Source organism: Pteronotus mesoamericanus, unplaced genomic scaffold (assembly GCF_021234165.1).
Source record: "Pteronotus mesoamericanus isolate MK-2021 breed Mesoamerican mustached bat unplaced genomic scaffold, CSHL_Meso_final contig_65, whole genome shotgun sequence".
NCBI lineage: Eukaryota > Metazoa > Chordata > Mammalia > Chiroptera > Mormoopidae > Pteronotus > Pteronotus mesoamericanus.
This window is the reverse complement of record NW_026555228.1, coordinates 6,043,103-6,104,050: the sequence shown is the minus strand read 5'-3', so window position 1 is coordinate 6,104,050 and position 60,948 is coordinate 6,043,103. Positions and strand designations below refer to the sequence as shown.

Here is a 60,948-nt window from a genome sequence, read left to right as displayed (position 1 = left end):
TCCTGCCATTTTTGGTCAAAAGCTGCTGAACACTCAACACAGTGTGGGCATGTGTGCTTATAAATCACCCATCATGAAATGGGCAAACGCATTGAAAGAATCTTCAAAAAAATTCACTGAAGCTGGATGCAGCCTCTCACCACAACGCCAGCTGGTCCACTGATGCAAACAGCTCCTAGAACACTCACCTAGTTGGGGAAACCTGTCCTACAAGGGGCCCACTCTCCGGAAGATAATTCTGGGTTTTTGGGGTCCCCCGTTGCAGACATCCATTTGAAGCTTTAAAAAGTTGAGCTCTTGGCCAACTTTTGTCATATGCAAAACAGAAAGGACAGCCATGTTTTCAATAAAAATCAAGACCAAAACAAGACTGAATAATATTATACAAGACAATCTACATCACTGGGATGCCATGAGTAAAAATCACCTTCATAGAGCGCAGCTGAAGAGAGAGACATGAAAAGAGCAAAAATACATATGTTCGTCCGTGTGTTTTCGTACAGCAGCACTCTACCAGGTAATTAATGGAAGCTTGATGGAGTCAACCCTGTATACTAATATCTGTTCTTGAGAATGGAAATGACACAAGAGCTTTATGGTTCTCTGACACTGAAATGATGCGCTGGGTATTAAGTGAGAGTCAAGACGGTATTCTCATGCATCAGCCTTTTAACAAAGTACAGGGAAACAGTTCTTTTCTAGGTCGTCATTCTAACTTGAGTGCTAGGAGACACTCCCATATTTTTGCATAAATCATTGATTAAATAAGATTTATTTCACCTGCTCTTATCATTTTATTTTGGCTTGTCTTTTCTACTTGGCCGTAGAAACTTAGAAAATCTAACATAGCCAAGAATGAAAGAGGAGGCCTGAATTTTCCCCACCTAATTTTCCTATGTGTGGAAAATTAAAAATAAGCCATTTTCACTTGTATTGGCCAGCTGATGCATGTTGAACAGTTAAGCTTACAACTAACCAACTAGGTCGGTATTGATTACTAGAATCTTTGGGTAATTCACCCAGAACCTAGGGCATCTTCATCCATTTCATGATGACTCTTCCATGATCCAGGGATAGTCCACATTTTCCAGAAAGAGGTACCACCTTTACTGACACTTGGAAAGGGAAGTGAATGATCAGAAACTTGACTGGGGGACCTTGTCATGGATGAAACGAATATAGTAAGTGATCTGATGCTTCCAGTATGACACTTATACTTGGAGAGGCATCCAGGATGGGCCTATTACAAATAACTGCCTTAGAGGAGATGGTCTTTTTTAGCCAGTCATAGTTTAGATTTGGGCTTTATCTCCCATGAACCTCAGAATGAAGAAGAAATGAAGTCTTCCAGAGGCTAGTGCTTCCCACCAAGAGCACAGGATGTATTTGTACTTCTTTGCATGAACTTTAAACAACTTGTTTCGCTCCCATGGGATCTGAGAAGTTTGCTTTATCTTTCCAATCCTGCCTTCCAAGGTCAGGTCACAGAAATGGGGACTTAGGAATAGAAAAGGCTTGGATGTGAGTCCTGCTTGTTAGATAGCACTGAGGAATGCAGGTCTAGAATTATGGGGTGTTTCCGCTTGGAAAGAAGTTTGTTCAGAGTTCATTGAAGCTTGCTGTGAATGTCAGCACATGCAGTCACCAAATCACAGCTTAGAAGCTGCAAGCTGAGTTCTCCGTGACAGCACACTGAGGGCTAGAGGGTTTAAAATAGATGTCAGATGATACCAATGACACCTCGGTGAAATTCTGCTGTCGTGAGAACCCATGCAGAGTGTAAAGCCAAAATGGAAGAGGGTCCTGTTTGCTGCGGCTTTAAAAACACTTTCATTACCATGTACGCTACTTTTTTTTCTTCAAGCTTTTAATTAAAGTGTTTTTGGCCCTCCTAACCCATTTCTATATCGTCAAAGGAAATAGAAAAGAAGCAGCTAGGACAGCAAAAGAGATCTATGGTGGAATTTCAGGTAAAAGGACAACATTTTGTTAAAAGGCTGATGCATGAGAGTACAGCCTTGAGTCCTAATATACATTTTTTAAAAACCTCCTGGGTCATTTACATGAATAATATTTCTCAAAGGCAGATTTTATTTATACTTTGGATTTGAGTGGATTGTTTAAAAAATTATTAAAGGAGCAAATGGTGTTGACTGTACCATTTGTGAAGGATTTTCAGCTTTATTTTTTGCAAGCTCATTCTTCGATTAAGAGTTATTTTTACAAGAAGCAATGAAAGTAGTGGCTTTCTAAAAATATTTTGAGAAAGCTTATTTTTACTAATGTAAAGAATTACTTCTCTAGGATTGTTGTTAATATTGTAAATCAAATTTTAACAATGCTTTCTAACAAGACTGAGTTTCCTCAGGAAATAGAATGACCAAGAAATTTGATGTAAAACAGCAAATGTGGCAAGCTATATTTATTTTGGTGCTGTCATTTGTGATTCAAATTGATTAGCCACTTGTCACTGTCAGGAAGAACCTTTTACTAAATCCATTTATATGAGGCACCACGCAACGCACTGTAAGCAAAGGTTATTATAATATGAAATGCCAACATTTGGGTAAAACATTTTGAAATCTCCTCCTTTATAGAACTTGGTCTCCATTTCTGTCAAGAAACGATTCACTTTAATTGTAGTGAATGAATCAGATATCTTTGCCGGGATTGTCACTTAATAGAGGGGTATTTATTTATAACAGAATTCAGAATTGCCCTATGTGTTTTTGGTGTTCCTAAGGGTTCCGGGATTATACCCTCTTTATCTAATATCCATTTCTATTTGCATCTAGGATTCTCTTTCAAAAGAGACCAAAGCTCTGTGATTCGAAGACACTAGATGACTTTGAAGACACTAGATAACAGCAGTCTTATCTAACGAAATAAGTCCTCCAAAGACAAAGCATCAGAATGTTTCAATTAAGTGGGGAAAATGAGAAGAGTCTTGACGTTTCAGAAAGTGTAAGAAGGCCTGGAGTGTGGAAAGAGATTTCTTTTGGGGATTACATTTGTCACACATTTCAGGGAGGTATGTTGCTTAGACTGGTTAAAAACAAAACAAAACAAAACAAAAACAAAAAAACTCCCTTTAGTTTCAAGTTAAGCATGATCTGAAAGAGCTATTATTTAATTTGTAAATCTGGGCAGGGGTTTTTTAAACGTTTCAGTGACACAGTTTTGATGTTCTCATAGATACGTCATCCTCATGGTTTAAATTAGGTAAAGTCCAACAAAGTCAATATTGGCAAGAGCATTAAAAATGTTTTCTGTTGCTTGAGTGAATTATTTTTCTCTTTGTGGCCCTTCGCTAAGTACACTCTTAAAAAGGTTTTATAATAGTCAGAACCTATGTAAGCATAGTTTAAGTCTGGGGTCATAATACAAGTCTCTTAAATTGAGTACATTTATTCTTTAGCACAAATATATCTCTTCAAGCTCCTAGGGTAATGTTCATTTAATTTGTAAATAGTATGGATTTAAAAGTCAAAACTTTATTTTTCAATTATTAACAAGAGGCAGCTGGGAAGAGAGTGCATGTTTAGGTCTCAGTTTAATTTTGTGTACATATATATACATGGCACGCACATACACAATAGAGAGTACATCTAGATTTGGTAAATAAGGCTTTCTATAATAATACAGGTAGTAACCTGCCAGAAACAGTGGTTTTTACATGATTCTAACAGTGTTTCTTTTGACATTGTTAGCAGGCAGATACTAGATACTTAAAGCTAGACATATTGAAAATCAAGAACAAAATGTTGTGCAAGTGTTCAGCTCAAACCAGAAATTCCCTTTACTGTGTATTGGTCAGACAAATGTTTGTTGAGAGAATATGTGACGTTTAATTAATAAGTTAGCCAATTAACTTAGAAAAGTCTCAGGAAGGTTCTGGATTTCCAGAAGCATATTATGTTCCTATAAGCTACCATCGGTGCTGTCAAAAACAAGGGAAAGACAGTGAAAAAACTCGGCCCGGGTGGAGTTTAGCCTGGCATAGATCCTAGCACTCTTCCTTTTGGAAACAACACCTAGCATCATATTCCTCATTAAGTATCTTTTTTTTGGCTGTAAAAATCTTTCAGGGAAGGTTCCCCCAACCCCAGAATTTCATATCCTGGAATACATCATTCAATATGTCTTTGTGGTTTAAACTATTACATTTGTAGGTAATTCATCAGGATTGAAGTAAGCTATGCTTGGCTTATTTTTATTTTGCTTTTCTTAGGCTACTTTGCATAGTTTGTCAGTTAAAAAATCTCTCTCTCTCTCTGTCTCTGTCTCTGTCTCTCTCTCTCTCTGACCTTTCTAACACACTACAGAAAGATGTTCATTGACCTTAGTTCATTTACTGACCAAAGCTGAGTGTTCTAGAGAGCATGCATTTTAACTCAATTTTATTGTATTTTAGATATGTCAGGAAATTTAGTATAACAAGGCTTTCTACAATTACCTTTGTGTTGCTTAACATAGCATTAATTCTGCTAGGGCCTTACCTGTATTTTGGTTCAAAAATGAAATTCCTTTTGGATTTTCTTTCCTTTGATAAATGCTGCAGGAGAAGATATTGCTCCCTATGATTTTGGAATTTGACTAGAGAGAATATAGTTCCATGTGCACTGGAGATTATAACCAGTTAGCTGATTTTTAAAAAAAATAACAAATCAGTAATCTCAAATGCTTGTTGGAATTAGGAAGGGTAAAAATTGCAAAAGCTTTTAAAAATATAATTGATTTTTATCTTGAACATTAACCAATTTTGCTATTGAAATTGAAATCTACAGTATTCAAAGTTGTCGTGAAATTGTTATTCAGACTCTGAGAAGTAGAGATATAAATCATACTGTGAGAAAAAAATGAAAGGAGGGAATGAGAAGTACTTGAACATTTTCCGTACACCTCGTCAGGAACAAGTAAACATATTTGTAGAGTAAACTATCCTTATGACATGCTTGCAGCCTTGTGACATAGGCGTTCTGCCAAATAATTAAAAATAGACTGCCTTAGAAGAGATTGACTGGTTCCTGCTTAAGCATTTCATTTATCTGGAGAGCTTGGTTGCATATTTCCTGAAAGGAATGGAAAAACTCCCTAGCTGCCAAATAACTTACTCTTAATTTCTCACAATTAGCTCCAATTTGCAAAACAAGAATGATAAGAGTGAGAGACTGTGTGTTGGGAATAAGAGTAGAAAAACAGGAGAGCCCACCTTGGCCGAGTTTTCTGGAAAAGGGTTTTATGTGAAAACTCTTCAAGGTCCTTCCGAGCAAGTGCTGGAAAACACAGGATTGGAAAGGTGGCTTCCTCGAGAGTGGTTTCGTTTCCAGTTGGGAAACAAAAATCGTTTCTACATTGAAGGCGATACCATTGGTTTACTTCACATTATCTGTAGAGAGAAGGCAGCTCTTAGCAAAACACTCCAGACAAGTCAATCTACCACAAGGGCAGGCAGAATGTAAACACCGGTAGTTCTTAAAACTAGAAAAGGGTGTGTTTCAAGTCTCAAACCTCTCAGCTTGCGAGATGTCCCCAGCTTGTGTGTGTAGAGCAGGTCTTAGGGGACTGATGAGAGACAAAGTTACTGGAAATAGGAGGCGGATGTGGTGATGGCTCCCGCTCCCCAGGGAAAGGGGACTCCACAGGCCCCTTGGAGGCAAGTTTTAGAAATAACAAAGCCATTTCATGTTGCTATTCTAAGTTGATAATAGCAAATTACCTCCTGGCATCTTATTTTTATTTTTGAATCAAGCACTTCCAATGCCTTCAGGTGACTTTGGTTGACTGGCTCTTGTTAGAACAGAAGAACAACAAGTGGCTGTGGGTGTGCTCCTTACATCGGTCAGGGTGCTGCGCAGCCTCGCGGGTGGGGGTGGGGAGAAGGCTGTCCTTGCAACCCGAGTGCCGGGGTTCATTTCCAAGGGCAGTTAGGCGAGGGGGCAACGTATAGCACGCGTCATGCCTGTGTCACATGGACCGAGATGGAGATGTGTTAGAAGAAAACCAAGGCTGATTGAGGATTATATGCATACATTATGTCATTCCCAGTTTATGCAAATTATAAATGTCCAAGAGATTTAAAAATACTCCACTCATTAACTTTTAACTGACTCAGGACCAAGGGGAGATGCAAGCAATTGTATCTGTTTTTCTTTTTGATAACCGGAATATGAAAACACTAGTAATTTTATTTATATGTAATACATATTATATATATACACAGTTTTTTATTTTGAAACTGTTTTCAAAATGATAGAAAAGTTACAAGTAGTACAAAGAATTCCCACCTCTCTTCACCCTGAGTGCCCATTCATGTTTACCCACTGTCCTAATATCCCTGATAGCAAAAAGATCTAATCCAGGTACACATGTTACCTTTAGATGTTGTGTCTCCTTCGCTCTGGAACAGTTCCTCAGTCCCTCTTTGAACTCGTTCCAGGCCAGTTATTTTGTACAATGCCCCTCAGCTTCAGTTGGTTCGCGGTGTCCCTGTGAGATTCAGGTTACGTATTTTGAGCAGGAGCATCAGAGAGCAATGGTGTGTTCTCCCCATTGCATTGCTCCCCGTTCCATTGGATGGCGCACTGTCGTTTCGTTTCCATCACTTCTGCTGTTTACTTTGATCCTCTGGGTAAGGTGATCACAATTTTGGTTTACTATAAAATTACCCCTGTTCTCTTTGTAACTAATTATTATTTTGTGGGGAGATAGTTTGAGGCAGATTCTGTGATTTCTTCTACATTTCTAAGCTGGAATTCTACTCCAGGGAAAACTTTCTCTTCTCCCAATTTATATATATATATTCATTTATATCAGTGAGGACTTACAGGTTCCTGTCTTTCTAAATAGGAATTAAATTATTATTTAATCTCTTATGATCGTTATTCATTTTGATGTTCATATCGTTCCTTATTTGGCCAGTGGAAGCCCCTTCAAGCCAGCTTCTGTGTCTTTTTCACATTTCCCATCATTTGTTGAGCACTTCCTTACTTTCCGGTAAGGTGTTTGAGGCCCTTTTTATATTTTTCCTGGTCCAGCCCTGGAATCAACCATTTCTCTAAGGAGCCCCAGTTTAGGTTTTATCAGTGCACAGTGTGTATGTATGTATGTATGTATATATACATACACATATATAATCACATTTTCATACTAATTGCTCCAATTTCAATCCAACCCTGTAGAGTTCATTCTAGCTTTCCCCGTAATCATGTATGAAAGTTGAGTGTCAATGTAAGAGGAGAGCATACTGAACTGTTTATAGCCCTGGATCTCATCAATTACAAAAATTTACTGTCTTTGAGGCCTTGAGCTATATCAAATTCACATTACTTCCACCTTTGGTGGGATTGTTTTTGCCAGGGTTGCAGGTATGGGGAACCTGAATTCTCAACACCACCAGGATCACCTAGGAAAGGTTAGTAAGGTGGACCCTTTGTGTTCAATCCAAATTGTATTACATGCTATTCAATGCTTGAAGAGCACAGTTGTAATTTGAAGAATGCCCAAATTTTGCAAACTGGGGTAGATTTTCTTCAGAAACAAGTAACTGCCCTTTGGCATGTTTAATAGAGGGTTATTTCTTAAATGCCCATTTAAGCTGGTTAATCTTGTTTGCTGACTAACAATTACAAGATAAATATGTTTCTAAGGCAGTTCTGAGGCTGTTCCCTCAAGCATTGTCTTACCATATGTACTTAGAAGCAAATTGTTTTAAGCACCTACCATTGTGGATATAAACTATTGGCCTACTTAGAGACCAAAGCCCTTGCTAAATACTAGATTACTATACCCTCATTTTACAGATCAGGAAACTGAGGTTCAAATAATCTTAGTAACTTGCCGATTTGGGCAGAAAAAGTGGTAAAGGTAGGACTTGAACCCAGGCAGAGTAGCTCCGTGGTCCCATGCTTAGCCGTCACACTCAACTAATCCCAACAAAGCTGTTTAGAGAGAAACTTTTGGAGGATTATGTCACCTGAAAAAAGGCATTCTGCATTATAATAGATATGCTTCCTTACCAAAATGAAACAGACAATTACCTAGGCAGTTCAGAACAAGACCATTTTCCCTGACCCACTAGAATCTTCTTCATGGTGCATGATAAGCTGTTGAGTCTTTAGGGTAGGGGTGAAAGTGAGAGGCAGGAGAAAGATGAACATGGGGACAGGTTGTACAGCTTGGCCCTTCATTTTGCTTTATTTAGAGCCATTGATTCAAGGACTAGACTATATCTATTGTTTGTTAAAACTGCTCCCCAAAGCCAGAGAGAGTTTGTGTACTCTCTCTGCGCCTACCAACAAACTAATAGGCTGTACACTCAGGGGCTTGTCAGCCTGAAAGTGGCTGATAAGAGAGCCTGCTAGTGGCTGACAAGAGAGCCTGCTGCTAGGTACAAGCTTCTGTCCTCTTCCCCCAAACCTCCTCTCACAGAGGGTGGGCAGCATGACTGAGCTGCAGGAGGAAGACTCCAGACCTTAACTCTGAGCTTGATTTGTGTTTCAGACTGCTGGGCTGATCGATCCCCACTTCATGAAGCTGCGGCCCAGGGGCGCTTGCTAGCCCTTAAGACTTTAATTGCACAGGTAAGTAAACTAATGGATCCTTTATGCTCATCTTATAAGCAGGCATTCCTCTTCATTAGCTTTGCCTGTAGCAGAGGTCTGGCTTACTGGGTCCAGAAGAGTCATTCCAGATGTATGTATCCTCTTACAGCTCACCACTCCTTCCTACTGCCTCTCCTTTCTTGGGAAGCTGGCTCATTTTTTGCCTACTTTCAACTTCCCTCTTCTGGTCTTTCCTTTATCTCATAGGAAGTTTTCTCGTGAGGCTGGTGGAGAATTCTCTCAAGTTTATGTTGCATAAATTCACTTTATACTCTCCCAGCATGCCTTAGTAACAGCAACCCTGAAGTTGCAGAAGTCAGCTATTGCTGTGTAACAAGTTACCTCAAAACATAGGGGCTAAAGGCATGGCCTGCTGTCTCAGTTGGTTGGAGTATCGCCCTGTGAAGCAAAAGGTTGTGGGTTCGATTCCTGCTCAGGACACATATCTAGATTTCATGTTTGATCCCCGGTTGGGCCATGTATGAGAGGCAGCTGATTGATGTTTCCCTCTCACATTAATGTCTCTCTTTCTCTCTCTCTCTCAAATCAATGACTGTATCCTCAGGTGAGGATTAAAAAAAAAACATAGGGCTAAAAACAACAAACACCTAGATTCTCACAATTTCTGTTGGCCAAGGAGCAGCTTAGGTGGGCGGTTCTGGCTCTGCGTCTCTTGCGAGCTACGAAGTATCAGCCAGATCTGCAGTCATCTCATAGCTTGACTAGGGGAGGGTCTGATTCCAACCTCACTCATGTGGTTGTTGGTCAGCTTCAATTTCTTGCCACATGGGCCTCCCCACGGGGCTGTGCCTGCATCATGAGATGGCAGGTGGCGTCTTCCAGAGAGAGCACAAGAGTTCTTAAGAAGGAGGTCTTAGTATAACCTAACCTCCAAAGTGATATCCCATCACTTCTGCTAGTAGATATGAGTCAGTAAATCCAGCCCACACTCAAGGGATAATGCCAGGGAGCAGTACCAGGAATCAGGGATCCCCAGGGGCCATCTTAGAGGCTGCCTACCCCGGTGATACACTATTTCAAGAGCAAACACTAAACTAGATTGACAAATGGGTAAATCTTATTCCTTTGGAAAGATTTATTAAAGTCTTAGTTATTAAGGTTACTTTATTTTTATTTATGACTGTATCCCTTGCGCAGTGAATAGTGGCCTTGTAAATATGGGTGAAATGAATGAAAGTATACATGCTCCATTTGCTTTGTTTGTTTTAGCATCTGTGTGTGTACAGAGGAGGTGAGTCATTATATGCTTTTCCACCTCCTGGCTAGCACCGACCCTGGCTTCCTTACCATTTTGACTTTAAACAGCTGGTCACACTGCTCGTTGTATGTGTGTATGCGTGTGTGTCTGTTAGCCTTTTTTTCTCCTTTATGAGAGAAAAAAGCTGCTTTAGTTCCCCCAGAAAGTAGAGGCAAAAAGAAAACTACCAGAAATTATGAAATAGGCTTTGTGCTTGATTTTATCAAATGCTTATTTATTTTAAGCACTTTAAATATGATTTGATATGATTATTTTAATATGTAATATATTCACATAGTTCAAAAATTAAAATGATATAAAAAGGTACACAGTGAAAAGTCTTACATCCACCTTCTCCCTCTCAGCCTCCCACTTTAATACTTTTATTAGTATTTTTAATAAGCTGAATTTTGGAATGATTTTAAGGATGCAATGCAAAGAGAGTGCAGTGAGTTCCCATAGACCCTTCACTCAACTTCCCCTAGTGTGAACATCTTACAGGACTATGGTACTTTCGTCAAAAATGAGACATCAGCATTGGTACAATGCCGTCAACTAAACCACAGACCATTGGGAATTACACTAGTTTCCCCAGGAGCATTTATTTTCTCTTCCAGAATCCAGTCCAAGAGACCACGTTGCATTGAGCACGTCTTTATTTTTAACTATACTGCATAAGCATGTTGGTTTCTGTAATGTGCTTAAATGTGTAAGGAGCATTCTTCGTAGAAAAGTTTAACGTTGCCTTAGTACATCCTACTTCCTTGGCTTGACTCGCTAACCAAAATGTATTACTCAATTTTATTTTACATTAAGATAGCACGGTGTGCTGTAAAACGTGAAACTCAGGATCAGGAACTCCTGATTATCATGCTGGCTGGCACCACCAGCTGGGGAGCCCTAAGTCTTGTTAATAATTTGAACTTTAGGTGTCTCCTTTTTCTCATGCACAATGGAGGTGATTCAACCTTGATATTCTTTCAAGTCTGCCCAACAGTACATTTTACAATTTCAGGGATTTTGAGTTTGCACTGATAATTTTTTTTTCCTAGCACATTGCTGCCATCTTTTGGACTAACCTGTTTTTCTTCCCTTGAAAACAAATCATATGTGAGAAAAAGGAAATGTGACTTTCGTAATTGTATTCAATATCCAACCTGAACTATATAGCACAGCTCTGGAGTAATGATGTCACATTCAGAATATGAAAAGGGACAGGATGAAGGAGCCATAGAGAGGCCTTAGTATGAAGGGACAGGCAATAGTGGAAAGGGACAGGTCGCACCATAGATGTCTGGCAGGAAGTGGTGGGTACTGAGGTTGGGGTTTCGGGTTCAGGGTCACACACTAGGTTTTGGACGCTTTCAGCAAGTCAGTTACAAGGCAAGGGATCAAAAACAACTCAGTTGGGAAGGATCAGCCAGGGACCTATTTCCTTTCACACACAGAAAATGGTAATCCTGGGGGAAATGGTAAGGGTCAAGTTACAATCAGGCCATGAAGTCTGAGTTGGCCAGCAGCTGGGCTGATCCTGTCCTCTGTCACCTGGACTCCAAGACGAGGAACGCAGAGCATGGCAGTATGGGGAGGGGTAAGTGCTAGGACTGGGCAGAGCTGCTGGGAGCTGAGTAAGGAGAGGTGTTAGGACCAGCCCCTGGCCGCAGAGCCTGGCACTGCAGACTTCTGCACACAGTGGGGTAGTGGCAGACAGCAGACATATGAGTCCTAGGAGCGCCACTGATTCTCTCAGATCCAGGAGGACATCCTTCTGCTTCCGATTACAGTACTATACTTGTGTTTTCTCTTCCTTATGATTCCCTTAATAACATTTTCTTTTCTCTAGTTTACTTTATTGTAAGAATACAGAATGTAGCACATATACAAAATATGTATCAATCGACTATGTTATCAGTTGGGCTTCCGGTCAATAGGAGGCTATTAGTAGTTAAGTTTTGGGGGAGTCAAGTTATAGACAGATTTGTGGTTGAGTGGGGTGTTGGGGTCCTTAACCCCTGCATTGTTTAAGGGTGAATTATGCTCTTTTTTGCCTCCCTAGCTTGAGATTTTTTCTTCTTCAAGTCTTAGCTAAGCACTACCTCATATGCCAAGTTTTCTTTTACTCCCCAAGCGAGATTCAAGGATACCTATGCTGCCAATTGAAATGTGAACATGCTTCTTGCATAGCAATATATTCTTGCTGCTTCCCACCTCCCCCGTCCCACCCCATTTCTATTTCCCCAGTGGGCTCTTGGAGGAGAGAGAGACCTGTATCATAAACTTTGAAGACCCAGCTACTACCACATTGCCTGGCTCAGAATACTGAATAAGCATTTGGTGAAAAAATGAATTCAAGGCTCCCACACCATAATTAGATTCCCCTGATCATGGGCTCTTTTTCTTTCGATATGATCACCTCAGGCTGATAAAAGCATGTCCAACAATGTTGCTTTCATTGCTGTTGCTAATGCAGACCCACTTCTCTCCAAATTGTAGGGTATCAATGTGAACCTTGTGACAATTAACCGGGTCTCTTCTCTCCATGAGGCGTGCCTTGGAGGTCATGTAGCCTGTGCTAAAGCCTTACTGGAAAATGGTGCACAGGTGAGTACTGCTCCCACCTGGCAGGTCTGTCTATCCAAGTGCAGCTACTACCATCTAAAGAAGCATGACTTTCCAGACTGCTTACCCACTGTGGCTTACCCATCCTCATCCATGTTTTTCAATGTGGTCAAGAAAACACTGCTCCTTGCTCCTCTCTTCAGCCTCTATGCCCATGTTTGAACATTCAGATGAGATAACTCACAGGAATCTCAAACTTGTGATGCTATCTTTTAAAAAAAACCAACTTAAACAAAAGTAATTTGAAAACTGATCTTGGAAAATTTATTGTAAAACATTGAAACAGAACACATTTTAAAAGAACATCAAGAACAAAAAAATCCCACCTTTAATTCAAAACCCTACCAGGGGTGTCCAACCCGCCCAGGATGACTGTGAATGCTGCCCGACTCAAAATCGTAAATTTACTTAAAAGCTTTTTTTTTGCTCATCAGTTTCCATTAGTGTTTGCGTATTTAATGCGTGGCCCAAGACAACTCTTCTTCTCCCAGTGTGGCTCAGAGACACCAAAAGGTTGGACACCCCAGCCTAGACCAACAACTATTTTTTGAGCAAAAATATTAAACTAAATGAGCTTTTAATAAATAATACATTGAAAAAACTACAAAATTATTATTTTTTAATGATATAATAATTTTTTCTGTTACAGTTGACATTCAATATATTAGTTTCAGGTGTATGCATTTCAGGTTAGATATTTGTATAATTTACGAAGTGATCCCCTTGACTTTATCTTATCTTTAAAATTCCCCTTTTTTCCAAGGAGTGACTGAGATGCTATATGTAATCAGATATCAGAATAGAATTATAAAATTAAAACTTTTGAAAATCTGTGACATTTAATTGCCCGACACAGTTTTGTTGATAATATCATTTTTAAACTCAGTCCTCGCATTCTTTATTTCATGAAATGTAATGTTTGTAAGTGTTTAATTTTCTTTAGATTTTATATGCAAGTTGGGTTTCTGCATGTAGAACTGAATAGCAAGGTCTGTGGGCGAAGGGATTTTCCTGATGACATAGTGGTTGTATATTTTCATTACATAGTGTTTCTTTAAGTTACCTTTAGTCAACTCACATGTAATGGTGAGGGCAAGGTTGGGGGAGGGACATTTCCTTTCAAGCTAGACGGCTGGAGTCGCAAGCAGACTGGGTGGGAAATATCAGGCAACATTGGGTCGCTGAGGAGTGTGTGCTGCACAACTCTGGGAGGTTCTGTGGGGAACAAAGATAAGAGGAAGATGTGGTCCCTTGTCTTTGGCAAACTTATGAGGAAACAGTAAATAAATATTATGTTATTTAAACTTTAAATCACAATGACAGATGGAACAACAGAAAGTTGGTCAACCAGTTGAAAATTCCTCAAAATTGACAGTCCCGTGGGTACCTCAGAGTCGATGCATCCAAAACTATGCTCTTCACGTTCTTCCCTCTGGGATCAGTTCCTCCTATTGGATTCCTGGCCTCAGTGACCAGCTGAGACATATTCCTGGTTTCCCAAGCCCTAAACCTGGGATCATCCTGTTTCTTTTATCTCCTCATCTAGCTGATCACAACATCCTGCTAATTTTACTTCCTAAATATTTCTCAAGTCTATGCTCTCCTTTGTCCTGTTCCTATACTCATCTAAAGCATTTATTATATCAAAATGATCGAATGGTCTTTTTGTGTGTGTGTGTCTTCCCTGGAAGAATTCAACCTATTCAACGAGAGGCAGTTGTCTTAACATTTGTTTCTAAAACATTGGCACCTAACAGATGCTCAGTAAATGTTTGCTGACCTGAACTGAGAGAGAAGCTTGTAGGCAATCAAGTTAGAAGACTCCCTAAGGAAGAGGATAATACTTAGTAAAAACAAATCAAATAAGTTGCACCAAATATTTATTAGGAAAAATGTAAATAGGATAGAAATCCCCAGAGTGTATAAATTTATACACACTTTTCCCTGTCCTTGTCTTTCTCTGCCACTTAGCATCTCATGTTTAACTTTCCCATTTAATGGGGCTATCCTTGTTTCTGAAACAAGGAACGTAGGATCCTGATTATCACAAGCACGTATTCTTAGTTGCTGAAGCAATGTGATTTAATATCAAGCCCTTATTGTCCTGCATTTCAGTCCTATGAGAGCGTCCCCACCAGAATGCCTTGTTCCCCTGATGTTCTTTCCAATGTGTTGCTAATACTCAAAGATGCCTCCCACATCTCTAGAAGGTACCAAGGATGGTTCTAGATACCATGTTGATGGCTATTTTCAATGTGCCTTTGGCTTGGTCATGATCTCTTTAGGAGTCACTGCTGGCATATGTAATTTATGGATTATAGTAGTACAGAAAGGAAATTTGTGCCAAGAAAGACAAAATATGGGGCATTGCTGAGCAGATTTTTTGCAAGCCCAGATTTTGGGACCTTAAACGAGTTGATCTCTCTAGTGTTTCGGTTTCTGCCATGTTTGTTCATGATTGAGAGGGGATGCCAGCTCCATATTAATGAGAAGTGGAAATAATTGTTATTGCAAATGTTTATTGAATGTTCACTGGACACCACATGATGTTCCAAGTATTTAACATGTAGTAACTCGGTCTGCCCAATAACTTCACAAGGTACATTCTTTTATGATCTTCATTTTACACACAAGGAACCCCAGGCACAGATGGTTAGTATCCCAACCAAGATCTCTGAGCAAATAAGAGAGAGAGCTGGGATTTGAACCCAAGCTAATGATTCCATAAGCTATGTTCTTAACCAGTAGAAAAATTTTCAAAATTTTCTACAGAACTGCTCCTCAATGATTAGGAAGCTCTTGAGAAGCTCTGGAATACCAACGAATACATCTTAAAAGCTTTGTCCCATATTGCTCCATTTGGGACATTATTTATAGAAGAGAGAGTTGATAGGGAGTAACTTTTATGGACCCCACAGCGCCCCCACCATGGGTGGGTGGAGGGAGGGCACTACAGGCAGGAGGAAGGATGTTGCAGAGCTACTGGAACTCTCCTGCGATCGCCTGTCCCAGCCTTCTAGGCACTGGATGGCTCTGGGGGCAGAGGTGACCGGAGTGGTGCTGAGCCCTCCTTGGTGCAGGGCACTGTTGTCGGGGCAGAGAGAGACCTCAGGCCCTGGCAGCCCTGGCAGCCCTGGCCAGGGAAGAAGCTTGAACTTGCCACTTGGGCCAGGACACAGGAGAGACAGGTGCAGAATTGCCCATAGCTGCTAGAGAGAAGCAAGGCCTTCTGTACGTCTCATATTTAACACACTTGAGTTTGTGTGTTAGGTTGCCGTTGAATGTCCCAATTCTGTGAAATAAAGGATTTTGGAGAGTTAAAAAATAACAACATAATACTGTAATGATATTGAGTTCCCTCACTTGGTCACCTGCATGGGAACCCTTTTCTCCAGGCAGGTATATAGGAATGCAACTTGGAGATGATGATAAAGAAAGAGCAAATCCTGTGGGTCTCTCTTTGCCCATCATTAGGTCAATGGAGTGACGGTTCACGGAGCCACACCCCTGTTTAATGCTTGCTGCAGCGGCAGTGCTGCATGTGTGAACGTGCTGCTGGAATTCGGAGCCAAGGCCCAACTGGAGGCGCACCTGGCTTCCCCTATCCACGAGGCAGTAAAGAGAGGTAAATGAGTCAGCACACTGCACACAAAACATTGGTGGACTCACTCCAGTCTGCATGAATCACTGGTACGGTGCACACCACACAAGGATCCCCAGACCTTCACCGGTAGGCTACGTGCGGCTTAGAAATCCCACAGCAGTGACTTCAATTTGCCTAAATCTTCAGGGAATACCACTGGCGCGTGAAACAGCTCTTATTACCTGGGAATGGCTTTCTGTCTCCGATGTCCCATTTTCGGAGGACAGTCTCCTGACAGGCCTTTCTTGAGGATCTTTGCTAGTGTTTTGGTGGCAGCCAGTACAGTCAAGACTGCAGGGCTGACTTCCATGAGCTGTACTGTGGTTATGTCTCTGTCCTTACTAGATAAGAATAGCTCATCCCCCAAGCCCATAAAGCATCAACCACTAACATAAAATAGATTCTGCGTGTCTGAAAGCCAAGACTGATCGTTTCTCTAATGGAAGATTCAATGTAACCGTTCACAATAGGCAATATAATCTAGATGAACTAAGGACTTGAATGTCATTAGTTTCTGAAAAAGAAGTAGCAAATTTAAAAAGCATGGCATTGGAAACCTTGAAGTTGACTCTCGACTCTTGTGTCCTCATTTCTTTTGAAATGAGAGAAGAGGGTAAAATTAAGGAATTCAAAAATTATATTTATAGATTAAACATGAACAAGAAGACGCCATTGAAAGGCCAAGGTCATTTGCCAAAGGTCACACTTAAAGAGCAACATTTTTGTGTTACCAGCGGTACACTTATTCTCTTATATGGAGATCAGAAATACAATGGAGAAGCTGGTGTAATTGGGGATGAAAGGCTTTCTTTCAAAAGGCAGTAAGTAGTGAAGCATTTGCTCCAGGTTATGAAACATGTCACTTGGTAATTTTTTTGGAGTAGATTACTTAAAATGATACAAAAGACCCAAATCTCAATATATCTATGGTTTTGATGCTCTATACATTTTAAATAAATATCTATTGATTAAAAACTGATGCTGGCCTTTTCCCAAACTTCAAATAACTTCTTTAAGTTGTAGAGAAATAGATTACTTTGGAAATGACATAAAGATCTTTAAATTTTTTTAAATATTGATTTGAAGTAAAAATCTATTTGCCTTTCATGTAGACATTTAAAAATGCATTACTTTGGGAATGGTTTGAATTACTTAAATAATTCTACATTGTTTAGATGGTTACAAATAGAGTATTTGGTATCTATGTGCCATATATATTTATTTATATATATTTACCATAAAACACATGAATTCATGTGTCTCTACATATTTTTTAATGTGTTATAACAGCATATTAGGGAACAGTGTACACAGAATGGAAGGATGAATAGATTCATTATTTTAGATATTGTTATCGTACTGCTAATCATTTGACTTTTATGTATTCATTTCTTAAAAACTTCCTGAGGATACTTAAATTTAACTCAAACTTAGCTCAGTTTCTTCTGCAAAAACAAGGACAGGAATTATTCAGCAATGTTTATTAGATACCCTGTATTTACCAGGCAGTTTTAGGTACTGATTAGATACTATTTCTGCGTTCTTACAGTTTTAAACCTCTATGAACAAGCTGGGTCAGTCTAGGTCAGTAGTTTGACATATTGATGTTATCATGCAAGCATAATATTTACTTATGTGAACAAATAAATAGTTTGAATGTACAGAAACCTTATCTGTACACTTTAGTGCATATTTATACTTAAAACTTGTGATAAAATAAGCAGGCTTGAGGTGAAACTTACCTTTATGTTATCTATAAAGAAAAGCTTGGTTAAGTTAATCAGAAATGATAAGATTTTTTAAAGGAAACATTTAAATCGTCAAATGGAACAAACTCTTTATGAGCGCACATTGATACCTCAGAAGCATTTACTCCCAAACAAATCATTCTTACGCTGCAAATTAACCATGTCTATCTGTTCATTGGGCAAACTCTCTAAGGAGTGTACTTGTATGTAGTTCTTGTTAGTCATCGAATTTGAAAGTACATTTAAATAAATATATTCTGTACCTGAGGTTTTAAAATTAATTCTCATGGCTATCTTCCCGGTTAACCAAAATAAGGAACTTCTACTACATGGCACAGCCATACACCCAGCCTTGCATGCCTGAGTGAAGGAGAGAATGAGAGGTTTGTAACGGAGAGGGATCAGGGCTGAGCCTTGCGTTTGAGACCTCGGTTTTCAGACTACTAGTAGCATGAGTCATTTACCTCTCCGGGTCTCAGAGCCTCTACTTGTAAACTGGTGGCTTCATTCCAGAGGATTTCAGCAGTGCTCCTTGGAGCCCTTCATTTAGTCGAAGGCTGCAAAGAGGAAATAAGCGGGGGAATCGTGGGCATGCTTCTCTTTCTAATGGTTTAATTTTGAAGATTTCTAAGACTTCCAAAACCTTTTCTTTCTGCTTAAAAAACTCTGTTATTTCTAAAGCCCATTCCAGATGAGCAATCCCAGAATTCTGTGAACAGTCAATATTTTACTCACTTGAGTGAGGTTATCTTGTGCTCCACCAGGTCATAGAGAGTGCATGGAGATTCTGCTGGCGAATAATGTGAACATTGACCAAGAAGTGCCTCAGCTCGGAACTCCCTTATTTGTGGCCTGCACCCACCAAAGGGTTGATTGTGTGAAGAAACTTCTAGAATTAGGTAACTTCCAGAAATCTTATCATGAAAAAGAACCTATTCACCTTGTTGGTTTTCCGTGGCTTCAAAAACAAAGTTGTTGTCAAGCTGGACAAAATTCTGGCAGCATTTGATGTTTAACTACTTAAAACAGAACTCTAGAGAAATGAGTGTCCATGTTTTTTAGTCCCTTTGAAATTGCTCCATTTACTTGGTATGGGGGTCTCCTTGGTGGTGCCAAGAGAGAGCAAGAGTCTCTTTCTCATTTAAGCCCTTGGGGGGGGGGGTGATTGTATTTCATTGGCTCTTTTTTGAGTCACATGTCCATGTCTGAACCAGTCATGGTGGCCAAGGGAATAAAATACAACACCAATTGGCTTAGCCTTAGATTTCGGTCTATGCTGCAGCTGTTGGGTTTCACTGACAGTGTATGAACTAGGAATCACAGGGATGGGTCCCCAGGAGAGCTCTAGGTGTGGTTACCAGGAAGATGCTGGATAGGAAAAACAACAGACACTTGCCATGGACTACTTAAGATCGATCCTGCTAAGTTATTTAGTTTTTTTTTTTTTAATTCTAAGAAGCATGTGGAGAAACAGAGTCCAAGGAAAAGTAAAATGTCTGGAAACTATTATTTGTTTAAAGATTTCCCAAACTTAGCCACTGGCACAAAGGTGTAGATTGTAATAAGAACCTTTAAGTAAGGCCCTGGCTGGTGTGGGTTAGTGGGTTGAACGCTGGCCTGCAAACAGAAAGGTTGCCAGTTCGATTCCCAGTCAGGGCACATGCCTTGGTTGTGGGCCAGGTCCCTGGCTGGCGGAGTGCGAGAGGCAACCACACACATTGATGTTTCTCTCCCTCTCTTTCTCCCTCCCTTTCCCCCTCTCTAAAAATAAATAGAAACTTTAATGAGAATTTTTATCTCCAAGATTTTTCTTGTTTTTTAAAAAATCTGTCATCACATACTACTCCCTATAGTAGTTCAGAAATCTTTTTTGTGAGCCCTGAATTATATACATACCAACTAAACTTAGCTTTATCCTTTGCCAAAAAAAACAAAATAACTATATAAAAGGAACTGCAAATATTTAATTTTGTATGTTACAAAGTTCACATGGGAAAGCAAGTATTTTAAAGGACTAAAAATATTTTTATTCACTTTTCTCATCAAAGTATTTTGAACCAGTCTTAATACACATTGCTGAAGTCCTAGGCTTATGCCACATTTTTGAATCTTTGTCCAATTGTCATGGCATTTAAGATGACTGTATCTACAGCTACTATACTTTAGGCTTTGTTGTGTTTCCACATTTAACATTTGGTGTTAAATTATAGCCATCTGCTTTGTTAAGGAGCCAGTGTTGACCACGGCCAAGGTCTGGACACCCCGCTCCACGCTGCAGTGAAGCAGTCCAGTGTGGAAGTCATCCACCTGCTGATAGACTATGGTGCTAACCTGAAGTGCAGAAATGCTCAGGGCAAAAGTGCGCTTGATCTGGCGGCCCCAAAAAGCAGCGTGGAGCAGGCACTCCTGCTCTGGGAAGGTAAGGAAGGGCTGGGTGTCCATTTCTCTTCCTTAAGCACATCTGCTCTCTCTCCCTTCTGTCTCATCCTTAGGCTTTCTTACTATTTTCCTCTTCTTTGTTTATTTGGAAGTGGCATGTAGGAGAGAGCAAGTCCTGGCAGCACTGAGATGGGATTTTATATGCTGGGTATATTCACTTATAAACAAAAGGCATTTACATACATCTGTATATTGCTTTGGATTTTCTATAACAAGAAAGTAGTCAGAGAACTTTGTTTTCACTATGAAAAGGTTGAGCTGCCACGTCTATCCTGGCACAAGCACACAATTGAGCAGACCAAAACTCTGCTTTGTAGTATATGGAAGCCATTCAGGGGAAATTAGAAAGACCTGAGTTACAGGTGATATATACATGACATGTGTATTTCAGGAAATAGACTAAAGGAAGTTGTTTGCCTGTTCTCCAGGTCAGGGAGTAGGTGGGCCTGCATTCCTCTTTGCCTCACTCGCATTTGCACCTGGGCTAATGCGACCCCAGGTGTCAGAGGAGGAAGGGCGGCCCTCTGAAAGGCGCTGTGTTCCAAACTGCAGGGAGAACTGTGCTGTGTCCACACAGAAAGAGAACACTGTCGGAGCCTACATTGATCATGTATGCTCGGGACAGTATTAACAATAAGAGTTAGCATGTGTTTTCACATGTGTCAGGCACTGAACTACATTCGAAACATAGATTAATCTCCCTGAATTCTTAAAGCTTTAAAGCAGCAAGAACTTTACAGTAACTGGTGCTATCCAAGCTGTGAATGGGGAAAAGAGAAGGATAAAGAATGGGCTTGCAGAGGGTCACATGGCTACTGAGGAGCAGAAGCAGGACTCTAAGCAAGCCGTCTGACCCCAAAACCTGCATTCTTAATGTTAGGAATGGCCCAAACCTGAATCTTCTGGAACAGTTTCTAGTGGGGAAGGGTTTTCTTTCACTGCCCGGTTCCCTTTTGTGGAACCACCCGCATGTCTTATATATCTTCCAAGTGTAATGCTTGGTTCAATAATTTGAGGAATACTTTCTAGGCTATTGCTTCTTAAGCGTTAAGGATCATAGGAATCACCAGGGGATCTTGTTAAAATGCAGATTCTTATTCGGCAGGCCTGGGACGAGGCCCTAGACACTGCATGTCCACTGGCTCCCAGACAGTGCTGGCGCCACTGGCCTGAGGCCATGGTCCCAGTACCACTGGTCTAGATTATTTCCAGTAGCCTATGTCATTAATCATTGTTATTTGAATCTGCATTTGAAGAATTAGGATCTTCCTTAACAGCTCCCAGTTTGGAAATACCCCGTACTTTCTAACTATTAGCTGAGAATACAGTTTATAGCAGTTGTCACATTTCCACTTTTCTTCCATCAAAAATGTTCCCCAGTTCAGGAGTTGTATTTCTTTTTTTTTTTTTTTTTCTTTTTTTTTTTTCTTTTTCTTTTTTTTTTTAAATGTTTTTATTTTTTTATTTTTTTATTTTTTTATTTTTTTTTTCTCCTCCTCCTTCCTCCCTCCTCCCATCTGGCAACCATCAAAACTCTCTCTGTATCCATGATTCCGTCTCAGGTCTTCTTGTTTGCTTAGTTTGTTTTTTAGATTCAGTTGTTGATAGATATGTATTTATTGCCATTTTGTTGTTCATAGTTTTGATCTTCTTTTTCTTTTTTTTTTTTAATTAATTTATTTACTTTTTAAATACATTTGTCTCTGCCTTCCCCCCCCTCTTTCCCTTGCCCCCTCCCACCTTCCCTCCCTCAGCTCTTCCCCTTTGGTTTTGTCCATGAGTCCTTGCTATATGTTCCTTGACTTTCCCCTTCCCTTCCCTTTCCCTGCCCCCCCCTTCCCTCTTGTCTCTGTTGATTTCTTTTCCTTTCAGTGTTGCTGGTCATATTTGCCTTGCTTCTTTGCATTGTTGGTTAGGTTCCGCTTATAGGTGAGATCATATGGTATTTGTCTTTCGCCCCCTGGCTTATTTCGCTTAGCATGATGCTCTCCAGTTCCATCCATGCTGTTGCGAAGTTTAGTACTTCTTTTTTTCTTTCTGCTGCGTAGTATTCCATTGTGTATATGTACCATAATTTTTTGATCCAATCATCTACTGATGGGCACCTAGGCTGCTTCCAACACTTGGCTATTGTAAATTGTGCTGCTATGAACATTGGGGTGCATAGGTTCTTTTGTATTGGCGTTTTGGTGTTCTCAGGGTATAGTCCCAGCAGGGGAATCGCTGGATCAAAAGGCAGTTCCATTTTCAGCTTTCTGAGGAAATTCCACACTGCTTTCCATAGTGGCTGCACCAGTCTGCATTCCCACCAACAGTGGACTAGAGTTCCCTTTTCTCCACAGCCTCGCCAGCACCTGTTGTTTGTTGATCTGTTTATGATGGCCATTCTGACCGGTGTGAGGTGGTACCTCATGGTGGTTTTGATCTGCATTTCTCTAATGGCTAGTGATGCAGAGCATCCTTTCAAATGCCTCTGGGCCCTCTGTATCTCCTCCTTAGAAAAGCATCTGCCCAGGTCCTTTGCCCATTTTTTGATTGGATCGTTTGTCTTCTTGGAGTAAAGTCGAGTGAGTTCTTTGTATATCTTGGAGATCAAACCTCGATCTGATGTATCATTAGCAAATATATTTTCCCAAATGGTTGGCTCCCTTTTCAGTTGGCTGATGTTTTCTTTTGCCATGCAGAAGCTTCTTATTTTGATGAGGTCCCACTTGTTTATTCTTTCCTTTATGTCCCTTGCTTTAGGAGACATATCAGTGAAAAAATTGCTCCGTGGGATATCTGAGAGTTTCCTGCCAATGTTCTCCTCTAGGACTTTGATGGTGTTGCGACTTATATTTAAGTCTTTTATCCATCTTGAGTTTATTTTTGTGTATGGTGTCAGCTGATGATCCAATTTCAATTTTTTGCATGTAGCCATCCAGCTCTCCCAACACCATTTGTTGAAGAGGCTGTTATTGCTCCATTTTATGCTTCTGCCCCCTTTGTCAAATATTAGATGTCCATAGAGACCTGGGCTTATTTCTGGGCTTTCTATTCTGTTCCACTGGTCTATGGGTCTGTTCTTGTGCCAGTACCAGATTGTTTTGAGTATAGTGGCTTTGTAGTAGAGTTTGATGTCCGGTATTGTGATCCCTCCTACTTTGTGTTTCTTTCTCAAAATTGCTGCAGCTATTCGAGGTCGTTTATGGTTCCATATAAATTTTTGAAATGTCTGTTCTATTTCTGTGAAATACGTCATTGGTATCTTAATAGGGATTGCGTTAAATCTATAAATTGCTTTTGGTAGTATGGACATTTTAAAGGAGTTGTATTTCTTATAAGCAAATTCCTCTGTCCTCTCTCTTCATAAATACAGCCACTTGCCCCATAAGGATGAACGCCAGCTATGTCAGAGTTCATGCAGGTGTCTGAACTTGTCTAGGCAACCTGGATATTTGTCTCCCTTACTGTTTTCCACAGTAGCTTTAGTTGGGTGAAGGGTAGAGGTGCTTTCCATTCTTGTATCCCAAGATTTTAACTGAGGGCAATTGTTCTTCCAGGTGGCTTTGTGTCACATGGATGCCTCTTGGTAATATCAATGCAAGTGTTATCTGGCTATTTGTACACACTGGCCATCATTTCTCATGGGGTGCAAGGTGCTACTACAATACAATTTTCTTGAAAAGGAAAACTGTCCAGTAATCACATAGATCTACTTGAAGAGATCGTCTTTGATAGAGTCACGTTACAAAACAATGGGTCATTACAAATGCCCCTGTGTAATTGGTATTCCAGCCCAAAGTTCATTCATCCTTTTCAACCATGTTTTGGACTCTTTGTTAGTTTATTTTCCTTTAGGATCAAAGCCACAGGCATGATGACTCCATGAGGCTCCATGAGACAGAGGTTCAGGGTATAATGGGATCTAAGTGAGTTGGATTCTTTCTCCTGATCTTCTCTTGAGCTGGGATCCTCACGAGAATGGCGGGCTCTCCAGGTGTGAGTCAGGACCCGGGCAGCACCGCCTCCTGGGAAGCGAGAGCCAGGCAATCCGGGAGGACCCTGAGTGCCAGGGTCGCGGCACACCTCCTGACACTGCCTCTGTGACCACGTAGTCTGGGCTTCCTGCTGACACTTTCTTGGCAGTTGTTCCTTGCTCGGCATTTCTGTCTTGGGGTCTTGCATGTGCAGTGCTTCCATTGGCATTTTCTCTTTGGCCAGCGTATCACATCCACTGGTACATGCTGTGCATGCATGCGGCATGTGCATTCCCTTTAAACCCCACACCTCATTCCTAACTTACCTCTAATTAGCCTCACTCTTCAGTATTGGTAATATAACTACCACTGGAGGCTCAACTTAAAGAAACATGTCCCTGTCCAGGGGGCAAACCGCAATCCTGTGTGTATTGAGTGTTTTCTACCTCACTCTCTAATTCCTCTACAGCTCCAACTTCTCTTAAACTTTTAGAAAGTGTCAGCCTCTTCAGTCCTCTGGTTTCCACATCACCCCCAACCCCCAACTAGCATGAGGTTCACACCATTTTAATTCCTTTCTTAGGCCCGCCTGCTCTTTCTCAGCTCTGCCGCCTCTGTGTCCGGAAGTGCTTGGGTCGAGCATGTCATCAGAGCATCCACAAGCTACCTCTGCCGGAGCCACTGCAAAGATTCCTTCTCTACCAGTAGTCCCAGCTGTCCATGGAAGGTCTTGGAAATAATCAGATCATTGCCTGCTATACGCAGGGTAGCTAGTGTAGATGCTCAACAGCTAGACTCTCAGTATCTTCAAATGAGATAAGCCAGTTAGATCAAGTCCCTGATGAATGGGAAACACTTAGGGAGTGGAAACCTTTTGTTAGTTTAATATTCTCATTAACCAAGGGGCAACCAGAAACCTTTCATTTTTAGCTCTTGTTGTTAAGTAACTTAAAAAAAACTGTGAAGCAGAATGAGAATAAGAAGCTATTTTTGAAGGCTCATGATCTTCAATTATGGTGAGGGTCAACATTCTCAGTATCGTGCAGACACACAAAAATCTGAGTGAAAAAGATTGTGATGGATGTGAGTATTCCAAGGTGCATTCCTCCTGATTTAGCTCCTCCCTCTCTCCCTCTTTCCCTCTTTCTTTCCCTCTATGAATAAATCTCTGCTATAGTTTTGATTACCTTGTCTTTTTGTTTTTAATTGAATATATTGGGGTGACATTGGTTAATAACATTATATAGATTTCAAGTGTACACTTCTGTGATACATGATCTGTGTATTGACTTGTGTGCCTACCACCCAAAGTCACATCATCTTTGGTCACCATATATTTGACCCCCTTTACCCTTTACTACTCCCCACCCCATTCCCTTTGGTAACCATTGTACTGTTCTCTGTGTCTATGAGTTTTTGGGTAGTAGTTAACATAGCTGCCTTCCTTGCCTTTTATATATATAAAAAATATGAAATACTTCAAGAACACCGCAGTTAATTGAGGGTCCCAGTTACTGAGTTCCTGGCTGGTAAGAGAGATGTTGGAAGAGATTAACTCCCCTAGAGGTTGGGGTCTGTTGCGCACCACTTTTGGTATTAGGTACTGCTATTTGAAGTAGACAGTTCTAGAATCAAGCGACACTAGGTGCTCCCACTGACTGAACCCACAGGCACAGTTTGATGCATGTTGCAACCCAAGCATCCATCAGCTTATTTTCAAAATCAAGAGTCCCAGAGTTTTTGAAATAAACCAAGATGGGCTCGATTGTGGGTCAATATTGTTTCTGTGAGTAGGAGTCCGAAATAAGCACAAAGGTGTACTCAAAAACCTGCCCTCCTCTCCCTCTCCTTTTTCTTCTGCCCAATCTCCTCCCCTTTTGTCCCCGCTTCCCTCCTCCTTTTTGTGAATTGAAAACGTGAAAATTGGATAGACTCTATTGTAAGTACTTGTATCATGGGTTAGTGCCTATAAAAATATCAGCTTCTGAAAAGAAAATTTGCTCTAGGATGATCCTAAGATTTGTTCCAAACATGTATTTTTTTCCCAGTTTTTCTAGACCTTTGATTCTCAACTGGGGATAATTTTGCCCTACTTCCACCCACCCTCAGGGACACTTGGCAGCCTGGAGACATTTTTGGCTGCAACGATTGGGGGAAGGATGCTACTGACATCTAGTGGATGGATATTGGAGCTGATCATCCTACAAGACAGGACAGCTTTCCACAGCAAAGAATTATTAGAATCATTGAGTCCAAAATGTCACTAGTGCAGAGGTGAAGAAACACTGCTCTACACCTTGCCTGTCAGTATAGAAGCCGCTAGTTACATGCGCCTACTGAGCAGTTGAAATGCGGCTAGGCTGAACTGAGAAGTGCTGGAAGTACAAAATGCATACCATGTTTTTAAGATTCAGTACAAAAAAAGAATATGAAATACTTTATTAATGATTTTGATGTTGATTGCACATTGAAATATAATAAATATATATTATAGAATTATAATTATAGTCAAGATATAGTATTTTGACTCTATTAGCTTAAATACATTCATCATTAAAATTATTACCATTTTTTACTCTTTAAATGTGACTACAATACAATTTTAAAATACACATGTCACTAGCATCATATTTCTCTTAGTACTGTTCTAGACCCTTTTTTTCATTTTCACAACTAGGGAATATCAAATAAGTTCATCTTCATTAGTTAACTATTTGGAGAAAAAGGTTAAATTCTTATCTTACATCATATTTCAAAAACAAATCTCATTTTTTAAATGTTAAAAAATTTGAAATGATGTGCCCTGACTGGTGTAGCTCAGTGGGTAGGGCATTGTCCTGCAGACCAAAAGGTCACCAGCTCGATCCCTGATGAAGGCACATGCCTGGGTTGCAGGCCAGTTCCCACTTGTGAGCTGGGTTCCCAGTTGGGCGTGTGCAAGAGGCAACCGATCGATGTTTCTCTTCCTTTCTCCCTTCTCCTCTCTCTAAAAATAAATAATCTTTTTTAAAAATTTAAAATGATGGCTATAAAACACTAGAATAAAGTGTTCGTGAACATACATGAAAGGGAAAGTTTTTTCTAAGCATAATATCAAAGGCAGAAACTTTGAAGGAAAATACTCATAAATTAAAGTACTGATCAGCCCCAGTCACTGAGCTGCCGCACAGGACTCAGCAACGTCCCCCTTGAGACCCCTCACTTCCTGATGCTCGGCCTCCCCTCCTCCTGCTGCAGCTTCCGCAGGCCTTTTCCACCGAGGAAAAGGAATCGTATCATGGGTCCACCATCCAGAACATCCAGTCTTTCGACCCCTTTGCTGATGCAAGTAAAGGTAATGATCTATTTCCTGCTGGAACTGAGAATTATATCCACATAAGAATTCAACAGAGAAACAGCAGAAGACCCTTACTACTGTCCAAGGCATCGCTGGTGATTACGATAAAAAGAAACTAGTGAAGGCGTTTAAGAAGAAATTTGCCTGCATCAGTACTGTGATTGAGTATCCAGAATATGGAGAAGCAATTTAGCTACAGGGAGAGCAGCACAAGAATATATGCCAATTCCTTGTAAAGAGTGGACTGGCTAAGGACGACCAGCTGAAGGTTCATGGGTTTTACTTGTCACAAGTTTAAAAAGCTCATGGTTTGTATAGTGTGACCATTTGGAGTCTGGTTTTGATTTGGACTAGTGTAATGCCTTCATGCAATAAACTGAAAAGAGCCAAAAAATAAAATACATATTATAGAACATTCAAGAATTAGAGGCTTTCTATCTTCAAAGTGTTCTCAGGGCATTTTTTGGTCAGCCTGAGTCTTGCTGAATGTCTGAGCTCTGTGTTAAGCCCAGGGTATCCTAGGATATTCAGTCTGTCTGTGACCCAAAGGAACCAGAGAACCCTGGTGTTCCATCTACTTCCTGAAAGTGCAGACCATGGAACTCACGAATCATGTCTATGGACTTCCCAACTTTGGTAAGTGTGTGTGTGTGTGTGTGCGTGTGTGTGTGTGTGTGTGTGTTGGTGGGGGTGTTGGGTGGGGGGCACTCTCATCCTGAACTGAGTCTCAAGAGACCACTCACCAGTACTGATCCTCTGGTTTCAGAAGGTTGTGGAAGCAGAGCAGGTCCCGGTGCCTGCGTTCACAATTGCTGCAGTGTTTTATGATTTGTGAATGTAGAGATTGGACAGGAGGTAGTCTTTAACTTCCCTTTGAGTCCTACATCTATCAAGCTAGAATTAGACCATCAGACAAATCATCTGGTTTATATGAGGTTATATTGCTTGCTTTGGGGGGCAGTTCTTAACACAATAGAGATTATTTCATTATTCACAGGATGTGGGATGTTTTATTCCCCAAATGGTATATATTTTTTTACAATTTCAATCATATTTGAAGTGCTATAGGATAATTTCTCAATTAATTCATTCAACATGTTTTTACTTAGCATCTATTATGTGCCAGGCATTCTTTGAGGCTGTGAAAAGCATAAATGAGGTTCTTGCTCTTGGAAAGCTTGTTTGTTAGTGGAGGCAACAGGAAATAAGCAACATGTACATATATGTCATTATTTCAGGAAGTGACAAGAAGAAAAATAAAGCAGATCAGGGTAAAGAATGATGGGGAGAGCCACTGTTTTAGATAAGGTGATTAGGCAAAGACCCTGGCAGAGTGAGCGAATTTGAAGAGAACTATTAACGTATATATCTAATATTAATTTTGCTGTTAAAATTTTAGTGACTTTTTTCAATGTGTTTTCAGTACATCATGGTTTTATTTTTGCTTTCTTTGCCTGATTTAATATTAATGATCCTGTTTCTGCTTTTCCCACAAACCATATTGTAATGATTTTCTAAGTTTCAAACCCTTTGAAACTATCCTTTTAAATGGTACTATTATATTTTTTAGCTCTTTCCATATTGCTGGAAACTTAGATTATTTCTAATTTCTTGCTATTATAAATAATACTAGTAACTCTGGTAACTTTGTTTTTTAAAATAAATCTTAAATGTTTGAAGTATTTCTTAGAAGTTGTTTAAAGTGGTATTTACTGATTAAGAAGACTTTAAAATAATAGTTTAAAATAATTTTATATATACACAAACTAAATCATTTAAGGGAAAATATTTTAATAACCAAATACCCAATATTACCTATCCATATGCCATGTAGCTATATGTACAGACATCTAAATATCTGTATACTGTATGTCTGTGTAGCATCTATCCATTATTTATTTGACTGTATCCATCATCTGCCTCAACTCATTATTTTTTTCTTTTAAAAAACAAGCTTGCCCATGTCCCTTGAACATTTAAGCTTCAATGCTTAAAATCCCTTAAATTGTGTACAAGGTTGCATATGCCATTCAACATCTCTAAGTTCTTTTGTTCCTAATTTCTTAAGGAACCATTTGTCCCAAAGTAATTCTCCTTCTGGTATTTCTAATGCTGCCATGTCGAATCAACCTGAGGCTTACCGATGACTCTTTTTTTCAGTAACAATGCTCATTGCTAAGATTTTATGCACTTAACACAAAGAGAACAGCTGATGCTTCAGAGACATTGCCTGAAGCTGGTGTGGTGAGGGATGAATCCTTGAATAACCACGGCTCATCGGGGGAGGGTGCTCTCTGCACTGGCGACCCTCCTGCTTTCTCCCATCACAAGTCATTGCTAGGGGCTGCTCCTGCACGGACATCTGCACACAGAATAGAGCATCTTCTTCCTTCAGCATAGTCTGTGCTAGGACAAATACGTGCTCACACTCAGAATAGCAGCTTCAAATTTTAACATGAATTTAACCTGTAAAAAATGTATACCTGCTTTTCATTTTCATGTGTTAATTTCTCTTCCCCAACCATGGTTACATCTTGGAAATTTCCAGGTTACAGAAAAACTGCACAAATAATACAACGAATACTTATATACCCATTATCTCAATTTACCAATTAACATTTTGCCACATTTGCTTATCTCTGTATGGGTGGATGCACATATGTTTGTATGAATGTATACATATACATAGTGTAGTGTGTACACACACCTATGTATGTATATATGTAAGCATGTGTATAATTAATACATATACAAATATTTTCTAAATGAACCATTTGGGAGTAAATTATGGGCCTCAGGATTCTTCACCAGGGCTAGGATGAGGATGAGGCAACCATCGCAGAGAATTTAAGGGTGCACCGACAAACTCATTCATCGAGAGAAATATTTTAGTGCAATATTTTAAAATTCAATGTTAAGGAAAAAAATCCCATGATGATTAAAACATCAAAAATGGTAAATACAAGCTGCTGTTGTTTATTTTACAACCCTGCATAATTGTGCAATGAGAACAGTGTTTCTAATCAGCCTGAGGTCCTGAGACATGTGGCTGTTGAGTTTTTGAGAAGTGACAATGACTTGTGAACAGATTGGGAGATGTGCGCTTTATACAGAAGTAACACCTGCTTGAATGTGGTTGGTAGGGTAATAATATGGCCGTAATAATTTATAGTTTTCATTTGAATATTTCACCGAAAACGTCATAGGGTGTGCTTGAGTGTGACATTGTTATGTTACAGAATGACATGCTTATGGTTTTGTAATCAAAGGGGGCATTATTTGTGCCAGACCTTGTTTATACTCATGTGTTTTGACTGTAGAGCTTGCATTAACTTTTTGATGGACAATGTGTACATAGGGGCACACATTTGTCCTTTGCATCACACTCTCACAGGGCTCTGCACTAAACATTTCAGCATGCATCTCCCAAGAACACAGAGATTCTTCTACATAACTCGGTGCAGTGACCATATGCAGGCAGTTTGACATTGATGTACTGTGACTGATACACATCCGTATTTAAGTTTCCATGACTGCAGCACTGGTGTCTTACGCCTTGTTTTCCACCCGAAATCAGGATCTAGTCAAATACCATTCATAACATTTAGTTATCGAGCCTCTTTATTCTCCTTTATTCTAGAAAACCTCCCTCATTTTGTCCTTCACACCATTGACATGTTTTGAGTCCAGCCCATTGTTATGTAGACTATCTCTCAATTTTGATTTGCCTGTTTCCTCAAGGATACTGCCTTATGCCAGATTTTTAAAAACTCACTCTCGTTTGAGCCTTATCGCATCGCTGGATGGAAAAGGAATGAATGACTGCTTTCTAAAGTAGCAGAATCAGATATCCCAGTGTGCAGAGCCAGTTATGTGAGAACAACTGAAGCAGATCAGACTTTTGCAGGAAAGGTAGATCATTCCAAATCATCGGAGGAGATGTGTTCCTTTTATGTTTTAAAGGTTTGGTGCTGGAAAAATTGCTGATTGGAAGGACAAGAGGTTTCAGCTCCTGGACCAACTTGGACTGATTGGAGGTGACATTTGGGGCCCCTAAGGCCTTGGGAGGAACGGGTTGCCATGAGTGATCCTGCACCGCAAACAGCCAGGTGAGGGGCGGGTGCAGCTAGTGTTAAGGCTGCACTGGATCAAGAGTCACTGTGGCCTTATGCTGCTGCAGGCCATAATTCTTACTGACCTGGACCAAGTTTCCTGAATGTGCAGACACAACTTTTAGAACTGACTAAGAAGCTGGTAAGAATGTTCTCTTGTGGCTTATTGTAAGTCAAACTATTTTTCAGTAGTCACAGCTCATACACATGTAGCTGAGCTTGACCCTCGGGCAGATCCTTAAAAATTCACGAGCTTGTCCTACTAGAACTGTTGTTTAATGGTTAAAGAAACTTAGTTCCCATCCTACAATATTCACAAGTGTTGATCAACGTTATAAATATAATGAGAAGATGAAAAGCTGATTAATTCCCTCCTAGCTACTAAGGCAACAATCCAGAAATCGTCTTTATTGTCATTTTGGACAATGAACTTAAATTTGAATTTGGAATAACCTTATCTTCTTGGAATTTAATTAAAGATAAATAAAGAAGATGCACTGTGAAGATTTTACTGGGGATGGGGGGGAAGGGCAATTGCATCCAGCTTCTGCATCCTGTTAACTCCTTGTCATCCAGTCTATTTGGGAGTAAATTCCTCCCTCTCTGCTAAATGCACATTTTGTCATTCTTCAAATCTTTCCTGCAGGAGTACTGAACCATATATATGCTCATGGCCTTCTCAGTAAATTCTGCAAACAGAGCTGAAGGGCAATTTGGAAGTGTTTACCTCAATTTTAAGTGGACAACCCCTTTTTCAAGTTGAGATTTGTATTGAGATAATTGTAGATTCACAGGCAGTTGTAAGGAGCAGTATGGAGAAATCTCCTGTGGCCGTGCCCAGCTTCCTCCAATGATAACTTGTGCAAAACTGTAGTATAATATCACAACCAGGAAGTTATCATTAATGCAACCTACTAATCTCATTCAGAATCCTTCATTTTGACTTGAACTCACTGTGTGTGTCTTTAGTTCCAGAGAAATTATCATATGTGTATGAACACACCTTTGACTCAGCATTTCCACTTTTAGGAATCGCCCCTCTAGAAACATTTGCATGTGTACACAAAGCCATATGTACAAAAGTAGGGACTGCAGTATTTTTGTATTTGTAAAAGAAATGGTAACATTCTGCCTCCATCCTAGGGAAATGATGAAATACTTTTGGCACAATATGAGATACTTGCAGTAGTTACTAAAGAAAGGGACATAGCTACGTGTGTTGAAATGGAAGGAGCTCCAAGACAAAATAAGCGTAAAAAGCATAGGATGATATGATCATATAATTGCAATTATCTAAAAAGAATAATACACAGAAATGCATTATAAAATATGAATGACTGTCCTCAAACTGTTAACAATGGCCACCATGTCTTTCAACTGAGAACCCATAAGTCTGAAAGAGGCTACATCTTGGGCATTAAAAAAACGTGCAAAACAAAAATGTGCAATCATTCCACAGCCAGACTCTGCTTGAGACTCACTCAGTCTTCCCTGATGGGGAAGCGAAACTCCCTACCACCTGGAAGGAAGGAGTAGCTGGAGTCTAAGGGTGGCCATCAGTCTGAACCAGCATCCAGGGTTGCAGAGAAGCAGGGTGTATCTGCAAAGACACATGGACAAAAAGCCAAATATTTTGTAAAGGCAAAACTTTCCCAGAGTAAAAGTTTTTATAATTAACAAAGATAGCAGGCCTCCTTCATGCCCCCATGCCAGCCAGCAATCCATTTTGCAATTGTAACCATTAATTATTTACTTAGAAGTTAATGTATAATGTGTGGAGGAAGGGGGAAGTGGGGCATTTAATGAATCCTTGCAGTTGGAAGGAAGAAAATAAAAGTCCTTTGCAAGCTTGCACATTTGTAACATATAGACACATTTTCCCATAAGAAACTCCCAGAAAAATTGAAACCACATGTGCAGATGGCCAGGGTGTGCTGCAGTAACACCAGCTTTGTCTGCTCTTGGGTTCTGGGGCTTGTCTCAACAGGAAGCCCCCAAATAATGAAAGGATCCCAGCAGGGGAGCAAGACTGCAGCCAGGAACAAGGTTTCCCTCACTCCCACCCTGTTCCTTCGCTTTGCAAAAGTTACAAACTGTGAGTTTCCTTCCTGATAACCCCAAGGCTTCCTTACTGATTGGCCTCAGTTTTGGAAAGGACATGACATCAGCAACTTTGTAGCCTTGGGACTGGGGTGCTGCGTGGGGCTTTGGCTAGCTCCAGCCAGCTAGGTGGCGCACGTGTGTGAGTGTGTGTGTGTGTGTGTGTGTGTGTGTGTGTGTGTGTGTGTGTGTGAGAGAGAGAGAGAGAGAGAGAGAGAGAGAGAGAAACAGAGAGAGAAACAGAGAGAGAGAGAGAGTCCACAGGTAGTAGTCAGATTACTCTGCCTGTTTGGTTCTGTATTGCAGACGTCTGTCCTACCGTCTGACCAGGACGGTGCAGCTCAGCCAGTCCCAGCACTGGAATTTCCCAGGAGCAGGGGCAGCATGGAATGTGGACTTTTCCTGAGCAACTGAAGTGGAACAGGGAGCTTGTCTGACCCAGGAGAGCACCATGGATGGCGAACCACCAGGCAGGACTGGCAGCAGGCCCTTGAGGCCAGGAGACTGTCCTGACACCAGGCTTCTTTCAAATCCACTGATGGGGGGTGAGTCCAGGGGCCGTGCAATCACAGTGCTGGGGAGGTTGGTTAACAGAGAGAGTGAACACAGGAGACAGCTGAGTGGTTTCCATGGCTCTGTCTGAGATGTGTCCATGGGGCAGTTACTGGACTGATGTCTATAGCTTGCTAGTATATATATTCTTTACATGGTTGTTCAAAAATGTGCCCACCTCCATGTGCAGAGTCCTATAGATCATACAAAGCGAACTGTCACAGTGTGTTCTCTAGTAAAAACTTTAGTAGCAATGGGAAAATATATCACATTACATTGGAGGTTTACAGATTACTTATAATTAGGAACATTTTTACTGCCAAAACATTTATTAAAAGGTTTTAGGTGTTTGGCATTGAGGTGGGGCTGGGTTTACAAAGGATGTTCAAACATTGAGCGCTGAAGTGATTGATTCACTTTAAAAGGAGCCTTAACTTTTAAAACTTTGCAGATGTCTTACAGGTATGATTCTCCCCTGTCAGGTGGTGTTGTTGCTAATGTATAGAGTCTCATACCTCCAGGAAACTGTCGTTTTTTGTGTGTGTCTGTGTGAGAATTCAGCAGGTTCCTGCTAACTGAAAGTATTCTGAAAAATGGGTGTAGGCTTTAGAGGAGAGGAGAGATTATGATACCCAGTACCCTGGTAGGCTTCCCATAACACTTGCCATCAAAGAGACAATAGGCAGAAACCCTTCAGTCAGCTAGGACTTACTAATTTCCTACTATACAACTGCTGAAAGGGGAAAAGCCAGAAGGAATAAAACACAAAATGCCTTTCTTCTGACTAATTGAGCACATAGGACTGCTCATTCATTTATTCGTTTTTCCCATTTTGCTCGTAAAATGAGCAGAGCCCTCAAAGTGAGTGGGATTTGGAACTGCAAAGGCAGACCTGAATTAATCAGATGGATGGAGCATAGATGTGGAACAGTAGAAAGCAGTGGGGCACCAATAATCACTTTTTAAAATAAATTTGACAAGTATATTTTTATTTTTTATTTTTTAATCCTCATCTGGGGATATGTTCACTGATTTTAGAGAGAGAGGAAGGGGAAGAAAGAGAGAAACATTGATTTGTTGCCCCCCCATACGTGCCCTGACTGGGATCGAACCCGCAACCCAGGTATGTGCCCTGACTGAGGATCAAACCCACAACCTTCTGGTGCATGGGTCGATGCTCCAACCAACTGAGCCACTCAGCCAGGGCTGATAAATATATTTTTAAAACAGCAAACCAATAAATATGGAAAAGAATCAGTGATTTGGTTTACTTCCACATGATTGTTTTACAGCTAACTATTGTATTTATTTTCCTATGAGGGAGGGGTGCCAGCTACTTTTTGTTGCTGAGGGTTTCTAAAGGTCCTAAACCAACCCTGGTTGGGGCTGCATGATGGGTGGGGGTGGGCAGCTGTGAATATACTCCAAGATATAGTACTTTAAAAATGAACACACTGGCTCTAACCAGTGTGGCTTAGTTGGTTGCAGCATCATCCCATAAACCAGAAGGTTGGCAGTTCGATTCCCCGTCAGGGCACCCGCCCTGTGGGTTGTGGGTTTGGCCCGTGGTTGGAGCATGTAGGAGAGGTAGCCAGTCGATGTTTCTCTCACCCATCAGTGTTTCTCTCCCTCCCTTCCCCCTCTCTAAAATCAATAACATGTCCTTGGGTGAGGATTAAAGAAAAAAAGTGAACACACTGTCAAAACTAGAATGCAGAATGCCCTAGGGAGTCTAGTGAGAGCGAGTTTGGAGAGATGAAACTCAATAATGAAGCTTCAAAAGCTAGGTGGCAGAGTTTGAGCCTTTATGAGGCAGGGAATTGGGAGCCATTGATGATTCTGGAGCAGAGACCTGGCAATACTAAAGACTGTAGTAAATTAAACTGGTAGCTGCAATCAGTAGGGATTGTGGTGGGATACAGGAAATTCTTGCAGTAACCCACATGTACTCAAAGTCTCATGTGCATCAGTATCACCTGGAGGGTCTGAAAAATGCAGATGGCTGGGTCCCGTCCCCAGAGCTTCTGATGCACTGTCAGGTCTGGGATGAAGCTGGGAATCTGTATTTATAACAAGCTCTCAGGTGATGCTGATGGTGCCATTTAGGTACTACACTTTGAGAACATGCACTGATCCAAGCATGAACCTTATCGTTTGGATCAAACTTGGAAATGACAGAGAAAGAAAAGATGTGAGTGATCATTTCAAAACAAAGAGAAATCAGACTGTTGCTTGATTAAATATTGGGGCTAAAGGAGACACAGCAGCCCAGATTGTAAAGTTTTCAAGCCTAAATTAATGTCAAGTAAGAGGGCTACAAAAGGCAGAAGTTGGAAAGGGATGCTGCTTGGGAGCAGAGTGAGGAAGGGAGGATATGGAGTTCTATTTTGAACATAAAAGTGCCAATGGCCAATGCACAGCCTTCATGACGTAGAAATGGCCCTACGATATCACGTCCCAAAGACTGAAGGCAAATGCTTCTGCCCTCTCAGAGCAACCCTTTTCCCCCCTTGAACTTGCAAAATATTTTGCAAGATAGATTTAATGCCACTGCCCAGCATTCACTGGGGGTCTCAGAGCTTCTTGAGTAACTCTTTTTAGAATGTACCAATTAGTGCATTTTAAATCTCTTCTGAAACAATGGAAATTTTAAAGAATCATTTAAGAAATTGCAATAAAAGTGAAATGGCAGCCTTCCTAATGTGCTGCAGGATTTGATGGCGACTCTGAAAGAAAGGTAAGTTTAATGGCACTAATTGGAGGACTTACAGAGTGGTTTCATTGGGAGAGCTTCCTGCCCCATTTAACCACGAGCTACTGGATCAATGGCATTGCCATTGACCTCATTTAGAGTCTTTTTTTTTTGGCACTAAAACCAATAGACCCTGGCTGAACAAGTGCTGAGGAAGAAGCTTGAATATATATCAAGGGCTTGGATAATGTGTTCTATACACATAATGGCCCTCGAGTTTCAAAGACTTTGGTGGGGTCAGTGGGAAGGGGATTGTGACCTCGAATCTCCCCTTCATTCATAGTCTCCTACTGTGAGCATCATCCATGTTCTGGGAGGGAAAGCTCCCCTTTCCCATTGATTTTGCTCTTTCCAAGATCAGCAGGAAGGCAGACAAAGCTGCTTCTGGGTTTAATTCATGTGCGTTGAGCCCATAGCTCATTGCCTGCTTGGGACGTGGACTCTGGAAAACCCTGGAGAAACATGTCCTGAATATCCCTCCAGTGTTTTTCAGGGCTAAATAAAGTGTGCGTGGACTAATCCATGTTGCAAATTATATATAACTGTGGGTATATATAGGTATATATGTATATATACACACACATATGTACATATATACACATACATAATTCATGCTGTCAGGGCTAGAAAAATAACCTCCCATTGTCACAATTTTAAGTTTTTATATATTCACTCAGTTGTTCAGAGACCTGCTGAGGCTAAAGTCCTTGTATCAATTTGAGATGAATTTTGGCTTTACAAGGACCCAGGTTTTTCTCCTGGCAGGAGTACAAGCACCCTGTGATAGCCTTACCAAGCTCCAGTTGGAAATGACTTTAAATTAGAAAGAGACATCTCATATACTGCTGATGGGAGTATAAAGTGGTCCAGCCACAATTCCACAAAAGGCTCAACATTGCATTACCATATCATACAGGCAGTTCTGCTCCTAGGTGTATGTACACCCAAGAGAATTGAAAACATAAATCCACTGAAAAATTTGTACATGAATGTTCATAGCAGTGTTATTCATAATAGCTAAGAAGTGGAAGCAACACAAATGTCCATCAACTAATGAATTAATAAATGAAATGTGGTCTCTCTGTCTAATGGATATTATTTGCCCATAAAAATGGATGAAGTACTTATACATACTACAATGTGGATGAACCTTGAAACATTATGTTCAATGAAAGAAGGCAGTCACAGAAGACCACATATTGTATGAGTATGTTTCTAGGCAAATCCATAGAGACAGAAAACAGATCGATGTTTTCCAGGGGTTGGGGGAAATAGAAATGGGGAGTGACTGCTAATGAGCAAGGGGTTTCTTTTAAGGATGATAAAAATGTTCTAAAATTGACTGTGGCAATGGTTGCACTACTCTGTGAATATACTGGAAACCATTGTATTATAGCTTTAAATGAATGGATTGCACAGTATGTGAATTAGAACTCAATAAAGCTGTTAGACAGATAGATATTATCAGCCCCTCACCCTGTGTATCAGGACAACACCCTGTGCCTCTTGAAAACACAGACAGCTGTGCTCTGTAAATGCTACATTCTAAAGCAGGGGTCCAAGTCCTCAGGTAGCCTTTTTGCTCTTAGAGAAGTACATAGTTCTTCATTTACCCTAAATAGAAGGAGTAATGGCTCCATGATGAATAAATAGAAGGTAAAGGCCATTTTTTGTCTACGCTTGATAATATAATTGCATCATTTTAATGAAATCTGAACAGACCACTTAGAACCCAAATTACCTGCCTGGACTCCTCAAACTATCATCTCTAATTATCTGAGGTAGCTTTAAGAAAGGTTGAGAAGTGTGGAAGCTATATTTTTTAGCAGCTGAGCACTTGGTAGGAAAAACAGATTAATCATCACGCACAATGATCCATTAGGGTCCATTTGAAAATCTATTTACGACGGATTTTCAAAGCCTTTTTCAATTTTTGACTCTTTCTTCTCACTCAAGATTTTGTGTGGATGGTGTTTTGCATTAGCACCAACAGGGTAGAATTAGTTTTCCTTTCAATTGTAATTTGGAGAGAAATCTTTCTGTATCTGCTGTCTAGATTGTAGGCTTCTAGCACTAGAAGCAGCAATGTTTTTCCTGACAGAAGTAGGAACCTAAGAGAGTGCTGAGGACACCGGGTTTCTACAGAGCATAAGATTTTGGGGGTAGGAAAAGCCACTTCATTTAAGGTGCCTCAAGTCCCTTAGTGAACCCAGAAGGAAAACATTGGATGGGCAGTGTGTAGATGGACTTATTCACCTTCACCTTACCTATTACGTGCTTCATGAACACATCCAGAAAGACGGTGATTTGCTCATTGGGACAGATTTTCTGGGATATTGGTAGCTCCATGGAGCAGGCAGACCTCAGCCAACACGTGTTAAGTACAAAGTGTTCTTGCCACCTCCTTTAGGCCTTTCAATCTGCAAGGCATTGGTAATTCAGTAACTACCCTGGTTCTCCAAGTCTCCTCAGCTTTTGGGAGATAGCAGTTCCTTTACAAGAGGCTACTGGCACGAGACCGTGCTGCCTCGTCTGTGTGCAATAGTGTGTTTACTCAAACGAGCAGAGCTGGATCTGAAGCAAGCTCAGATGAGCCTTCTCACGATTTGACTTCCCGCACTTGTTTTGGAAACCGGTCTCAGCTTAAGATGAGAAAAATTCAGGTGTGGGCCTCACTCAGATGACATCCGGACCCAATTAGAAAGAGAGAGGAAAGCACTTAATGTGTGGGGATACGGTTTACCAGCGTCCTTCCTTAGAATGTGTGTTCCTTCCATACGGTTGTGGAACAAATTTGCTATTTTAAATAGCAGTGATTATGGGGTGTAATCAGGACTCTCTGTTTAGTGTTTGGGCAGGATAATAATAGTGTCTAATAGATATTGAGCCATGGGTATGTATATTGCTCTCTTCAATTGACAGGGAAGGAAACTGATGCTTAGACCCTGTCTAGGGACCCACAGCTCAGAAGAAACTAAGCAGGTCTGAGTTCAGAGCTTTCTCTTAACCACACTGGTACACTGCCTTTGGGGGTAAATAATGTCTCTGTTGCAAGGTCAGACTGGGCTCTGATTTGCACTTCATACTGGGAGAAGAGGTATATTTGATTCCAAACCTAATGGTGTATGTAATTACCTGATTACTACTATTAGTATATGGTACTGTTTGCTGAGATGCCAAAGTTTCTATTTCATGCAGGAAACTACACTGGCAATCGCAGCTTAAGACATTAATGCTGGTAATTAGCGAAGCTCTCACTTAACTAAATGGACCATTTGCCTTTGAAATCAGTGTGTAAACAGAGGTACAGTAATCCATCTGTCACCCCAGTCTACCTCTTTAGTCCTTAGTTTGGACACTGGATGTAATTTTTAGCTACCTAGACATTTCAAGTAAACTGTGTACAGAAATATCAATGCAGGGGAGAAATGGTGAACTTCTGATGGGAGTTTTGGTTGGTTGACTCCAACCATTATTGCCCGTTAGGCTCTTACTGACGGGCAAGGATGAGCCTTGAGTGCATTATCAGGGTGTAACCTGTTCCTCCTTTTCCATACAGACGTTGTGTCTGATTGGTCTCCAGTGCATGATGCCGCGATCCATGGGCATCTGCTGTCTTTGAGGAATCTCATCCGCCAGGTGGGTAGCTTTTTGAAAAGAGGAAGGTAAATATTAAGCACATCCTATTCATTACCACACTGAGAAAGAAATCATAGTCTGATATTAAAATATAAATTCTCCTTCAGCAAAGTGAGTTGAATCCCATCCAATCCAACTGGTTTTTTCAATTTGGAGGCTGATGTACTACTAGAATTTATTACAATTCTATGTACATAGTAGGTACTCTAATAAATACCTATTAGATGAATAATGGGAAAATTAGTGCATTTAAGTTTCCTTTATTCAGTAGATTATCTTCTTAAAAATTGTCATGTAATTTTGGTTCTCAACTGAAGTGATTTTGCCCCTTAGGTGACATTTGACAATGTCTGGAGACATTTTTGTCCCAACCGGGAGTGGGTGTGAGAGGGTGATACTGGCATCTAGTAGATAGAGACCAGGGATGTCACTAAACATCCTAAATAGCACAGGGCAGCCCTGCACATCAAATAATTATCCAGCCCATGCCCTGGCTGGTGTGACTCAATGGATTGAGCGCCGGCCTGCAAATCAAAAGGTGGGTGGTTTGATTCCTGGTCAGGGCACAGGCCTGGGCTGCGGGCCAGGTCCCCAGTTGGGGTGGGGGAGGGGGGCTGCAAGAGGCAACCAACTGATGTTTCTCTCCCTTTCTTTCTCCCTCCCTTCCCCTCTCTCTAAAAATACATAAATAAAATCTTTAAAAAAACTTTTAAATTTATCCAGCCCAAAAAGCAATGCTAGGGCTGAAAACCCTTGATATAAAACAATGCTTGAAAATGTCTTTTTAAACTTGGACTCTTATAATTTCAAAGACATTTTCAGTTCCATTGAATCTCCAGTTGATAGTGGCTCTGCCCAGTTTGATATTAATTTCTCTGCAATTTAAGTCACCATTCAAAAATGGAAAAAAGTTTTTGTTCAGGATGTCCTGTTCTCTGAAAAGACAATAGATCTTTTAAATTAGGAGCTCTTGACCCTCCTGTACCATAGTACCCTTTGGCAGGCTGGCAAAGTCTGCAGACCCCTTTTCAGACTAATGTTACAAATTCATAAAACAATACAGAAGAAAGCTATCAAGATATTAAATGACAAATGTGTAAAATAGTAATAGATGGACTTATTTCCTAATGCATTAAATAAGATTTAGTGGCGATTCTAACAACTACTATAATTTCTAAATAGGATGAATATATATTTTGGATATTTTAAATATCTGTAACAATTGTAATGTAATAAAAGTATGTGTGATTCCTTTCCATGATAGTCCTATATACTGCTATTACTGCTGTGTTTTGCTGTTTACATTCATGATTGAATACGTAATTGAAGGACATGATACATTTCAGGTAGTGTTTAGTGAAAATAAATGTGCTTTCAAAAAAATTCCAATTTCATGGACCTTTCCAGACTAAGTAATCCTCGTATAAGAAAAAAGTTTCTAGAGAAAAATTTCAGACTACCCCAAGTCACTATCTTAAGCTGCTTTTTGATAACAACAGCCTATTATAAGTAGAAATGTAGGTAGTAACTCTAGCTAAAAGAAGATGCTTTTAGGATAAAATGAAACATTTACCTTATTTTAATATGATGAAAAATGATCATTGCAGCTTTTCTCTGTCACTTATTAAATTGGACCCATACTCATTTATATTCAGTATTTATATGTTTATTGAACATCAGCCAGAACCATACCTTTATCTAAGCTCTATCACATTATTTGAACAAGTTATCTTCTTGGCACCTCAATTTCTGTCTTTATAAAATGAGCATTCCAATAACTACCTGTATTAGTCAGATCTTCCTGTGTAACAAACTGCCCCAAACTCCATGGTATAATGCAATAAACATTTCTCACTAACGAGTCTTTATGTCAGCTGATCTAGGCTGGGTTTGGTTCCAAGCTATGGGTTGGGTGCAGCTCTCTTGCATCTTTCTTTGACCAGTGGCTACACGAGAAATTTTCTTCTTATGGCAAAAGTCTGGAGCAGAGTATGGCAGGCCCACCAGGCAGGAATACATGCAGGAATGGTTCCTTGCCAGGGACCTCATCAAAACTAAGCCAACAAGTGAGAGGAAAAGAGAGAGCGAAAGCAAAATGAAAGCCAGTCTTTAGTGTATGTACCTAAGAGTCGGATTGTTGGGTCATACATATGTATATCATCAGACTCTAATAGATCCTGTCCCACTGTTTTCCTGAGTGGCTGTACCATATTACACTCCCACCAGCAGTGTGAAAGATCCCTTTTTTTGTTGTTTTTCTACATCACTGTCAATCCCTTAGTGTGCTGTCAGATTTTAAGCCAGATGAACCTTTAAAAGTATCATAGTACCGGATTTGTGGCTGAAGCCCAACCCTAATGGAACCAATGCTTTACACCCGTTACCTGCCCATTTTCCATCCTCTAGGGGTGGGCTGTGAACGTCATCACAGCAGATCGTGTTTCCCCACTGCATGAAGCTTGTCTTGGAGGTCATCCCTCTTGTGCAAACATTTTATTAAAGCATGGAGCTCAGGTGAGTGCCGCTCAAACAACATCTCAGAAACCATGAATGAAAAATGACTATTTCTGACCCTTCAGAATAATTTCCAGCATTTTTGATTAGCCTGATTTGAAATGCGAAGAGGGGGGGTTTTCAAAAGTGTATGTCCATCAAGCTTGTCTGCTTTAGCAATAGTTGAAGTACAGAATTTTCAGCTAGAAAGTAATGGTTCCTGTCTCTAGCATTTTCTTTGCTAGTCACTACTAATAAACAGCTGTTAGATTTCTGTCTTTATATGTCTTGTAGGCAGTGAACAAAACACACAACATTTGGCTCCAGAACAGAATAATGGTCCCAGACCATCCCTACTGTTTACTAACATTGGAAACTTTGTGGACAAGTTCATTATGCTTTGAGCTTTAGAGTCTACATCTGAAAAATGGAAGGAATAAAAAGTTTTGTAACTTGTAGTATTGCAAGGATTGAGAGAGATGAAGTATATGGTTACTATTTGGAGAATGAGAATCAGGATAGCATAATGAGAAGTCCTAGAGGAAGGAGGACAAAAAGGCATTGAATTTAAGAGTAGGGACCAGTAATTCTTCCATTAACTAAGTTTCCTCGTGCTCAAAAGTGATGGAAAAATCTGACTAGAAAATTATATGAATTTCACATATTCTCTCAACCAGTATTTATTGAGCATTTATTAGATGCCTCCCTCTGGATAAGACTTTTAGGAATTTATAGACTAAATGAGGAGACAACCAGATAAACAAATGTTTTACTGACTCTAACACTAGCTGTTTCAATAGATAAATCCTGAAATCTCAGTAGCCTAATACAATGAAAGTTTATTTCTTTCTGAACAAGTTCCAGTGTGGGTGTTGCCTGTTGCTTGGCTCTTTCCCAAGGGTGACTCAGGAATACAGGCTTCTTCCATACTGCTCCACTGTTTTCAACAAGTAACTTTCCTGTGTGCTCTCGGGGTAGTCTCCATTCCAGGTGGTTGGAAGGGGAAAAGACATGGGAGATTGTGCACGGAAAGCTTTTAAGGACCAGTCTAGGTAGCAACATTAGACCACTTTTGCCCACATCCCATTGGCCAGCAGGCGGCAAGCCACATCTAACCTCCAGGAAGGTTGAGAAATGTAACATGGTTGTGTACCCAAGAGAGAGTAAATAGGTTTGTTGAATGCATAGCATCTCAGCCACAGAAGGCATTTACAATACACTGCTTTTATCTGTTAGTTTTTGCTATATAGCAAACCACCCCAACTTAATGGCTTAAGACAATAGCCATTCATTTATCTCACAACTCCTTGTGTTGACTGGACAGCTCTTCTGGTCTGGACTGGTTCAGCTGACCTCAGCTGGGCTCACTTAGGCATTTGAGGTCAGCTGATAGATTGGCTGGAGCAGGCTGGTTCACGATGACCTTGACTAGGTTGGCTAAGGTGTCTGGGGAGCCAGAAAATTTCTATGTGGTCTCTCATCCTTTAGCAGGCTGCCTGGACTTGTTTACATGGTAGCAGGGATTCCAAGAGCTGCAAAAGAGGACAAGCTCTGTGTTTGTAACACATTTGTTACTGTTCCATCCGGCAAAGCAAGTCACATGGGCAAGCCCAGATTCAAGGACTGGAAAAATAGTTTCCATCTTGTGAAGACTTGCAAAGCCATATTGCATACTGTGCAGAGAATCTGTGGTCATTTTTGCAAACTACCACAATTTATTAAGTGTTGATAGTAAGGGGGTCGTTGGGAGCACATGGAGGTGCTCCTAAACCATTTATTTCTGATGGAGAAAGGGAGTCAAAAACAGACCTCCTGTAGGAGATGATGGGTAAGCTGAAACCTCAAGAACATGTTGCAGTTAGTCAGCTGAATGGTGGGTTAGGGAAAATTATGGGCTTCCCTCCCCATGGAAAGAGCAAATAAAGGCCTGGAAGTGAAAAGCACATTTTTGTGGTTTCAAATCATTCCTCATAGCAGCAGAATAGAGTCGGTGAGAGGGATCAGAATGCAAACACCATTGTTGTCTATGCCAAGAAAATGGGCTTTGTCCTGAGAACTGTAGAAAACTACAGGTGAGTGTATCATTATTGGGCTTATATTTTGGTTAGGAAAACATACCCGAAACTTGGAAACAGGGCCAGGACTAAGGAAAAGCATGAGAGGTGCCTAACATGCAAACTTTAAAGAGCTGCTCGCTCTCAGAAGCATGCCGTTCTTTCATGACCCTGGGAGCGAGTGTCTCCTTAAGTTTTGCGCCCCTGGATGTCTTTTGTGCCTTACTAGTCCTGGCCCTGCCTCACAGTATTATTGTTTAATGGTTCACCAAAGAATTTCTTAACAGAAATAAAAAATGCCTTTTTCTGCATTTGGCTTTGCTCTTTCCTGTTAGAAATTTTCAATATTATGGCCTAATAGGTCATTAAACAGTTTGTGTCTAGCAAATTTATTTCAGCGTTCCATTGGTTCGCTATATAAATTCTTCTTTGAGCCGTCCTTACCATCTTACTGGTTCCCTCATTAATGAATGACTTGAAAAAAAAAAACAAAACCCTTTGGCATGTGTTCACTCTATTTTTGTATGAAACTTACGTTTTAAAAATTTTTTAAAAAGTATGTTAATTTTAGAAGGTTACTTGGGCTGCTGTGAAGAAACTGGATTGGTGTGGCATGGGTCTAGGATGGAATGTTTAGAATAAAGAGAGATTAGTTTGTAAAGTATTGAAATTATCCTAACTGGCCTCAAAGTTCAGGCTCCTGGGGAGGGCATGAAGGAGATAGAACACTCAGTAACATTCTTGGTGCCGTATATTCCATTCTTCATTCAGTTTTACACCAAAACCTCACGGAATTTAAGTTTTTTGTCCCCATTTCGTGGCTGTGGAATTTAAGGTTCAGAGAAGTTAAATGTGGTGGAACCTCGATTTGAATGCAGGCTGCCCCACTGCCTGCCTTCATCGTGGAGCTTTTCATTCTAGGTGGACGGCATCACCACGGACTGGCACACTCCCTTGTTCAATGCTTGTGTCAGCGGCAGCTGGGACTGTGTGAATTTGCTTCTGCAGCATGGAGCCAGCCCCCACCCTGTCAGTGACCTGGCGTCTCCCATCCATGAAGCCGCTAAGAGAGGTAAAGTTCTTGAGAACTGAAGTTTTCCCACCACTCCAAGGGATCTATCTCACTGTTGAAAGAAAGAAGGAAGAGGCAGTGTGTTTTAGAGCAGTAGACCTACTGCTCAAGGTGCAGTCCCGGGACCAGAGGTATCATGTGACCTAGCACATAAATGCAGGTTCCTGGGCTTCACTCCAGACCTATTGAACCAGCAACTCTGGGAGTGGGGCGCAGCCATCTGTGCTTTGTTTCACAAGCCCTCCAGGTTATTCTGAGGAACAGGAAATTTTAGAACTGCCTTTCTACAGCATTCCAAATATTGCTCCCAGGACTGGTCCTGTTGCCAGCTTCTCTGACCCATAGCCTGCACTGTGCCCTTTTTTCTTCAGGTCCACCTTCAGTCTCTGTTCGTCCATACGTCTCCCCAGCTCTCACTTTCATTTCTGTGCTTATACTGATAATAAATCCCAAATAATTGAAAGAGGAGGATGGTTGCTGGTTGCTTACTGGGGCTTGTAAACTCAAGTGCAGTTGCATCCAGAGCCACAGGTCACATCTATGATCAACCCATGAATTGATGGCACTATTTTAAAGTATTCCCTATTCTAAGCCAAAGAAATAGCTTTTGGGCCCCTGGATAAGTTGCTGGCAGATTTAAAAATATGGTTACCAGAGGGAAGGGGGTGGTGGGTGATAAGGGGGGCCAAATGTGTAGTGACAGATGATTTGACTTTGGGCGAGGAGCACACAATGCAATATACAAATCATGTATCATAGAAATATACACTTGAGACTTGTATGATCTTATTAACCAATACATTCAATAAAAAAATAAATAAATACCCCAAAGATAGGGAAAGTATTGTTCCCCTAGCTAAGAGAACTCGTTGTGTAACTTCTTTCTCCTGCTGTGTGCTGCAGGCCACGTGGAGTGCGTTGAGTCCCTTGCAGCTCATGGGGGTGACATTGACCATCACATCAGCCACCTGGGCACCCCACTCTATTTGGCTTGTGAAAACCAGCAGATAGCCTGTGCCAAGAAGCTTCTGGAATCAGGTAACACAAAAAGCAAAATGAAACAAGGAAAGCAAACGAGAAGTAAATTAAAGGTATTTGAAGCAGTTTCTATTGTAGCAGTTGAAAAAGTGTAGGCAGTGGAGATGGAAATGGTCGGTGTTCATATAGACTGTGTCCCATGAGAATTATTTCAAACTGTTTGAACTTAGCGCTCTCTCTCCTGGAGAGGAGGAGGATAATGATGATGATGGTAGTATCTCCTCCCAGGGCGGTCCTTGGTGATGAATACTTTTTCCTTCCTTTCTTCTGCATCCTTCCTCCAGCCAATCATATTATCAGACCTTGCGTAACTCCCAAAACGGCTAGATTAGGACCGACTCTTCCTATTTGGGGCCTTCTTCACCACTCTCTTCAATTTGGAAATTGAACTTGCCCCATTTTTAGCCCATTGTAAGTAGTGTCTTTGAAAAGGCCTATGTAGCATCATTCTTTTTCACCTCCCTGCTATTGTCCAGTCCCTTCTTCAACAGTTGGAACACCATTTCCTCCCCTCTTTAATTGTTTGAGCTCCATTTAGTCTTTAAAACTCCAGTACCCTTTCCTTCCCTAAGTCTTTTAATAGTTCTTACTGCCTTCTACTCATCTGGTAGCCATTGCCATGGATTAGGAGATTCATATTCACTCACTCATTTATTCCTCTCTCCTTCCCACTCCCTCTCTCTCTCCCCTCCCCTTCCCTCCCGCTCCCCCTCCTTTACTCTCCCTCTCCTTCTCTCTCCTATTTCATGGTAGACTTTAAGCTCCTAGTAAGGACAGGGCCAAGTTTTGCATCTTTCACAAAGCCAAGAACAATGCAAGAATAGTGCGGTTAACATTTGAGTGGACATAGATTCCCATTTAACTAAAAAGACAGCAGCTGCAGGAAAGCAAGCTGTCCCCACATGTCACAGTGTAAGCCAGTATCCAGGCTAGGGTAAGCATTTCCTGAGAGTAAACGGATAGAATTACGTGGGATGATCCTAGAAATCCACCTGACTCTTGAAGGGGAAGACTTTGCCACCTTCCCTGTGATCTTGGAATTGGCCACCCCAATCTAGGAGGTACCCTCACAGGTTGGTTGCTCTTCAAGGTCCCAATCACACAGTCCCAACTCCCAGATTTAAAACCCTGTGGCAATTGCTCAGTGTGTGAATGTGGCTGCTGGCTATGGATGGGATTTCACTGTGTAGCCTCACTTCTAGTCAGTGCTGGCTAGTATCAGGGCTCTGTTAATAATGTGCAGCTTTTGGGCCACCAGGATATTTCTTGTATGTATCCACATCTATGGAGAATCCTCACAGCTTAGACTTTGCTCCTTGGCTGACTCTCTGTTGTCGTCATGACTCTTTAGGAGCAAGCGTGAATCGAGGCCGGGGTCTGGACTCCCCTCTTCACGCAGTGGCCAGGGCATCCAACGGGGAGCTGGTCCGCCTGCTTGTGGACTTTGGAGCAGACACTCAGGCCAAGAACGCTGAAGGCAAACGTCCCTCCGAGCTCGTGCCTCCAGAGAACCCTCTGATCCAGCTCTTTTTGCAGAGAGAAGGTGCTTCTCCTTTGTCCGAACCTAAGCCCTAATCCATAGACTCTTGCGGGCTCTTGCAGGAGGCAGGTATTGACTGGGTTCTGACTTCTGATCCTACAAAAAAGATCACTCTCTGCCATTACTAAATGAGGGGGCCGAGATAATTTAGTATTGCACAAGGTACACCGCTGGCGATGAAGAAATACTCATTTGTTGTTTGGCATGTGGGAAACAGACTGTTTTGGATGATCCAATATTCATATATGGGGTAGGCCAGTTTTCAAAGCATGAAGATACTGTTTTAAAATTCTAATATTAACTTTCTCTACAACATGCTTTAGAGTGAGCAGAGGCCTCTTTGAGATTGTACAATGCCCCAGGATGTTTTGCTGTACTACAGGTGGGCTGAACTACTGAGCATTTGGTATCTGGGGGTAAGAATGCAACTGATTGAGCATTATAAGGTATTACTTTAATGACGCAGAGCAATCTGGAAACATTTACTACTATAAGTTAATCAACACTAAGTCCACTTTCTTCCATAAATAAGAACTGACAATCCTGACCCAGACAACTAGACCTGTGGCTGAGCCATATGCAAGGGGGTAAGAGCAATTCCCTGGGCTGCAAGTCAGGGGCGGGGTGGGGTGGGGAGCCAAGACCCCTCTGATTGCATTCTTTTTTTTTTATTTACTTTTAGAGAGAGGGGAAGGGAAGGAGATAGAGAGGGAGAGAAACATTATTGTGTGAGATCAGTTGCCTCTCACGTGCCCCCAACCTGGCCCGTGACCCAGGCATTTGCCCTGACGCGGAACTGAACCAGCAACCTTTCGGTTCCCGTGCTGGCACTCAATCCACTGAATCACACCAGCCAGGGCTGATTGCATTCTTAATTGACCGTTGAGGAGAAAAGCACTAGCTTAGGACCTGTTTTGTTCCTATTTTTACCGGAATGTGAACATTACGTTTTAGGGTTCATGCGGCTTTGAGTCAGGCTTCCTTAACGGAAGGATTCTGATGTTGTAATCAGCTTCTTTTCTCCCCACATGCTGAGAATCAGGGCTGGCCCTGGGTAGAATTGTAAAGTGGTCATGGGATTCTTCTTCCTCTTACTCCCACTGCCCCAGGGTACTTGCAACCAAAGCCCTACCTTGGGGCGCCAAACAAACCTTGTACTCCCCAAGCCTTGTGTGCGGAGGGCTAGGGAAGACTGGCCCCAGGCACAAGGAACAGTCAGGGAGAAACCCCTTTGTGTGAGCCAGCAGGATAATCGCCTAGCAACTCTCCCTGCATTTGGAAGATTTCTTGTTTTCAAAAAATTCTATCTCTAGAGACAGGGCCAGTTTCTCCAGCAGGCCCAGGCACAATTATTTGAAGCCCATGTTGTTTGCAGGAGACCACAGAAATGTTTTAATTCTTTTTCAATTGGAAGGGAAAAATGAGTAAAACTCAACCTGGGTTATATTAATCTTTATAGCAACATAGTTGTAAAATATCAATTTTTTAAATTAGGAAAGCATTGGATTTTCAGACTTCTTGCACTGACTCTTTCCTTTCCACTTTATTTCCCAAAGCCATCCGAGACACCTATGTTGTGTTTAATTTTGTTAATTCACATTTTGGTGACAGTGTGGCCAATGATCCCACTGATTCGTAAAATGTTAGTTACGATTAGAATTTGCCTCCATAAATTATCTTTGGGATTCAGATGAAGTCACCTCTCAGCAGGCTGGAAGCTCGCAGGAAATAGGGACAGGCAAGTGCAGAAAGCCAGACCTATGCATTTAACACAATAATGTCTGTCTCTGGGTGGCCCCCGAAAGGAATTCAAGAATATTACCATCCCACCCACCTTGAAAAGCATCTAAAGCAGTGTTCTCATGGCAACAATGGAAACTAAAGTGACTGTCTCTCCGCACAGCAAGGAGCCATCTCTGAATGTGCTTTGGCCTAAGAGCATCATGAGTGTTGCTAGGAAGAAAAAGAAACGGAGAACCAAAGCAATATTCCAAGTCACCAACATAGAATGAGCCGATTTTATTATGGAATGTGGCAAATGGCTACAGAGGCGTAGTGGGTTTTCAGCTCTATATAGAAATAAGGGTACGGCTCCTGTACATCACCCAACTTGTGGGAAACAGCAGATACTCTGTTTGCATTAGTAGGAACACTGAGCTTGCTCTGGCAGCCTGCTTTTCCTAAGTCTACATCCGGCTTGCAATGAATTCTTCATAATTCTTTTTAGACAGAGGGAAAGGGAGGGAGAGAAACATCCATGTGTGTGGTTGCCAGTCGTGCACCCCCCACTGGGGACCTGGCCCGCAACCCAGGCCTGTGCCCTGACTGGGAATCGAACTGCCCACCTTTTGGTTCACAGGCCGGCGCTCAATCCACTGAGTCACACCAGCCAGGGCTCATTCTTCATAATTCTTTATCGGTACCTCCTTCAGTTGTCCCTGACAGTGTAGCTAGCACAGATCATTTGTCACGTCCTTCCATGTTCTCAGTGAGATGAGATGAAGTTGTTTCCCCACCGGGCGCTCTTTGCAGTGTGTTAATATATGCCTTGAGTACACTAAGCATAACCTGGATGGTACCCTAAATTCACCAGGGGCTTCTGAATGTGCTGTGAGGGCCTGATTGAAAATATTGCATTTATTTTTTTGAATGTTTTTAACAACCAGACAAGGATCCCCATTACAATTTGGTGCATGGGGTGAGGATGGGAAGTCATTTCCCATCCTTTTACCCTCTAACAGGGTTTCTCAACATCAGCACTATTCACATTTTGCCACATTGGGGTCTGCCCTGTGCATTGTGGGATGCTTAGCAGCATCTCTGGGTCCTACCCACTACATTGCAGTAGCACTTTCCCCCAAGTTGTGACAACCAAAAGTGCCTCCAAACATTGCCAAGTGTCCCTGGAGAATAAAACATGTCTTTTTTCTTTTCCCTGACCCCCTGTTGAGAACCACTGTCCTAAAATGTAAACTCGCGGCTGGTTCCCTCTGCAAGGCTTGTGTTAGTTCATTTTCCACCGATGAACTGAAGCACTGGGGCAGCTCTGAGCAGAATACACAATCCGATGTGGCTTCAGGTAACATGGACTTAGGATTTACTGATAGCTCGTCATATTAGAATATCTTCACATTGCTCAAATTAGAAAAATGTTTGTGTCTAGAAATATGACATTTTCTTAAGGCAAAAGACAAAAAAAAAGCTATTAAACATGAATTTTATTTTCATTATTGGGAATTTTGTGTAGCTTTGGAAGTTCAAAATTAGCTTCCTTAAGCCTCTGTTAGTGAGACTAAGCTCTGAAATTTTTTTTTTTGGTCAGTTCTAAATTAACACCTAAAAAACTCATTTTAGTTGGAGCAGAAAAGGGAGCACATACCCTAAAAATGCCTCCTATAAGAAACAGAAAATGGCCTTAAACAGTACCGTATTATTTCTTTACTAAGATGTTATATAAGGTGGGGCAAAAGGAGGTTTATGGTTGTTTGTACAGAAAATAATACAGTAATTAATAAATAATAAGAATAAACTTTTCCATACTCAAAGTTGTAAATCTCCTTTTGCCCTGCCCTATATGTTGTACACTTTAAAAGAAGGAAAGCAAAAAGTTACCTTTGATCACTGAACCTGCCTTGTGGCTTGTCTTTACCATCTTTTTCCAGGGCCCGCCTCTTTGATGCAGTTATGCCGCCTTAGAATCCGGAAGTGCTTTGGGATCCAACAGCATCATAAGATCACCGGCCTCCTCCTCCCCGAGGAACTGAAACGGTTTCTCCTGCACGTTTAACTGTGTCAAGGCAAACACTATTGCATGCTGTGGCCACAGGGATTTAGAAATAAAGTTGGGGTTATAGAGCACGGCCAGTTTCTTCAATCGGATTTTTGTTTTCAATGGCAACACACTGGGTACTTTTGTATTATTGGTTGGAAGGCACGGAGACTTTTTCCCCTCCTGTCTGGAAGAGGATGGCTAAAAGAATAACTATTGTTTTGAATATCTACTGTGTGCCAAAAAGTGAGCTAGGAACACTTTCTGCATTATCTAATTAAACCCTCGCAGAAGCTGTATTGGGCGGGTGCTATCCCTGCTTGTCTCCAGGTGAGGCTCAGAGATCAGGGACATCATTTTGTCCAGTGTCCCACAGTAAGGACAGGAGTAAGGCAGAATTTTCCAATATCACTCTTCTGGTTCCATCTTCATAACATGGGAAAGCAGATAAAGAAGAAAGGTGTTTCTTTGCTACACCTGACTTAAAAAAAAATCCCTATTTTTATGATAGAACCACTACTGCCCTAGTCCACTATATTGACCAGTTGGTTTTTTACAGCCCAAATATTATATACATAGTAGGCATATTCCAGAAGGTGCTGTCCAGTACTGTAGCTACTAACCCAGCGGTTCTCAACCAGGGGTGGTTTTGCCCCTTAGAGGACACTTGGCAATGGCTGGAGAGTTTTTTGGTTGTCACAGCTGGGTGTGGATGGCAGGTACCGCACTACTGACATCTAGTGAGTAGACGTGAGGTGCTGATAAACATTCCATGGTTCCCACAGCAAGTACCCAGCCTGAAATGTAGATAGTGTCAAGGTTGAGGTTGAGAAACGCTGCCCTAGCCATGTGTGGCTATTTTTTAAAATGTAAATTAATTAAAATCAAACAAAGTTAAAAATCCAGCTCCTCAGTGTCATTAGCCATATTTCACATGGTTAATAACCACACATGGCTAGTGGCTATTGTATTGGATAGCATAGGCAGAGATCATTGGGGAAACTTCTTTTGCTCCATTGTTGCAGAAGTTTCTTTTGGACATAACTCTTCAGATGTTCAACAAGTGGATTTTAACTGCCCTTCAGTTTCTGATTTACATAAGACTTGTGATATAATTTAGTAATGATGGCTGTAGTTTCAGTTTTCTGAGAAATTTGGAGTTCCATTTGATCAATAGAAAGAAAGAAAATATTGTACCTACTTCAGACAAATATTTACCTGCAAGATGACACATGGCTTAGATGATCTCTAAAGATATTTTTGATACCATTTTCTGTGACTTTTAATTCAATTTGCTACAGAAAAAAAAATACGTACCTAGAATGTTTGAAAATGCCCAACTAGTTACCCAGCAGATGGCGCTGCTGCCACATAGATACTTAAGCAAAAGGCTTGCCCCTCGTAAATAACCCATTGTAAGATGGTTTACAACGTAGACTCTGGAAATTTCCATCTAGGAATGAAAACTTTGTAGTGATAAATTCCATTGACACTGGGTCTCTTTTCCAATGTACCCAAACATTCAAATGAAACTATAGAACCTTACCTCCCTGCTGCTTTTTTTCCTTCTTCATCTGATCTGTTTACATTTATAATTTAGACATCCTGCCACTTGCTAATTTACTTAATTTCCCTAATTCATTTATTCAGGAGTACTGAGGGCGTGCTTGTGTCTGTGAGAGGCATTATTCTGGCACAAGGGTGGCTACAGTGAGTGACAGGCAAAGACAGTGAATTTCCAGATCTTACTCTGGTTGGAGGAGTCATTTGCTAAGGAGAAAGGGGCTGTAGGCATTTTTCTATAGTTTTCTTTTTGAAAACACTAGTTTAAAAATACCCTTTTTCTCACCTAAAATGTATTGGACAGACTCTTGCTTATGTTAATCTTCCCTTGGGAAAATCCTGTGAGTTTAACCCAGGACTGCACAGAATTACTAGAATAGCATTTTTCTTCTTAAATCTTCCAGACAATTAACCAATTTGCAAATCCATATAATAGATGGCCATATCTGCAAGTGGAAAAAGTATTCCCACCACCTCCCTCCTTGCAATTTAGGAAATTTCAAATTATCTCACTTAGCAATGCTCAGAAAGAGGTTCTATTAAAAATAGGAAGTCTATGTTTATGAGTCTAGATGTGATTATATTTATAAGTGGCATATACATTTGAATGTTTTATCATCACAATCTGGCACAACTTCATAAATTCTTTCATTGAAGCTGGTTCAGTGACTTTAATGGACCCTCCACTTTCAAGAATGAGGGATGTAAATGTTTAGCCTCGTGAAGCCGTCTTTTAAAAATGATAATTACTCTTTCTGTTTTTAGAGTGCAAACTTAGCCCATGTTTATTGTAGAATAGCCTCATATTGTTGGTTTACTACATTCCCTTGTTTTTATCCAGTAGAAACACTTAAGCGGTCGGTACACATCACTAGCACAGTTCATGTTATCATGAAAGAAGAAAGCAAGAAGAGGCCAAGGAAGGACAATTAATTTATTTTGGGGCTGACTGACCTGGTCTGATATTCTATATACGAGGCTGGAGTGGTTAGTCATTAGGTACTTGGGGCTCAGAAAGAAGGGACAAAAATGTGCTCAGCTGACTATTCTGAGGCACAGGGCTGAGCATTTATTGTATGATAAAAGCCCAGCATGAGGGCTTGAGTGTAAGCCCAAGTCAGCCTCAAAAGCAACTAAACAACTCCCACTTTAGAAGGCTCGTTAACAGTAAGCCTTGTGCATCAGTGATAGATAAGCTTCACCTCAAAACTTCACAATTCTGTAGTCCCCATTTTACAGATGGAGGTGAAGAAGATTTAAGGAATTTGCAAAAGTCACTCTTAACCATTATACTCTCTGCCTTGTGTTTTCTTTGATAAACCTCAGAGCTTTGGTCCCTGGGCCCTAAAACCCCCTGCCTAATTAAGTGGAGGAGGAGCCAAGTCTGTAGGTCAAAAGCCTCGGCATGATGTCAAATGGCTGTGCCCGCTTTAGGTTGGACAACACTCAACCCTTACCCTGACCCCGTGAACCAGCCTGGGAGACCCCAAACTTGCTGCCTCTTGGGGCAGGTGGGTCAGCCTTGCCCTGCCGATGATGCTGGTGAGTACAGAACAACACCTTCCCAGGGGACAAGCTCAGCGTGGCAAATGAGATTGTTTTTTATTTTTTTCTTGAACTAAGAGTATTTTGTACTGACATCATCAGTGATAAAATCTTCTATCTGTAATGTGGCAGGATGAAGGGGAAGCTGCCTGGGCTGTGAACAAAATGGTCTGACGGCTGACTTGCTACTTGTGTATGTTGGGTTTTTTTATCTTTTCTTTCTTGCTGTATTAGAGGTCTGTTGCTGCATAACAAATTACCACAAGCTTAGCGGCTTAAAGCAACATGAAGTTATCTCATAGTTTCTGTAGGTCAGAAGTCCAGGCACGGCGCGACTGCCTTCTCTGCTCAGGGCTGAAATCAAGGTGTTGGCTAAGGCTACAGCTGTCACCTGGAGTCTAGGGGGTCTTCCTTAAAGATCACTGCAGTTGGTAGAATTCAGTTCCTTGTGGTTGCAGAACTTGGGTCCCTGTGTTCCTGCAAGCTGTCAGTTGAGGACTGCTCTCAGCATCTAGAGACCACCCACATGTCCCTTGCCATGTAGCCCCCACCGTGGGAAGTTCACAACATGGATGCCTGCTTCCTTCCAGGCCAGGTGAGGTGCGTCTCCCTGAGTGCCTATGCCACAGCCGGCTGGAGGAAACTGCCTCTGATTAGGTCAGACCTACCTGGAAAATCTGATTTGAGACCTTAATTACATCTGCAAGCCCTTCAAATTAGTACCTAGATTAGTGTTTAATTGAGTAACTGGCAGAAGGAGTCTGTATAGCTGGGGCCCAGAATCTTGGGGGCCATCTTAGAATTCTGCCTACCACGTCTGCTAATGGTTAATACCCATCAATTCCGTGTTAATTTGACTTATTCAACAGCCACAGGAGGTCTGTCTTGTCAGATGGCGCAGCAGCCCCCAAAATGCCAGAGGCACCCACCGTCACAGGCAGGATAAGGGGGACTTCTGTTAGATGTATCCCAGAGGCTTGTTCTGGTGAGTCAAGAACAGGTACTCCTAGGATTTCCGGTGTCTGGCTCCAGTCCCCCACTTTAGGGTGTTTGGGCTGGAACTGAGGAGGTCGTGCTCAGGTTTGACTTCCACCGTGAGCTCATCTTGATGAGGAACATGGCAAAAATCCTTAGCATGGTCCTCTTAGCACAAAAAAGAGTCCAACATTCATGCTGTATCCTCCATGAGGTGATGGAGGAGAACATCCTACTGCCTAACACACCCTCCAAGACCTTTAGACTCCTTTGAGTGTATCAGTTCTCACTGATTTGACAAGATTGATTTTCTACCCTTTGTAAAATCCATTGTACGGCCAAGGCAAGTAAAATTGATTTCCACTCACTTTCCTCCCCACCCAAGGCCTCTTTTTTCACTCCTGGTGATATGAGATTTTTCAACTTTCTGTGCCCTTTTGAAAAGCAGAGTACAGTGAAATCAGTAGGTTCTACAGGCCTGTGTTGGAATTTTAATGTGACGTTTTAGGTGTTGAAGCTCCGTTGGCTTAGAAGACACTTCTCCTGGAAGCCCAAGTATTGACATTGTAAGCACTGGGCCACGTCCATGAAAATGGGATGGTATTGCCCTGCTTTTTGTCCAATTCACATCTTGTACATTTTACTTAAATAAGAATGCACTTCTGAAATCCACCAGTGAAAATTGCACAAAATCAAATGTAATGGGTATACATTTTACTCTTCAACATAGCACATAAGGAAGTCCCATTTCTTTTAATTCTCTAAAGTGAACTTAATTGGTCCCAAACCACCATCAGCCTGGCTGGAAATCCAGCCTCAGTCACAATATAGACCCCTTTGATAGGTTAAGCAGAGGTTTGAGGGGTATTATGTTGCCCAGGACATGCAAGGACTGTCTCCTGGTCTTAGATTTAGGTGGGCGCTGATGATGCTTGTTGCCCAAACCCATGTGGTTCCTTGGAGACCTGTAACCTAATGCTCAGGGTAGGGCTGGGAGCCCTAGTGCCTGGGACCCAGCCTCCCTAAGAGAGACCCTGTAGCCATTGTCTCTTAATGATGTGCCACTTCCCCAAGCCATTGGGTGGGAAGAGAACATGAGCACCTGCCTGTAGCACCCACCCTGAAAACCACAGTGCTCTTACACTCTTGAAGAATTCATTTCTCCCCATGTTAGCAAATTCCACCCTAGGTCTCCAGGTTTTCTCTCCCTTCTGGCTTTGGGAAAATCTAGTGTGATCCCCTCAAGTCAGTTCCAGAAACACAAACCCCAAAAATGGGCACTTAACTCAGAAGGTGCCAGCTTCCAGGATACCCCAGCTTTCGACCCTGATTCACAAATGTTTGTGACCCCAGGGGAGTATAGGCTTGGGCATTTTCTTTTTTCTCCAGTGAAATAGGAAGAGTGAGTAGGAAGAGATGAGAAGATGGAAGCGATGTAAAGCAGATGTCTCTGAGAGCAGAAAAGTTAACTCTAGTACTAAAGAATCATGGTAGGATTGTCAGGCATGCAAAGCGCCCACTCCAGAGCCGTGGTCACGACTGTGTTTTTCTTCCAGCCACACTCAGTGCTCAGTGCGGCTGTGCTATGGGGGCAGAAGTGGAAGAGGGGAACAAAGGGAGTATACAAGCCTATGATTGCTGTTTATTTTATTACTATTTTTATAATCCTCACCTGAGGAAATGTTTATTGCTTTTAGAGAGAGAGGAAGGGGGTGGAGAGAGAGAGGGAGAAAGAAACATCCATGTTGAAAGAGGAACATCGATCGGTTGCCTCCTGTATGCACCCTGGCTGGGGATCGGACCCGCAACCTTTATGGTATATGAGATGATGGTCCAATCCACTGAGCAACCTGGCCAGGACTGATATGATTGCTGTTTAAATTGGGCTAGGAGGGATAGGGAAAATATGAGAGGCCAGGGCTGGTGCACAGTGAACAATTGATAGGGCCAGTGTATTTGAAGTCCCTGTGACTTCAATGAATCAAATAATTAATTATTGGTGTGTAGAGTAAGTGGGTTAGAGCAGGATGGGTTGATTGTTAGTGAGAGGCTTGAAATTAAGATTTTGGAGGTAGTTTGGTTATTGGAAATGACAGACTCTAGGAGAACATGGGTGGAGAATCTCATAGTAAGAAGTAAGCATGATTAACTTTACAGTAGCTTATCCAGCCACACTAATGTAAAATTCTTTTGTTCCTTTCAGTCTGGGTCTGCTCTTGTCACCAGATAAACCACTTTGACTCTATTGATTTTTTTTCCTCATTGTTAATCAACCCATTGGATGGCTGAAATGACAGAATGGCTGGCTGCTTTAGCATTGTGCGTGGACATATTGTTCTATGTAAGCCAGAGCCAGCATACATGATTCGTAATGTCTGAAATTTACAGTGGTGAATTTCATCAAGTGCAAATCCAGATTGCCACTTATTCCAAAATAAACTGCAGGCTATGACACTACTCTCTGGTTTGTTAGGGTACTGAGTAAGGAGAGAATGGATCTGTCTTCTACAACCACTTTCCAGCTCTAGCGTACCTGGTCCCTTGCTATTAGTCTTAAGATTGGGAAACTGTTGTACATGGTGTTCCCTAGTATAATGAGACAGACGTGGGGAGTGTTCCCAGGGTAGGTAGTCAGTCTGAGGCCTGTCAGTGGTCACTCACATTTCTACTCTGGAAGATTTGAGTCAAGAGATAATGGTCAACAGAGTCAAGTAAATAGTGGGACACCAGAATAAATATTCATGTATGCCTATTGTTAAACTTCTTGAAATGATCTTTTTTTTAATTCCTGGAATTTGAAATCCATAGAGCTTTCTCTTTTATGAGATTTTTATCCTTTTATTTAAACTAGCTTGAACAGATTCTATTCCTTACAATGAAATAATTCCTAAAACAGTCTTGGAGTGGGTCCATTGTCTTGTCTCTTCTATGATTTCAGTTAATATATGCTCCCTAGGCCAATAGTCCTTAATGCCCTTTGTCATAAGGAGAAAAGAATATGGAGGGAGCAATACAAACGCAAATCAGTCTTGACTCTCGAAGACCACTGACAGCATGAACCCAAGTGAAGCGGAGTCAGCAGGTACACTTTCTGTAACAGATACATACTTTTCAGTCTTAATGGAGGACTGCCACTCAAACAGCTGGAGCCACTGGGATTATTTGTCACTTGGCTGAGGGATTCTCTTAGACAAAGCTAAGAATGAGCATTCGAGGTGCAAATGGTTTTCTTGGAAGATTTGTATTAACTAAAGCATTCATTACCTTGGCTGTTTTCATCCTTGCATTTTCCAGAACTGATACTCACTGTGATGTTTGTAGAAATGTATTTAAAATGCAGTTCTATCAGTTATGCCCTGGACCTGTCAAATTGCAGTGATGAAAAAACTTTTAAAAATTTCTACACAGCTTCTAGCTCCTGACAGTTACTGATAGAAATAGGCCCTGTTGTGCCCTTTGGCTCATTAATAAGTTCTTCTGATCCAGTCACTTCCTATGTTAGTTGGGTTTAACAAAAATGCACGCTTCTGTTTGGGGATTTATCAGCAGAAGAGAGGAAAAAACCAAACACATGTACTAGTACCAGGTATAGCAAAAACACTACACCAGAGATTTGGAAAGATTTCCATTGGTGGTGATCCCAAGGTCTTGGGTTCCAAGGCTCCAGTGCACTCTCTTTCCCATGCCTGGTCACTGATGACTCCTTTCCCTCTGATTAATGAATAAGTAGTTGTCTATAGTTCAATAAACTGTGGATTGAAGGCAGCTGTTCTGCTATGAATCCCACGAGTGGTGGTGATGCCAAATTGGTTGTTAAATGAGGCTGGCAGATAGTTTTCCTTGGGCTGTGAATTTCTGTGTCTCATGTGATTTCCACTCTAGGTCAGGACTGAAGACAGCTACTTGAGAAGGGAGAAAAACTATAGTCTGATGGGAGACTTCCATCTGTGCTGTGCTGTAAGAAGTCATCAGAACAAATTCCTTTTTTTCTGTAAACCTTCATCTTAGGCTTGTCATAGGGGCAAAAGTTCCTCTTTAAGTGGAAAGTCATGGACTAATTAGCTTCTCTGAATTAACTTGTTACTCATGAAAAGAATGACTCAAATTAGTGAAGAGGCTTGTTTTCCCTAATGTGGAA

The 60,948-nt window shown here is 41.2% G+C and overlaps 2 protein-coding genes and 1 pseudogene across 5 annotated transcripts; all 3 read left to right on the top strand.

The window, feature by feature from the left end:
• Positions 1–2,849: 2,849 nt before the first annotated feature.
• On the top strand, positions 2,850–25,458 carry ASB11 (ankyrin repeat and SOCS box containing 11). The gene is made up of 7 exons (XM_054581084.1): positions 2,850–3,031; positions 8,503–8,582; positions 12,355–12,462; positions 15,955–16,105; positions 18,636–18,770; positions 20,099–20,290; positions 24,853–25,458. Exons 1-7 carry the CDS (start codon positions 2,914–2,916, stop codon positions 24,975–24,977), a joined length of 909 nt encoding a protein of 302 aa, XP_054437059.1. The 5' UTR covers positions 2,850–2,913; the 3' UTR covers positions 24,978–25,458.
• LOC129076841 (eukaryotic translation initiation factor 1-like) lies at positions 25,283–27,925 on the top strand (annotated as a pseudogene).
• Positions 27,926–34,036: 6,111 nt separating this feature from the next.
• Positions 34,037–52,881, top strand: ASB9 (ankyrin repeat and SOCS box containing 9). Of its 4 annotated transcripts, none has more exons than XM_054581080.1 (7): positions 34,037–34,363; positions 40,682–40,761; positions 43,168–43,275; positions 46,230–46,380; positions 47,284–47,418; positions 48,770–48,961; positions 52,621–52,878. In XM_054581080.1, exons 1-7 carry the CDS (start codon positions 34,270–34,272, stop codon positions 52,743–52,745), a joined length of 885 nt encoding a protein of 294 aa, XP_054437055.1. In that variant the 5' UTR covers positions 34,037–34,269; the 3' UTR covers positions 52,746–52,878. The 4 variants fall into 4 exon arrangements, with proteins under 4 accessions (XP_054437055.1, XP_054437056.1, XP_054437057.1 ...); XM_054581081.1 differs by having other exon boundaries at positions 48,770–49,027; positions 52,621–52,684; XM_054581082.1 differs by lacking the exon at positions 43,168–43,275 and having other exon boundaries at positions 52,621–52,881.
• Positions 52,882–60,948: the final 8,067 nt, after the last annotated feature.

What these genes read in the sequence shown, in the direction of transcription:
- ASB11 (XM_054581084.1), top strand. Translation starts at nt 2,914, where the DNA reads ATGTTTCAATTAAGTGGGGAAAATGAGAAGAGTCTTGACGTTTCAGAA. An exon ending in TTAAGACTTTAATTGCACAG is followed by an intron (nt 8,583 to 12,354) that starts GTAAGTAAACTA and finishes TCCAAATTGTAG; the next exon opens with GGTATCAATGTGAACCTTGT. An exon ending in GAAGAAACTTCTAGAATTAG is followed by an intron (nt 18,771 to 20,098) that starts GTAACTTCCAGA and finishes TGCTTTGTTAAG; the next exon opens with GAGCCAGTGTTGACCACGGC.
- ASB9 (XM_054581080.1), top strand. Translation starts at nt 34,270, where the DNA reads ATGGATGGCGAACCACCAGGCAGGACTGGCAGCAGGCCCTTGAGGCCA. An exon ending in TTCAAATCCACTGATGGGGG is followed by an intron (nt 34,364 to 40,681) that starts GTGAGTCCAGGG and finishes TTTTCCATACAG; the next exon opens with ACGTTGTGTCTGATTGGTCT. An exon ending in TATTAAAGCATGGAGCTCAG is followed by an intron (nt 43,276 to 46,229) that starts GTGAGTGCCGCT and finishes TTTTCATTCTAG; the next exon opens with GTGGACGGCATCACCACGGA.